Source organism: Bacillus rossius, chromosome 6, assembly GCF_032445375.1.
Source record: "Bacillus rossius redtenbacheri isolate Brsri chromosome 6, Brsri_v3, whole genome shotgun sequence".
Lineage (NCBI taxonomy): Eukaryota > Metazoa > Arthropoda > Insecta > Phasmatodea > Bacillidae > Bacillus > Bacillus rossius.
The window spans coordinates 82,732,301-82,804,389 of NC_086334.1; positions in this window are offsets into that span (position 1 = coordinate 82,732,301).

The following is a 72,089-nucleotide window of genomic DNA, read 5'->3' on the forward strand; positions in this document are numbered from 1 at the left end:
CCCCCTTGCTTGCCAACTTATGTAGTTCACTGCGGCCTGACGCTCTGGTTTCTGCTTACCCTCACGTCCTTGCCAGTAAGGGTTGACCTGGTGCTGCTTCGGATGAGGTGGTGCTCGTTCTGCCTCCTCTGTCCTGGGTGCTACTCGATCCAGTTTCTCGAGCTTATCGTAGTTTAGCAGCCGGTCACGGAACTCTGTGACATCACTATAGTGTAGGCCAGACAACTGCTTCTGGTATTTCAGTGGCAGCTGTGTTAACATGGCAGCCACAAACTCCTCATCGGTCATAGGGAGATCCAAATACCTTGTTTTGTCATACATGTTAGACAAATGTGCCTCCAGAGATGTGCCCTTCCTTGGGCCGTATTTCTCCGTATGGAGTTGGGCCCTCAGATTACTCTGGATTCTGATGTTCCAGAATTGCAGTCTGAACAGCTCCTTAAATTGAGTGAAACTGTGTGTATTTGTGCTGGTCAGCTCCCACCAATAGAATGCCTGACCTTTCAATGCGTTGTTCAAACATTTCAAAACCTCTCCATCGGTGAGGTTAAACATAGTCACATATTCCTCAAATTTTCTGAGGAATCTCATAGGGCTCTCATTTGCCCTGCCTGCGAAAGTAGGCATGGCCTCTGCCCACAGCTTTGCTGGATGGTGCATCAGAGCTACCGGGTCCAGATGGCGCTCTGTTGATGTGGTAGTTGCCCTAGGTCCAACTGCTGCCCTAGTCTCTACAGTCTGCCTGGGTAGTGATTCCGTAGGATAGGTGCTGTAACTGCACCCAGGTATAGTGTCCAGTGGTCTACATGTACTAGTAGGAGGTACTTCAGGTGTCTCTCGCGGTGTCCTACCAGTTGCGTCAGGTGTAGGGCTCTGGCTTACAGTCAGATTCTGCAGACAATCTCGTAGGCTAGAGGTCGCCACCTCTATGTCCTCCAACCTGACTTCGAGTCGTCGAGTCTGTCCATGCAGCTCGTCCCTCATACTGACTTGACTGCGCTGGCAAAATTCCCTCAGACCATGTTGTTCTAGGGTCACATTTTCACGGATGGCTAGTAGTTTTGTTTTAAACTCACCTACCCGTTCAACTGTCTGAGTCACCTTCTCCACGACCTGGTTAATTTCCCTCTGTTGCTGCACTAACTTCTCCTCTATGCTCCGTTCCAGACTTTGTACACTGGAACAAGTGAGGTCTAGTTTTGTCTCCACCTGCTCTGCCTGCTTGGTGTGTATTGCTAGTTGAGACATTATCCTATTTTCAGACTGCTCAGTTTGTGTTGTGAGCTGTGCAGTGTGTTCAGCTTGTTTGGCGAGCTGTTGTAACACCTGCTGTAGCATCTGTGTCATGTCAGGGCTTGATGTTGACAGGCCTGGTGAAGTTGTTGTTTTGTCCTGTTCTGGTGTTACACTTCCTGTGGGAAGAGGTGACACTGGCCGCCCTAACCTCTCACTATGCTGCGTGTGTGAGTGTGTGGGTACATCCATTATTCTTGTCTCTGGCGAACTACATTCCTCCATGGCCGACGATGTGTCACTGTCAGAGCTGTGATTCTTAGGACACTCTTCACATATGCTATTGGCCCTACTCCTTAAATTATATGTTTGCTGAGCCATTGTGTTTGACCTCCAACAAATTAAAATTCACAATCACAACAAATACCCTGCTTACTTGACAGTTCAAATGAAATACTTGTTTTTATGTAAACAAACCTATTAGCTTTGATACAAACAAATCTGGCTCCACTAGTTGGGTTGCCACTCTTCTGTACTTAGACAAGTGACAGAATCAGTGTGTGTTGGGCTTCACGTAGTGGTAGCCACTTTTCTGTGGTGTGCTAGTTATATAAATATACACAAATACACAGATAGTGTGTGGTATCGTTAAATAACAACAATATATACTTGTCATTTAAATATGGAAGTTTAAATAATGAATAATTATTTATGGATGGTTATGGCTCTGGAAAATAAACATATTCTTTAATTAATTCTCAGAATTCAGATATGGGCGCCACCCTTATGCATTATGTAAATTCCTTAATAGTTTAAAGATCATGTAGTATGATACACAAGGGAAATATTAAATATTCTCTCACTATAAAAACCTTCACAAGGCATGGGAAGAGACAAACAAACCAATTAGAATTACGAAGGACACATACATGTACACTGTAAAATAACAACATATAAACTTACGCTTAATATAAATATTCTTTAATTAAATAAAAGTATGTTTTATTTCTAATCAATCCAGTGGTATATTGTTTTATATTTGATAAAATTACAGGAGTTAGGTTGCACACATGGTAACATGAAACCAAAAGTTCATATGGTTCAAAATAATAATGTTTGTTGAAAATCTCGATTTATAATAAATTATTTACGTGAGAAAATAATATTTATTTAAAATGTTCGTTATTAAAATTAGTTTTTATTTTCCGCGGCTGAACTCATTGAATATTTGCGGTAGAGCATCTCGAGACATCTGTCTCAGTTCACCTCTGGGTGATTGAACAAAAGTCAAGTATGGAAAACACAGGATGTGTGATTGTTTTAATAAAAATATTTATCTCAAAATGATCTTAGAATAACTCAACAATGAAACGAAATATTTGATAGTCCGTCGGCAAAATCACGATGTAGGTATGTAGAGAACATTTAAGTTAGCATAGCATCATGAGTCGCTGGTTACTCACGGTATAACACACCTCAGTACACGTCAGTTATGACGTGCCCTAATTAAATAACATATAGTTAAGATGTAAACGACGTTTCAAAACATCCTGATCGTAGGATGACCTATCCAGCTATTCATCTACATTAGTTTTTAAGGGAATTTCAACCCGGCCTATGCAGCCATCATCGCCGTTAATTTCAGACTTTTTTACTGTTAATTCTGTAGTGACGCTTATCTTAAGTAACAACGTCGCTGATTGGCTGAATCACTACAATTGTTGACTTAATTACACGTTCAAAATCACTCACAGACAATTAGCAAAACAAATTAATACATCACAATTCCTTAAATTTAAAATAGGATTTTACAACAATGGAAAATCTCTTATGTAATTATTAAATAAAAAGTTCAATTTGCCGTTTTAGGTCCAATGTTCCCTAGAGGGGTCTTGTTAATTGAGCTTCGGCGTCACTTATATTACACCATAGAGAATGGTAGTTGCAGATACGTCCAAAGACGTGAACACAGAACAAAAACATAAAATGTCAATAAATAATAATAATAATAATAATAATTAAAAAGTGTTATTTAAATAAAAGAAAGCACTTTCTGTGCGTATGACAGTCATGTTTCAGCACAAATGTACTGATGGTATAGGATACTATCCTTTTAGCGATAACGATGTAGTCATACCTCCATAATAAGCTAAACATAATTCTACAATTATTTTAGATGACGTCGCTAACGAAAAACAGGGTAATATTCAATGATATTTTTCGATGGGTCGACACTCATATGTGGATTGCATATACTTATGTCAAACATGCTCGAGAATACCGAAACATCTTGTACGTGATAATGCAAATGTTATTTTTTTATTCAAAATGGATGACCTAAATCTTAAACATGCATACGAAGACCATATTTCGAGCGATATGACATTTAACGAGTTTAAACAAATGTGTTCCGTGTGTTAGAACGATAGGTTCGGTTTCATCTCGATTTTTAAAGATTTTCCGCTATATAATGACCGTTTCAGAAGGCAGTTGGATCAGTATATCGTTAGAGATGACTGACTCCATAAGTAAGTTCGGGCATAGTGCCTTGAAACGTGCGTGAAAAAAGCAATATTACAGAAATGCGTGATGGGAAATTGTCGGTAAATGGAAAAATTTTACGTAATTTAGGACAGCCTAGCACAAAGCAGTATGCGCAGGAAATAAACTCGCAAACATTACAAAGTCTGAAACTAGTTGTGGACTCTGTAAGTGAAAAACAAAATGAAAATTTTGAACGTTTATTTACTAACATAATAAATGTGTTTGATGAAATTCTTAACAGCAAACTAGCAATTGTGTTGGATGATATGAATGAGAAAAGTTTGTCTCTGAGTCAGGATGATGAGTTATTTAGGCATTGTGAACACATACGCGAATCTTTGCTAAAACAAAGTTAGGGCATTAAACTGGTAGTTGAAAAAAGTTTTACTAATTTACATAAACAGTTCCTGACCTAAACGAATGCTCGCATGGATATATTAGAAGAACATATAGTTATTAAACCTTTACAAGATCCTAAAACTTAACCGCAAAAGGGGAGAAAGTATGTCTCATAAAGGTACATAAATACATGATGATAGAGTTAACCGTCATTTTATTAACATCTCTGAATCAGCGAAAGAGCTGCATGACATAATCAAAAGTATTCGTGATAAATACTTACTCGCGAAGAAGCAAAAGTTAGGGTGTGATATTGTCAACGAAAGAATATTCGAACCAATTACTTCACGTCTAGATAATTTAAAACATGAAAATGTTTCTCCTACATTTGTTAAAACTGGAAATGTTTCTTCTGAAGCGAAAGAAAATAATCCTGCTAAATCCTACTGTAGAAAGCTTCGTATCATACATGTAAACGAAGATGTACCGATTTCATATTTACTACAGCATAATAAAATGCGTTCCTCAGAAGTTGAGCCGGAAATTCTTGCTTCTACTTACTTGTCTTCATACTCGTCACGCAAAGGAGATCCTATTTATGGTGTTTTTTAACGTAGCAAAAAGTGGTACATGGATAAATTGGAAGAAAATTTTATACCTGGTGATGTCATACAAGTAGGTGGATTTACCACGACTGGGACACCTGGTATTTATGATTTGTTGTTTCTTAGAGATCCTCAGCGATATACAAATACGGATTTAGAACAATATAAGATAATGTTAAAAACTACAAGTGCTCATTATAAAAACAAATGTTCAAAAACTAACTTGTTTAAAGATGAGCATCATATAAAGTATGAAATTAAATCTAAACTGTTCTCTGAAGTAGGCGTTTCAACAGGATCCGGTTTAGTTAGTAAATTATTTCATAATTAAAGACTGTCGTACAGATACTGGAATGATCCTGATGAACTTGTAGATCGGCTTCGCTTGCTGCTTGCTTCTAAAGAAGCAGGAAATACTTCACATCAAAACGAAATAATATCCATACTTGAAGAATTTATTACAGGAAGACAGATACATCTCGAAATGAGTCGTTGAGTTATTGCAAAATAATTACATAAGCCAGCGAGACGTACTTTTCCTAGACGAAGTGTTCTGACATTAGGGCTTTTAGATTATTTCAGGCGGATTTGGTTGAAATGATCCCTTATTCTAAAGTGAATGGTGGGTTCAAGTATCTTCTTACTGTTATAGACGTCTATTCTAAACAAGCATGGGCAGAGCCTGTTCAGAGTAAAAATGCTAATGATGTGGCTGTAGCGATGGAACATGTTTTTTTAATTAAGTTCATCACCTAAGAATATAATGACGGACGCAGGAAAATAATTCTATAATAGTACCTTCCAGGCTCTTATGAAAAAAAAACATACAATAAACCATTATTTCACATTCACCGAGATAAATTAAGGGGTTGTAGAATGTTTTAATCGTACTTTAAAGGAAGCCATGTGGAGGGAGTTCACAGCAAAAGGAAGTTATAAGTGGATTGATATGTTACCGACATTATTAAATGACTATGACAGAAAACATCGAACAATCGGTATGGCACCGACTGATGTTAAAGATGACTCACTCCTTAAAACCGTTTATTCTAATACATATGAATAAACTAGAGGTAAAACAACCTAAAGCACGAGTCGGAGAATTTGTACGCATTTCAAAATATAAACATTATTTTGAGAAATGTTACACTCCTTATTGGTCAATGGAGATCTTTTGTATTTTTAAAATACGTAAGATACATCCCAGATGTTATTACTTGGAATATTTATGCGGTTCAACGATACACGGTGGATTCTACGAAGAATAAATTCAACCTACCAAGTACCCGAATGATTATTTAGTAGAAAAAGTAATAAGATGTAAAGATGAGCATTTGTTTGTGAAGTGGTAAGGTTTTGATAAATCTGAAAACAGCTGCATAAAAACTACTGATATTTTATAAATTATAATATTGTCCATTTTTATGTATTGTGATATAATGTAATTATTTTATGTTTAATAAATGCATGTTTTAAACTAAATTGTTTTTATTTATTCCTGTAATGGTTGAAAGTTTCATGTTGTGACTCGGCTAGGATGCCCGTCGAAGGTGCTTAGGAGGTCGGAGCGAGTGACGACAGGCTCGGGCTATTAGGGGCGACGAAGGACTGTGACAGGGCAGCAGTAGGTACGTGGAGGGTGTACGTCACGAGGAAGCGCGCGCTTGGGAAGGAATGGCAAGGAGGGGAGTGGGGGGAAGGGATAGTATAAATACCGTAAGGGCTCTTTCACACGGGCCTTCTTCGTCCCAAACCACTTTTGTTCTCGAGCAGCGCATCGACACTTCACGCGACGGCCTTGCCTCCCTTAAAAAAAATTAAAAAAATTAATTAATTAAATTACTTCCGCATTATTTTCTATTTTGGAGACCAGGACGCATTCCCCGACCACCGACTAGCTTGAAAATAACACTTTCGGCTTAATGTGTAAATTCACCCATTCAATATAAAATAAAGACCCACGATTTTTCTAAATTACCGACCGTCTTAGGGAAAATGCGCAGGGGGGGTAAACCTGCGTTCGACCTCATCCTCAGTGGGCAAAAGGGGGTAGAAAACCAAAAGGAAACCCGGGGGAAAAATGGCAACATTTTTCCTCTGTTCGAAGACCAGTTGGGAGTGTGCTCGCTTCCAGCCAACATCACAACTTGACAAGAGGGGGAGGGGGTTCATTCCTTCTACCCCCTCAAAATATGTATGATGACAAAAAGGGAGGACAAGAGCCCCTAAAAAGGCTTGTACCTCCCCCGCGCTGAGGGGCTTCGCCCCAGTGATGAACAAGCGGCACACGGAGAGCCGTGCGGCTCGCACACGCGAGCGGGAGCTTTTTCCCCTCCTACCTTCCACTCTTTCACACGGGGAGCCTTTTTGGCTAGGGCGCTAGCCATTGCGTAGTCGCAAGTAAGCATTGGAATGGATCGTACACGTGCCGTGGCCATGTATCTTCTTTACCGTAGGCGACGTCTTCGACGACAAAAACGCCGATGAACCAAAACGTATTGGGTACATCCTATTAATCAAAGGCGCGATGAAACAGGTGTTTTTGCCACGCTTTAAGAAGAACTTCGACGAAATGGCAACAAGTTTTACAACTACTTTCGAATATCATTGGCCTCATTGATGAGCTCCTTGGGAAGATCAAGAATAGTATCCAGCTCGAAAATACTAACATGAGGAACTACATTCAGCCTGAACTGAGGCTGGCTGCAAACAACTCCTACACAAACTAAAATTCTATTTAATTGAACTAAAAAATCTTGAGAGGGAATAATTATAATAAACTCATATGTTCTTTAATTTGCAGCATTCTTTATTGCGAATAAATTTAGCCATGTATATTAAGCTTAAATAATGCGCACTGAAACCTCACAGTTTGTATATAGGTAATACAAAAGTTATTTCTAAAAATAATAATTAAAAAATAGAAAAATTGAAGGTATTGAAAAAAGAATATAAACAATGAAAGAATAACTCGGTAGGCAAACACATGCTCATTTAAACAAGACAATTACACTATCGCCCCATATCCTGTGGAAATGGAGTCTGTGTTGGAGACGTGGTTGTGGTATTGCTTGGGCTAGGAGAGGGCATACATGAGGTGGGCATTATATGCGAGTAGTTGTAGCATGTCAGAAATGCGTTCTGCAATTATTTCATGTCACCTGTTGGTGCTGTACCATGGCAGATGAATGCAATTTAATTCTGTACTGCAAAAATGTCAAAAAGTCTTCTGTAATTGTTTTATGTTACTTGTTGCTGTAACATTGCAGATTAATTCAATTTAACTATGTAATGCAACAATGTCAGAAATAATTTCTGTGGTATTTTGCAGCACCACGTATTTATTTATTTTTTATTTTATTTGTAGGTACCTGCCCAGTAACAAGATATGTAAAATGTAAACAGAAACAAACAGTACATTAAATACAAAGAACACAAAAATTGATGTAGCTTCATATTTGAGTACCTACTTATTTTACTTGGCTGGTGCACTGCCGTCCATTCAGACTCAAAGTTTATTTTAAATATAAATGTATATTAAAATATATTTACATAAATACGTAAATACAATTTCAATTAATACGTGTTTTCCTTTCAACTTACCGTATTTCTTTTTCTCAGGCCCGGACAATCTTTCAAATTCTCCGTTGATTTCTTCACACACTTTCCTCCAATTTCTAGCCACTTCATTCCGGTCCTTGTATAACTCGGTACTTTTGTCCGAAAGGATACGCCGGATACGCACCGAATTAATTAAGAACTCGACATCAACATCCATCTTGAAAGCGAGACTCTGAGGAGCGAGAGCTATTGTCGCCCTTCGTGTGAATGCCCCCACTCCTCCCTTTGCATTTCGAGGATGAAGCGCGACCCCCGCCCACAGCGCACTGCTCGCGATGCGCGAATCCGGCTCGAGATGCACGAGCCTTACCGGCCCTCGCTCGCGCGCCCTGAAGGCCCGTGCTCCCCGTGTGAAAGCTCCAGTTGCACTCTGTGCATTTCAGTCTCGCGCGCCTAGCGAGCCGCACGGCTCTCCGTGTGAAAGAGGCCTAAACTGAAGTAGCATGACTGTCAAGTCATTTTTCAGATCCAGGCATCTTCTAAACATGTTCTTTGCAACTTGCCCCGCCCACTCTGCTTGCCTATTAGACCTCGGGTAACCTGGGCTTGTTGTCACAACTTCAAAATCCCAACATGCTGCTAATTGCTTGTACTTGTATGAATTAAACGGCACGTTGTCAGACACGATCACTTTAGGGACACCGTGTGTTGCAAACACGGTCAACAGTGCTGTCGTTACACTCCCAACTTGTTTGTTTTCAACTAGTACCACTTCCATCCACTTGGAAAAGTAGTCCACCAAGACCAAGTAACTCTTCCCTCCAAAGTCACACAAATCAACACCAACTTTTTCAAATGGTAGCATTGGTACCTCATAACTAATTAGTGGCTCTGATGTGTTCCTGTTTCTGAACTTCTGACACACAAAACACCTAGCAACCGTTGCTTCGATATTCACTGACATGTTCGGCCAGTACAACAGCTGTCTGGCACGAGCTTTGGCTCTCTCGATGCCAAGGTGTCCTTCGTCCAGACTGAGTAGCATTTGCCGATGCAGCGTTCTTGGTACCACTACACGGTCATTTAGAAATAGGAGACCGTTGTCGGCATGCAAGTTATGTCTCTGAACAAAATATGCTTATGCCTGTTGACTGACACGATTTTTATGTTCTGGCCACTCTATTTGACAGTATTGCATCACCTCACTTAGTACTTCATGACCTGTTGTTGCCTGTCCGAACTCAGCCTTTCGCTCTTCTGACATCTGAACACTGTCACACACACCGACAGTGTGAACCATCTCGTTGGTCAGCTCAGCCTCTCCATCGCCACACTCTTGTATATAAGACCGTGACAACAGATCCGCTACATGCATCAGTTTGCCCGGAATGTACTCCACTGACAGTATGTAACGCAGCAACTTAAGTTTCATACGCTGCAGTCGTACTGAGTAGACCTCTCCCACATTTTTCTTGAATACAGGCACAAGAGGTTTGTGATCTGTGTACACAGTGATGTTACTCCCATATATGAATTGATGAAATTTTCGTGCCGCAAACACTATACTTAGCATTTCCTTCTCTACCTGTGCGTTGTTTTTCTCTGCTGGAAACAAACTCCGAGCCGCATAGGCAATGGGTTGATCCCCGCACATCAAACAACACCCCAGGCCATCCTTGGACGCATCACACTGCATCGACAGCGGCTTGTTGGTGTCGAACAGACCTAACACTGGAGTCGTCCTGACCAACTCTTTGACGTGCCTCCATGCTTCGTCGTGTACCGGCAGCCATTGCCACTCAACACTAGTTTTCAGTAATTCATGCAGGGGTGCAATGATGGTGGCTAGGCTAGGCAAAAATTTTCGTAGATAGCTTATGAAACCCAGTACGCGTTGGAGTTCTACCTTGTTGGTGGGTGCCTGTAGTGCAAGCACTGCCTGCACCTGTTCTGGATCTGGTTGCATACCGTTCTTGGAAAAGACATGTCCAAAATACTTCACTTCAGGTTGTTTGAACTGAATCTTGGCTTTGTTGAATTTTACATTAAGATCCTTAGCTCTCTGTGCTACCTGCAATAAGATCTTGTCATGTTCCTGCTCATCAGCTGCTGCAATCAACAAATCATCAAAATATACTATTACCCCTGGAATGTGACCAAAGTTCTCCACATTCACACGTTAAAATATATCTGGTGCACTGGATAAACCAAATGGGAGTCTTCTAAACCTGTAGCACCCAAATGGCGTGCTAAACGTGCAGTAATGACTTGACTGTTCATCTAGCTCAATTTGATAGAAACCGTCTTTCAGATCCAACACCATGAAGACTGCCTTATTGCTTAGTTGACAACTTAATTCTTCCAGCGTTAGTATCATATGATATTCCCTTCTGATTGTTGTGTTTAATTCCACTGGGTCTAAACACAGCCGAAGTGACTTATCTGTCTTCTCCACGATCGTTAATTGACTGACCCACCCAGAAGGCTGATCGACCTTTGCAATGATCCCTACGTTTACCAGGACCTCCAACTTCTGCTTCAGCCTGTGCTAGCACCTGACAATATTGCTGTAATACTCATGTTTACAACTAACTGGCTAATAAATTTACATGCATCTGTTTATATACTTTTTTACACGAGAAAAGTTTTACCTGTAAAGTTTTCAAAGTATCACAGCTCGCTAGGAAAGAAAGTATGTGCAAGCAAACTGCGGTTGCAGAAAGTCGTTAGAGAGGTCGTTAAATGTTCCAAGCCTCCTGGCGTGTCACAGCTCGTCGGGGAACGAGTGAGTATTTCGTGCACGTCAGTGCCGAGGAATGCGTACCCCATTTTGCGGAGACATGTCATTAGTGGTGCGGATGTTTCACGTCAGGTTTGGCGACGACACATTGGTGATTGTCTGTGACTGCTACCAGAAATATTTCACGAATATTTCAACAGAAATATTAAACATAGTTTTCCATAGTTTTCCACAGTTTTCAGAGTTAAAGTTTTTTTCCCTTTTGTAATTGTATGATATTTTTGCACCTTTTAAATAAATTACAAGTTCTCTTGGAGGCTTTAAATCTCCGAAACTATCAAAGTAAATAACTGTTTTACCTCGTCTCACATATGCTGTCCAGTGAGTACCACTATTACTTTTACTATCTAAATTAACAATTAAAAATTCGGTAACATTATGTATTTCTGGCATTCCATCTCTCATAAACACTTCTCTAAAGTTCTTCCGTGTTTGATATTGCTCGAGTCAGTATTGAGTGTATAACTTCTTGTTTTTTCGTTGTTTTGTCTTTATTTTTCCGCCTCCTTTTGCATATGGACGTAGAAACATTCCATTTCCGTTTTTTGAACTTATAGCTAGTGCCTCCATTTTCTCGTTGTGACGTCTGGCTTTTTACAAGTTTTTTTATTGGTCTTTGCCTAATTAATTGCCCTAACTACACTGCTTCCTGCCCCGACCAATTCTGCTAGTGGGGCAATAGCCGGTAGAAGTGGAAAGAATCCAACCTTCTTGACTCGTTTCTTAATAGTTTTCTTGATTTTACATTTTTTCTTAAGCCTCAGACTCAAAGTTTATTTTAAATATAAATGTATATTAAAATATATTTACATAAATACGTAAATACAATTTCAATTAATAAGTGTTTTCCTTTCAACTTACCGTATTTCTTTTTCTCAGGCCCGGACAATCTTTCAAATTCTCCGTTGATTTCTTCACACACTTTCCTCCAATTTCTAGCCACTTCATTCCGGTCCTTGTATAACTCGGTACTTTTGTCCGAAAGGATACGCCGGATACGCACCGAATTAATTAAGAACTCGACATCAACATCCATCTTGAAAGCGAGACTCTGAGGAGCGAGAGCTATTGTCGCCCTTCGTGTGAATGCCCCCACTCCTCCCTTTGCATTTCGAGGATGAAGCGCGACCCCCGCCCACAGCGCACGGCTCGCGATGCGCGAATCCGGCTCGAGATGCACGAGCCTTACCGGCCCTCGCTCGCGCGCCCTGAAGGCCCGTGCTCCCCGTGTGAAAGCTCCAGTTGCACTCTGTGCATTTCAGTCTCGCGCGCCTCGCGAGCCGCACGGCTCTCCGTGTGAAAGAGGCCTAAACGGTTCGAAGCAGTCTTCAGTTTGATGCCTCATATAAAAAAATCGCGTGTATTTTTATACTTAAAAAAAAAATATGTCTTTGTACGGAAGCGACTTCGTCCACAGCTGGTCAAGACTGGACATTTATGCGGCCTCTACCCCTATACCAGTGGTAGATATTTCGAGCGGGGAGGAGTAAGAGGAGACCTACCTCCACAATTGGACTGACATCGAGAGCTGTCGACGTCGGGGGCGTCGCTAGGGCGGACTCCTGAGCGGGACCGCTCGCCGCTGGACCTCTCGTCTGCGCGGACGGCTCGGCTGGTGTTGGGGCATGCGTCCCGCCGCCACCCGTCATCCCGGTTGTTTTTGTCGGACGACAGCCCACTACAGAGGAGGCTGGGGCGCCAGAACCACCGCCGCCACCCGTCATCCCAGTTGTTGTTGTCGGTCGACAGCCCACTACAGAGGAGGCTGGGGCGCCTGAACCACCGCCGCCACCCGTCATCCCGGTTGTTTTTGTCGGTCGACAGCCCACTACAGAAAAGGCTGGGGCGCGTGAACCACCGCCGGCACCCGTCATCCCGGTTGTTGTTGTCGGTCGACAGCCCACTACAGAGGAGGCTGGGGCGCCTGAACCACCGCCGGCACCCGTCATCCCGGTTGTTGTTGTCGGTCGACAGCCGACTACAGAGGAGGCTGGGGCGCCTGAACCACCGCCGCCACCCGTCATCCCGGTTGTTGTTGTCGGTCGACAGCCCACTACAGAGGAGGCTGGGGCGCCTGAACCACCGCCGCCACCCGTCATCCCGGTTGTTTTTGTCGGTCGATAGCCCACTGCAGAGGAACCTGGGGCGCCTGAACCACTGCCGCCACCCGTCATCCCGGTTGTTGTTGTCGGTCGACAGCCCACTACAGAGGAGGCTGGGGCGCCTGAACCACATCCGCCACCCGTCATCCCGGTTGTTGTTGTCGGTCGACAGCCCACTACAGAGGAGGCTGGGGCGCCTGAACCACTGCCGCCACCCGTCATCCCGGTTGTTTTTGTCGGTCGACAGCCCACTACAGAGGAGGCTGGGGCGCGTGAACCACCGCCGCCACCCGTCATCCCGGTTGTTGTTGTTGGACGACAGCCCACTACAGAGGAAGCTGGGGCGCGTGAACCACCGCCGCCACCCGTCATCCCTATTGTTTTTGTCGGACGACAGCCCACTACAGAGGAGGCTGGGGCGCCTGAACCACCGCCGCCACCCGTCATCCCGGTTGTTGTTGTCGGTCGACAGCCCACTACAGAGGAGGCTGGGGCGCCTGAACCACCGCCGCCACACGTCATCCCGGTTGTTTTTGTCGGTCGACAGCCCACTACAGAGGAGGCTGGGGCGCGTGAACCACCGCCGCCACCCGTCATCCCGGTTGTTGTTGTCGGACGACAGCCCACTACAGAGGAGGCTGGGGCGCCTGAACCACCGCCGCCACCCGTCATCCTGTTTGTTGTTGTCGGTCGACAGCCCACTACAGAGGAGGCTGGGGCGCGTTAACCAACGCCGCCACCCGTCATCCCGGTTGTTTTTGTCGGTCGACAGCCCACTACAGAGGAGGCTGAGGCGCGTGAACCACCGCCGCCACCCGTCATCCCGGTTGTTGTTGTCGGACGACAGCCCACTACAGAAGAAGCTGGGGCGCGTGAACCACCGCCGCCACCCGTCATCCCGGTTGTTGTTGTCGGACGACAGCCCACTACAGAGGAGGTTGGGGCGCCTGAACCACCGCCGCCACCCGTCTTCCCGGTTGTTGTTGTCGGTCGACAGCCCACTACAGAGGAGGCTGGGGCGCGTAAACACCGCCGCCACCCGTCATCCCGGTTGTTGTTGTCGGTCGACAGCCCACTACAGAGGAGGCTGGGGCGCGTGAACCACCGCCGCCACCCGTCATCCCGGTTGGTTTTGTCGGTCGACAGCCCACTACAGAGGAGGCTGGGGCGTGTGAACCACCGCCGCCACCCGTCATCCCGGTTGTTGTTGTCGGTCGACAGCCCACTACAGAGGAGTCTGGGGCGTGTGAACCACCGCCACCACCCGTCATCCCGGTTGTTGTTGTCGGACGACAGCCCACTACAGAGGAGGCTGGGGCGTGTGAACCACCGCCGCCATTCGTCATCCCGGTTGTTGTTGTCGGACGACAGCCCACTACAGAGGAGGCTGGGGTGTGTGAACCACCGCCGCCACCCGTCATCCCGTTTGTTGTTGTCGGACGACAGCCCACTACAGAGGAGGCTGGGGTGTGTGAACCACTGCCGCCACCCGTCATCCCGGTTGTTTTTGTCGGACGACAGCCCACTACAGAGGAGGCTGGGGCGCGTGAACCACCGCCGCCACCCTTCACCCCGGTTGCTGTCGGGCAGCAGCCTCCTCCTACTAAGGAGATAACACCATCGGCTTCACCCCACCTGGATCGAGAACTGACGCCGCTGATGGAGCTTGCCAGCCACCAACTCCAAGTTCTGCTGGATCCCCTACCCCACTGTCACAGTGTGGGTGGGACACGTCATCACCGCCGGAGAGGGGCCGCAGGCAAGTGTGTGGGTGTGCCAGGCTGGGCGAGAGACTAGCCTGATGGAAGAGGGCTTCAATGCCCGTACAAACAGCCTGGAGTATGTGCTCGGTGGGTTGAGTGTTGAGGTGCGCCTCCTGAACATGTTCCTGCATGCTCGTTTGATGGCGACTGATGTTTAGTATAGTGTAATGTAAAATATTTTGAGGTTAGATTGTTTTTTTGTTGTGTTATTAGATATCCATTTCATATTTTTATTTCTTTGAATTTATGTTTCAAGGTAACTGGGTTTTTTTCCAAGATATTTTTATGTGGAAGTGTTAGTGAAAACATGCACGCAAACATTAAAATATCTGCTTCCATGCAGCTTTTAAAACACGATTACGCAAACATGAGAAGAGAATATTACTTGTGAGTTAGGACTCTGAAAAATTTCTGGTCCGCTAAGATGAAGTAATAAATGTTTTTTAAAATTATCATTACTTTAACTATCACATCCACAACGATAGTATTGATAACATATATTTTAGTTAAAACCTGTAAATGATAAGACTTTAAGAAAAAATGGTGGTTACAACAACGAAATGACTGTGGATTTTTTGGATTTTGTAAATTATGTGGATTTTGTAAATTTTTGTGGATTTTTGTCTATTAGGGTCAAAATAATGTTGGTAGAGAATTGTATCTCGACCTTACATACACTAACAAACTTTTGAAACCTACACCCGATGATGACATCCATCAGATGGAAGCAAGATGGCGGTCTCCACTAAACATGATGGCTGCCTCCAGCATACAACGATGGTATATATATATATACATATATATATATATTTATAATAAATTTATTTTAAAGAATGCGGTGTAACAAAAAATTGTAACAGGGATGAGTGGGGTGTTCGATGATGATATCATTGTAACAGAGGAGTGGGTTGTTCGATGCACAGAATTATTTAAATTAAAATTTTATTAAATAATATAGTTGTTAAATTTTATTTTAAAATTAATATTATTTAAATTTTTTATTAATTTTTAATTTTTTTCATTCAAAACGAATAAAGATTTACATAATGGCAGAATGTTCTAGAAAAACAAAATGGCTGAATGTTCTAGAATAACAAAATGACGGATAAAAACAAAATGGTCGCCAGGGTCAAAGGTCAAGGTCAAATCCAAGATGGTCGCCGGAAATGACGTAATCCAAGATGGCGGCCGGAAGTGACGTGATCCAAGATGATGGCCGGCAGTGACGTAGTCCAAGATGGCCGCAGTGACTCCCCGTCTTCCCCCTTTCCAGCTCTAATACATACTATAATTACCTACTCAAAGAGTGTAAAATAAATTAATGTTTGTGAATGATACCCTAAAAGGCCCTTGTGCGACTCGTACAGTATATTTCCCTCCAATTATATATTTAATTTATAGTACACACATGTAGGAAGATTTCTTTATACCACCTATCTCATATTCTATTGAATTAATATAATCATGTTGATGTAAATTTCCGTACTTGCGTGAAATGACTTAGGCCGTTGTTGTTCCAAGTGTGCTGCAGTATGACGCACCCCGGCGGCCGGATAGAGCCAGCGGATAGAGCGAACTTCAGCACAGTTAATTTAGATATGGTTGTACAAATAATGTATATGGTAGCAATTACTTTAAGTAGGTAAATAAAGTATGTATGAGGACACCGGAGGACGGAGGGGGATCTGGGGATCCGATCCAGACACCTTAAGGCTTCGCTTCATCAGCCATGTTGAATTATGTCACTTCCTTCGACCATGCACACACGAAAAAGTGTCCCGTTACGTTCATCAGCCATGTACGCACGAAAAAATGTCCCGTTACAGTAGTTGGAAATGAGGGGTTCAAGGCCAGGCACAGGATCCAGGAGCCGACCTTGAACATTGACCTTGAAACTTGACCTTGACCTTTGAACTTGACCTTGACATTTAACCTTGACCTTGAACATTGACTTTGACCCTGAAATTTGACCTTGACCTTAAAATTTGACCTTGACCTTGAAATTTTTCCCTGACATTGAAATTCGACCCCGACCTTTAGCCTTGCAACCCTCGATGTTGTCAAACTGATAACGTCATCTAATCCATATGCTAACCTAACCTAACCTAACCTAACCTAAACTAAACTAAACTAAACTAACCTAACCTAACCTAATCTAAACTAAACTAAACTAAACTAAACTAAACTAACCTCACCTAACCTAATCCATATGCTAATCTATGCTAAACTAACCTAACCTAAACTAAACTAAACTAAACTAAACTAAACTAAACTAAACTAAACTAACCTCACCTAACATAATCCATATGCTAATCTATGCTAACCTAACCTAACCTAACCTAACTTAACCTAACCTAACCTAACCTAATCCATATGCTAACCTATGCTAACCTAACCTAACCTAACCTAACCTAATCCATATGCTAATCTATGCTAACCTAACCTAACCTAACCTAATCCATATGCTAATCTATGCTAACCTATCCTAACCTAACCTAACCTAACCTAATCCATATGCTAATCTATGCTAACCTAACCAAACCTAACCTAACCTAACCTAACCGTCATGTCCGCCATCTTGAAAATCAATAATTTTTATGTTAGAAAAACGGGAAGAACATTAAAAATCATTAAAAAAATAATTAATCGAATTAAATAATAAAAATTAAATAAATTATTACTTAAAACCACTGTTGAACATACCGTTATGGTCGACATCTTGGATTATATTTAATTGTTGCATGTTTCGTTATACCCACCATCTCGGTTGAGTACGATGTTATCGTTACACTTTACAATATGACCGCCATATTGGATCCTATTAATGTTGCATGTTTCGTTATGGCAGCCATCTTGGAATCGTGTAATTATTTAGCTAGAAATTCGGGAAAAAATCCATAATTAATTAAATAAATCACTCATTAATTTACATATTGATTCGATCAGTTCCTGTCCTTGGTTCGATACTCGATCGATGCAATAATGTTTAATTTTATGTAAAAAAATAATAATTTCAATAAACCATGTTCAAAATTCTTAAAGAGGCTTAAAATCCTCTACTACCATCATCTTATAAGCCATCATGTACGCCATCTTGGAAATTCGTAATTTCAATGCTAGAAATTCGTAATTTCAATGCTAGAAATTCAGGAAAAAGTTCAAAACTCATTAAATATTTTTTTGCAACCAATAAAATGATTAATTAGATCGACTTAGGTCCTTGGTACGATTCTGGATGCTGAAGAAAAAATAAATATAACAACAATTTAACATAATAGTGACAGGTTCGTAAATAAAATATAGCAAATTCTTTCACAAAATAAATTTTATTACAAAATCTATATTTTACTGCAGGATCACCTACGAAAGCCCTGCATAGGCGTGAAATGACTAATTGTTAGCTCCAATCGGTTTATACTAGACAGAGACCAACCAGAACCTTTACAGACATAGTCCTCCTCTTCTTGACAGAGTTTCTGGATACCGTTTTTAACAGTTTGCTTCACATCGTCAGAACTGTAAATTACTGCAGCCGATGTCTTGAATGCACACTTCCTCACTTCGTCTTCCATTGGATACGGCTTTCCATATATACAGTCCAACCACAAGTTATATTTTTATGGACCGTTTGTTGCTACGTCATCAGTAAGCTGATTGATTATGTCCTCTCTGATATCATCAAGAAAATTGCAAATGTCTTTTGACCCACCTAACGTATTTAGATAATAGTTATCTTTCAATTTTCCACGAAATGCAGACTGCGCCAAGTAGAAGCCATTATCATTCACTTGTAATGCACCGAACACAGTATTAGGTTTATTTTCATGTCCAGACATTATAGCAATCGGTTGCTGCACATTAGTTTTCTTGCTTGTACGCTTACGAGTCTCCAATCTAAAGCGAGGAGTCGAAATTTCTACAGGTAGTTCTTCAGTAGACACACGGACTTTACCGTTGCATTTTTTCACATGCCGTCGCAAACTATCAATACGTGTAAACCATTCATGACACTCATCACAGCGGAACTTCATGCGAGATGGATTCTTCTTGCATTTACTCCTCTCATGTCTTCGTGCTACATGAGAAAAAGTGAACGACATATCACAGTAGCTGCAAGGATACCTTGCTGATGAAGACGAGCCTTTCAGACCCGATCCAGATACTGACGTTGCCGCAGTTGCGACATCTCCAGGCATACTCTTATGAACATCGATGCATCTCTGTTGCACCGAAACCTTTACTTTATGCCGAACAGCAGGACCTTTGCATGTCTTCATGTACGTTTTCATATTATCTTTTCTGGCAAACTGCTTATGACATTTCTCACAAACAATCATTTTACGATATAGGTTCTTGACACATTCTCTCTTCTCATGCCGTCGAGCATTGCTGCTGTTTGAGAAAATCTTGTCACAGTAACAGCACCGATGTTCGTTAGTTGTTGTCGATTCGGCATCCATTGAAGTCTCCATTGAGGCTGAAACGAAGTTCGTCGAGTTTCCTGCACAGCCAACACTACCTGCATTAAAGTCTCTTCTGCAGGTGGTATCACATCTGTTGAAATCTCCTCCAATGTTGACGTCGTCGTTGCCAACAGGATCTGCACCTTCTCCATCGTAGCTGTCGTCAAGGTTCCCGCAGACGATGGTACAACCTCCGAGTTCGACGTTAAAGACGGTAAAGATGCCATCGAGGTCTCAAGACGGTAAAGATGCCATCGAGGTCTCAAGAACAGCTAATTGACACGACTTATGCACCAGAAGAAACAAACTAGGTGATCCTTACACCGCCGACGTCAGTAACAAACTGAGCGTCCTGCTGTCTAGGACTCGCTTATATACATGCACCGTATGGAATATTACGCTAGTCAAATCATGAACCATTTACAATAATACTAGAGTCAAATCTACAAATTAAAAAAGAGGATCATTTGATTGAAAAAAAAATTCGATCTCTCCAATATACGCCAGGCTCCAAGAGCTACAATTAACGTCATCAGATCCATCTACATTTTGCTCCTATGCTTCAATTGACCATTAGCTGCAAGTACTCCAACAGCTCCATCAGATCCAACACGTAATGTACGCAATGTACGCACAATACATGCAATTTACATGCAATAAATGTAATGATCACTCAGTACACACAGGAAACGGAACGTACACACAGTACACACAGGAAACTAAACGTACACACAGTACACACAGGAAACGAAACGTACACGCAGTACACACAGGAAACGGAACGTATTCACACAGTACACACAGGAAACGGAACGTACACACAGTACACACAGGAAAAGGAACGTACACACAGTACACACAGGAAACGGAACGTACACACAGTACACACACAGGAAACGGAACGTATACACACAGTACACACAGGAAATGGAACGTACACACAGTACACACAGGAAACGGAACGTACACACAGTACACACAGGAAACAGAACGTACACACAGGAAACGAAACCTACACACAGTACACACAGGAAACGGAACGTACACACAGTACACACAGGAAAAGAAACGTACACACAGTACACACAGGAAACGAAACGTATACACACAGTACACACAGAAAACGGAACGTACACACAGTACACACAGAAAACAGAACGTACACACAGGAAACGAAACGTACACACAGTACACACAGGAAAGGAAACGTATACACACATTACACACAGGAAACGGAATGATCACACATACATTAGCGGAAACACACAGCCTTAGTTGGAAATCAGAATACAAGAAATAAAAACATTAAATTTTTACTTTCAATATTTAATTACTTCTCAACATTACACAAATACAAGTAAAAGAAGCCATTATTGTATGTAGCCAGCTTTCCTCAGTTCTTTGAGTATGAAGGATATTTCTTTGATGCACGAATAGTTTCCTGCACAAAGCGAGTCATGTAGAAGTCTTAGCCGGTCAACCAATATGTTTGGATCTTTCCATGATGTGTAATCAATCTCTTCTACCACCATCTTACTTGCTTGTTTATTATAAATACTGTTAATATCACAATCGTCCCAGTGATCATAATAAGCATTATCAGATTTATTTATTATAACACGACGTTTCCATCGTTTCGGTCTCAGGACATCGCCACATTCTTCGATCTTGTCAGCTCTTGGTGCTTCATCACAGTCTATGCCTTTGTCAACAGCCTCAGAGTCACTGTAAAAATCACTGTAGAAGACATCCTCTTCACCCAGATTACCGTATGAATTCGCTATCGATGATGTCGAAGTGTCTTCATCGTCTTCATGCTTCCTTTTTAGGAGTCCATCATTTTTACAAAGAATGGAGGATCTACTGAATATAGGCTTGAATGTATTCTCACTTTTCATGGTGTTGATACTTCCATTAGTTTCAGTCTTCCCGAAGCCATTAGCATCCTTCAATTTATGTTCTTCCTCACGATCGGGTGAGCTAATACCATCACGCTCAGGACAAGGAAAATTATTGTCGTTATGCAGATCACTCTTCTTTAGTCTAGTGGATCCATCGGTGTCCTCTATGCCGTAAGTAGTCTTGACTTTACATGTTCTACCTTGTCTTTTTAAGCTGTCAATTAGTGTTAACAACCTGCAACAACGATTACAGCTTAACATGTTGCGTAGTGGGTTTCTAGCACAATCATTCTTCTCATGACGTCTAGCATTCCTTCTCATGGCAAAATCCTTGCCACAGTATCTACAGCGGCTTCCTTCCGATTCAGCTGCAGATAACAAACCACGATCCATGGTAGCTTCTGTGACTAATGTTAGATACAAACTGACAGTTTTCTCCAATTGGAACCATTTCTTAAATAGAGTTTTTGAAATATTTCATCAGCGAGAGTTAAGTTATCTAATGCAAAGCAAATTTATGCAAGTAGTTCTGGCTGTCGTCAACAGATGTCGCCACGTGTTGCTTGCAGGTAAATAATATCTATTTCATTAATGTGGGATGCGGAACGCCCACTATCGATCGCAAAGGGCGGTTGGCTTCGATAGTATCCAAGGAGAAAAAAAGTTCATCCTTCCTGCTAGTACTTCTCAGATTTCTCACGGATTTTGACGTCACGGCGGCCATCTTGGATGGGTGTGACATTGACCTTTGACCGAAACCGCAGGAATGATCGCAAGCACACGGATAAACCATCAAAATATTGATAAGAATAATCGGGAGCACACGGAGAAAACCATCATAATATTAGCAAGAATAATCAGGAGCACACGGAGAAAACCGCCATATTGTTTCTTTGATATAATAAAAATACAAAAAAAAAATTATTAAAAAATTAAAAATAAAAACGAAAAAAAATTCAAACATTCTGCTAGCTTGTGAACCTCTCATTGTTGAGCAAAGATAGAGTTCTAGTACAAGCCAGAATGTTTGAATTTTTTTCGTTTTTATTTTTTATTAATTTTTTTTTTTGTATTTTTATGATATCAAAGAAAACTTATGGCAATTTTCTACGTGTGCTCCTGATTATTCTTGCTAATATTATGATGGTTTTCTCAGTGTGCTCCTGATTATTCTTATCAATATTTTGATGGTTAATCCGTGTGCTTGCGATCATTCCTGCGGTTTCGGTCAAAGGTCAAGGTCACACCCATGCAAGATGGCCGCCGTGACGTCACAATCCGTGAGAAATCTGAGAAGCACTAGCAGGAAGAATGAACTTTTTTTCTCCTTGGATACTATCGAAGCCAACCTCCCTTTGCGATCGATAGTGGGCGTTCCGCATCCCACATTAATGAAATAGATATTATTTACCTGCAAGCAACACGTGGCGACATCTTTTGACGACAGCCAGAACTACTTGCATCAATTTGCTTTGCATTAGATAACTTAACTCTCTCTGATGAAATATTTCAAAAACTCTATTTAAGAAATGGTTCCAATTGGAGAAAACTGTCAGTTTGTATCTAACATTAGTCACAGAAGCTACCATGGATCGTGGTTTGTTATCTGCAGCTGAATCGGAAGGAAGCCGCTGTAGATACTGTGGCAAGGATTTTGCCATGAGAAGGAATGCTAGACGTCAAGAGAAGAATGATTGTGCTAGAAACCCACTACGCAACATGTTAAGCTGTAATCGTTGTAGCAGGTTGTTAACACGAATTGACAGCTTAAAAAGACAAGGTAGAACATGTAAAGTCAAGACTACTTACGGCATAGAGGACACCGATGGATCCACTAGACTAAAGAAGAGTGATCTGCATTACGACAATAATTTTCCTTGTCCTTAGCGTGATGGTATTAGCTCACCCGATCGTGAGGAAGTACATAAATTGAAGGATGCTAATGGCTTCGGGAAGACTGAAACTAATGGAAGTATCAACACCGTGAAAAGTGAGAATACATTCAAGCCTATATTCAGTAGATCCTCCATTCTTTGTAAAAATGATGGACTCCTAAAAAGGAAGCATGAAGACGATGAAGACACTTCGACATCATCGATAGCGAATTCATACGGTAATCTGGGTGAAGAGGATGTCTTCTACAGTGATTGTTACAGTGACTCTGAGGCTGTTGACAAAGGCATAGACTGTGATGAAGCACCAAGAGCTGACAAGATCGAAGAATGTGGCGATGTCCTGAGACCGAAATGATGGAAACGTCGTGTTATAATAAATAAATCTGATAATGCTTATTATGATCACTGGGACGATTGTGATATTTACAGTATTTATAATAAACAAGCAAGTAAGATGGTGGTAGAAGAGATTGATTACACATCATGGAAAGATCCAAACATATTGGTTGACCGGCTAAGACTTCTACATGACTCGCTTTGTGCAGGAAACTATTCGTGCATCAAAGAAATATCCTTCATACTCAAAGAACTGAGGAAAGCTGACTACAAACAATAATGGCTTCTTTTACTTGTATTTGTGTAATGTTGAGAAGTAATTAAATATTGAAAGTAAAAATTTAATGTTTTTATTTCTTGTATTCTGATTTCCAACTAAGGCTGTGTGTTTCCGCTAATGTATGTGTGATCATTCCGTTTCCTGTGTGTAATGTGTGTATACGTTTCCTTTCCTGTGTGTACTGTGTGTACGTGTCGTTTCCTGTGTGTACGTTCTGTTTCCTGTGTGTACTGTGTGTACGTTCCGTTTTCTGTGTTTACTGTGTGTATACGTTTCGTTTCCTGTGTGTACTGTGTGTACGTTTCTTTCCTGTGTGTACTGTGTGTACGTTCCGTTTCCTGTGTGTACTGTGTGTACGTTTCGTTTCCTGTGTGTACGTTCTGTTTCCTGTGTGTAATGTGTGTACGTTCCGTTTCCTGTGTGTACTGTATGTACGTTCCGATTCCTGTGTGTACTGTGTGTATACGTTCCGTTTCCTGTGTGTGTACTGTGTGTACGTTCCATTTCCTGTGTGTACTGTGTGTACGTTCCTTTTCCTGTGTGTACTGTGTGTATGTTCCGTTTCCTGTGTGTACTGTGTGTATACGTTCCGTTTCCTGTGTGTACTGCGTGTACGTTTCGTTTCCTGTGTGTACTGTGTGTACGTTTAGTTTCCTGTGTGTACTGTGTGTATGTTCTGTACTGTGTGTACGTTGAGTTTCCTTTGTGTACTGTGTGTACGTTCCGTACTGTGTGTACATTCCGTTTCCTGTGTGTACTGAGTGATCATTACATTTATTGCATGTAAATTGCATGTATTGTGCGTACATTGCGTACATTACGTGTTGGAGCTGATGGAGCTGTTGGAGCACTTGCAGCTAATGGTCAATTGAAGCATAGGAGCAAAATGTAGATGGATCTGATGACGTGAATTGTAGCTCTTGGAGCCTGGCGTATATTGGAGAGATCGAATTTTTTTTTCAATCAAATGATCCTCTTTGTTAATTTGTAGATTTGACTCTAGTATTATTGTAAATGGTTCATGATTTGACTAGCGTAATATTCCATACGGTGCATGTATATAAGCGAGTCCTAGACAGCAGGACGCTCAGTTTGTTACTGACGTCGGCGGTGTAAGGATAACCTAGTTTGTTTCTTCTGGTGCATAAGTCGTGTCAATTAGCTGTTCTTGAGACCTCGATGGCATCTTTACCGTCTTGAGACCTCGATGGCATCTTTACCGTCTTTAACGTCGAACTCGGAGGTTGTACCATCGTCTGCGGGAACCTTGACGACAGCTACGATGGAGAAGGTGCAGATCCTGTTGGCAACGACGACGTCAACATTGGAGGAGATTTCAACAGATGTGATACCACCAGCAGAAGAGACTTTAATGCCGGTAGTGTTGGCTGTGCAGGAAAACTCGACGAACTTCGTTTCAGCCTCAATGGAGACTTCAATGGATGCCGAATCGACAACAACTAACGAACATCGGTGCTGTTACTGTGACAAGATTTTCTCAAACAGCAGCAATGCTCGACGGCATGAGAAGAGAGAATGTGTCAAGAACCTATATCGTAAAATGATTGTTTGTGAGAAATGTCATAAGCAGTTTGCCACTAAAGATAATATGAAAACGCACATGAAGACATGCAAAGGTCCTGCTGTTCGGCATAAAGTAAAGGTTTCGGTGCAACAGTGATGCATCGATGTTCATAAGAGTATGTTGGAGATGTCGCAACTGCGGCAACGTCAGTATCTGGATCGGGTCTGAAAGGCTCGTCTTCATCAGCAAGGTATCCTTGCAGCTACTGTGATATGTCGTTCACTTTTTCTCATGTAGCACGAAGACATGAGAGGAGTAAATGCAAGAAGAATCCATCTCGCATGAAGTTCCGCTGTGATGAGTGTCATGAATGGTTTACACGTATTGATAGTTTGCGACAGCATGTGAAAAAATGCAACGGTAAAGTCCGTGTGTCTACTGAAGAACTACCTGTAGAAATTTCGACTCCTCGCTTTAGATTGGAGACTCGTAAGCGTACAAGCAAGAAAACTAATGTGCAGCAACCGATTGCTATAACGTCTGGACATGAAAATAAATCTAATACTGTGTTCGGTGCATTACAAGTGAATGATAATGGGTTCTACTTGGCGCAGTCTGCATTTCGTGGAAAATTGAAAGATTACTATTATCTAAATACGTTAGGTGGGTCAAAAGACATTTTTAATTTTCTTGATGATATCAGAGAGGACATAATCAATCAGCTTACTGATGACGTAGCAACAAACGGTCCATAAAAATATAACTTGTGGTTGGACTGTATATATGGAAAGCTGTATCCAATCGAAGACGAAGTGAGGAAGTGTGCATTCAAGACATCGGCTGCAGTAATTTACAGTTCTGACGATGTGAAGCAAACTGTTAAAAACGGTATCCAGAAACTCTGTCAAGAAGAGGAGGACTATGTCTTGTGCCGTTAATTAGTAAATTCGACACGATATATTTTAAATTTTTATTATGATTTTAAATTTTGTGTGGAAATTTTATTTGCTCTACTATAGTGTAATTTTAATTTGTTTGTCCGGTGTACTCCTCTGAGTTAAACTTTGTCTCAGTACTCTGGAGCCCCTTTCCCATCGGCGTATCGGATATTCTGCTGGCCTAATCCCTGACTAGCAGACAGCTTACCATTTCCCCCGCCTTCAGTCACGCCTCAAGCCTGTAATATCATTTCTCTTCGTGCCCCTAACTGCATAGACAAGCCTGTCGCTTGCAGGCGACCAGTTCGCAGAGACGAGCTGAGATTGGCTGTTTTCATCACGTATTAGTATTGTGTTCGCTCCTCTGCAGCCACGAAGGGACGCTTGTTCTCAGCGTCGTTGCATGTTACCCTCCCCCCCCCCTTCTCAGTTCCAAGTAAGACCAATGACCGGTCGTAACCCCCTGGGCACCGGTGACCGTTCTCAAGGTCTACCCGCAAAAACGAAGGCGCCAGAACTGATCGCAGGAGCCACCTAGCGACCAAGTCGCAAACTTCTCCGCTTGCCTACCCTCTAGGGCACCAGAGAGCAGCACCGCTCTCCCTTGAGTTATATGGACGCCCGGCGCGAGTCGATTCTTTTCAACTCAGCCTCCTCCGACAGAGTTCTCTACGGTCGCCCAGTGGGGCCAACTTCAAGACTCCTGCTAGAGTTTTTTCTCCACCCGTATTCGGGCAAGTTCGGTATTTTTCGGCGGCCCAGACACCCCCCCTTCCACCTGTTAGAGCCGGTGGGCACTTTTAATTACGAGACGCTGTTTCCCGCGACACAGATCAACTCGCGTCGCATGTGCAGACAGATCTCCATCGAGTATCGGCGAATCGGCAGACTCTGCAAGATTTCACCCGGCCGCTAACGACGATGTAGTCGCCTTGTATAAGGGATGCTATCCCTCAAGTCATTACTAATAGATTAGTCTGTCTGCATAGTTTAGTTATTTGCCTTCAAAATTTTTTGTTCTTTTAATCGCTATTATGAAGAAATCATCCGCGTCCTGCCGCGCAATTCGCGAGCTCCAGATCCTGGCTGACTTCACGACGGCAGCGTGCTGGGAAACTCCCCTGTTTTGGTGAGTGATAATTCGCGACCCCCCATTTTTTTTCCCCCTTAAATTTTTTTTACGGGCATTTTCTGCCCTATAGACTGCCTGTATACCAGTTCTAATCAGTTTTGATTTGGACTGTTGCAGACAGGTTCGATGACGGGGAGAGATTGATTGCTCTCATCTCGTGGCCACCCCCCCCTTTCTGTTCCGTGGGTCACATTCGAAGAAACGCTTCTACTACCCGACGTGATCGTTTGAAGACCCCGGGTGGTAATGTAAATTCAACATTTCCCCCTTACCTAGCTACGAACTATCTTAACCGGATGACCAACCCACCAGCGACCAGTGTTTTTCTCAAGAAAATGTAAAACAAATAGAACTAATTATCAATGTAATCATCGGATCCATCCAACTTTGGGTGTGAAACTCATAATGCAAATTTTTATATTTCAAACTACGAATGTAAATTGTCCTCCGTAAGTACGGGCCGGCCCCCTTTTCGTTTTTCTTTTGTAATCATTGAAACTTGTTATGTAAAACCTTATGTATGTTAAAATAATGGAACAAGATAATTCATCAGGGCAAATAAAACAGGGAAACTATAGATCAAGTTAATCGTGTAGTTTTTATTTATTCATTATAACGACCCACCAACTTCCTCCTTGCTGGTTACAGGAAGTTCCTAAATTTTGTTTGTTCCGCGTGTCGCCTCTGGTAAATCAAATTATTTAACTTATTGTTCTTTTATCCAGCATGTTTCCAAGGCTTTTTTAATTAATTCCAAATAATTCTATTTTTAGGCACGAGGGGTGTTACAACTTGGTAGCAGAGCGTGGTTCCGATCCACGGACCTCTGGGTTATGGGCCCAGCACGGCGCACGTCCGTGGCTTCAGGTTCAGTTCAGCGCCCTGTGCGCCCTGTGCGACCTTTGTAGGGGTGTCCAACTGTAATCTCACCTGGAACCTTACTTTCCCAGTAGCGTGAGACGAATGCCCGTGACGTATATATTTTTTTTTTGTCCAATTAATCCTGGACCATAGCAAATTTTTACGTGAGCAACTGTTCTGCTCACATCCTTTTTCCGACAGCCACATGGGAGCTGTCATGTTTGTTTTCCTCCTCCTCCCCCCCCCTCCTTCTTCGAGCGGCCTCTGCCGCCCGCTTATCTTCGAGGGGTGACCACAGCTGACGTCTTTGTCGTGACGCCGGGCTCTGTTTATCTCCGCCCGCTGTAGTTACTTTATGACTGAGCGTCAAATAAGTTTATAGTTTTCCACTGTTGTCCCGCAGTAGTCAGCTAAATGTGTTTAAATTTAATTATTAAGTTTACATATGAACAAATAACTATAAGTTAAGAGTACTTTTTTATGCTACTAACGCCATTACTAATAAACACGCACATAATATTTAAATATAGATTTTAATTTACATATCAAGGGCTCCCCCCCATCATAATAATGATTTCAAACTATACTGAAAGACATTTGCCTTATAAGAATTTCACGTCTTACTTTATTAAAGTAATAATACTTGAAAATATAATATAGTGACAAAATAATTATAATATAATCAAGCATATTAAAATACGTATTTCCCGAAATTAAGTACCTACGAGGTGATTAGCCTTATTGTAATGTTTATAGTAATCACCGAGAGTGGTGAAATCCTTTCAACCTCCAACGAGAGTTCCACTAAATTAATTTGGGTACGTTTAAGCATCCCGTCTCTAGGCTAGCACACTCTATGTAATTTAAGATACTTTAATTTTTAATTTTTCCATATGTAAGTTTAGTCTTAAACAAGCTGCTTGCCGTAAATTGTTTTATTTTTTTTAACTTAGTAATACTTCTCTCACAGTTTTTTTTAATCTTCATGAATTTTGTTCGACGATTTTATCTATTTAATTTTTGTTTAAGTTCAATTTTTTTAATAATCATAATTCGTAAATTAAGCAAGAATAGTGTTTGTAGTTTGTTTTAAATTGATTTAGCGTTAAAACCTTTATGTGGTTATTTCTTTATTTTTCCTTGTACGTAAATGTGATGTACAGCGACGTACATAGAGTCTGAGCACAGAAGCTGTCACATCTAGCCATTTTTTTTGTTTCCTTTGCATTCTACCCCCCAAAGTTGTATTTCTTTTACATCGCTATCGATGATATGGTTTATTTAAGTATGAGCTACGTGACTTCCAGACGGCAAACTGGTTTCTTTTATGTGTTTTTCTAAAATAGGAGCTAGGTCAAGCTAGCCAACGAGCAGCGCAAAATAAGGGTCCTACGAGCCAACGAGCCAAGACTCGGTCCTCTAGGTGAAAAATCCTATGACCATAGAGTGTTACTGGGTTAGATTCCCAGCACTCACCTTTGGACGGCCTATGTTCAAACCCCCTCTCAGGCAGTGTGAAACCTATCAGCAGTCATGGAAGATCTAACCGCTCCATGATAATTTATAACCCTTTTGATTGATAATTGTTGGTTTATTGCATTTTACCTTTCTTTAAATAATTTAAATTTTGAGTGCGAAGAGTCGTTAATTTATTGTTTTGTTTACAGAAAACCTTTAAATAATAAATATTAGTTAGTTATATTGAACATCAGAGTTGTATGCGCTAAAATTTCTAACTTTGTCGAATATTTAATTTTTTTTAAAATTAATTCATTCATACGTATTTTTGTTGATCTTTTAGGGTTCCAACCCCGATAATTTAAAAACCCGCCAAGGGAATCTTACCCTTAGGCCCTGTGTCACTCTGGGACTGAGGATCTGTTTTACCTTTGGGGAAGCAGCAAATTTGACCGTCTTCTCCATGGCCTGATTGTGCAGGGCAAAGTCCCAATGCCTTCGGCCTTTTATGGAAAGACAATTGTACAGGGGTTCTATTCCCAAATATATTTTGTAAGTTACGGGTTACCATACCCATTTACAGGGGTTACAATCCCCATCAGTCACTGAGTGCTCAAGGACGCATTTCCCTTGTTTCGGCCTCAGTGCTTTTCGGCCCGCCTCACAGCGCCCATATTTAGAGTTTTGTCACGTGACACCATTCCAAACATCTGAGATCAACTTTCCTCATTAAATCATTCATCGTTAAGTGTTAATTAATTAATTATAATATACCTTCGATTTGATCAAGATATTTTTTTATATGTAAGTAGTTTACTACAGTAGATCCTGGTACAGGGTAAGTTTCTGGAACACAGGTTTTTGGTGGCTCAAGTTGGCCACCCTGACACCGTCTTTCAGGGGGGAAGTATGTGCCGTTAATTAGTAAATTCGACACGATATATTTTAAATTTTTATTATGATTTTAAATTTTGTGTGGAAATTTTATTTGCTCTACTATAGTGTAATTTTAATTTGTTAGTCCTGTGTACTCCTCTGAGTTAAACTTTGTCTCAGTGCTCTGGAGCCCCTTTCCCATCGGCGTATCGGATATTCTGCTGGCCTAATCCCTGACTAGCAGACAGCTTACCATTTCCCCCACCTTCAGTCACGTCTCAAGCCTGTAATATCATTTCTCTTCGTGCCCCTAACTGCATAGACAAGCCTGTCGCTTGCAGGCGACCAGTTTGCAGAGACGAGCTGAGATTGGCTGTTTTCATCAAGTATTAGTATTGTGTTCGCTCCTCTGCAGCCACGAAGGGATGCTTGTTCTCAGCATCGTTGCATGTTACCCTCCCCCCCCCCCTTCTCAGTTACAAGGAAGACCAATGACCGGTCGTAACCCCCTGGGCACCGGTGACCGTTCTCAAGGTCTACCCGCAAAAACGAAGGCGCCAGAACTGATCGCAGGAGCCACCTAGCGACCAAGTCGCAAACTTCTCCGCTTGCCTACCCTCTAGGGCACCAGAGAGCAGCACCGCTCTCCCTTGAGTTATATGGACGCCCGGCGCGAGTCGATTCTTTTCAACTCAGCCTCCTCCGACAGAGTTCTCTACGGTCGCCCAGTGGGGCCAACTTCAAGACTCCTGCTAGAGTTTTTTTCTCCGCCCGTATTCGGGCAAGTTCAGTATTTTTCGGCGGCCCAGACACCCCCCCTTCCACCTGTTAGAGCCGGTGGGCACTTTTAATTACGAGACGCCGTTTCCCGCGACACAGATCAACTCGCGTCGCGTGTGCAGACAGATCTCCATCGAGTATCGGCGAATCGGCAGACTCTGCAAGACTTCACCCGGCCGCTAACGACGATGTAGTCGCCTTGTATAAGGGATGCTATCCCTCAAGTCATTACTAATAGATTAGTCTGTCTGCATAGTTTAGTTATTTGCCTTCAAAATTTTTTGTTCTTTTAATCGCTATTATGAAGAAATCATCCGCGTCCTGCCGCGCAATTCGCGAGCTCCAGATCCTGGCTGACTCCACGACGGCAGCGTGCTGGGCAACTCCCCTGTTTTGGTGAGTGATAATTCGCGACCCCCCATTTTTTTTCCCCCTTAAATTTTTTTTTTCCGGGCATTTTCTGCCCTATAGACTGCCTGTATACCAGTTCTAATCAGTTTTGATTTGGACTGTTGCAGACAGGGTCGATGACGGGGAGAGATTGATTGCTCTCATCTCGTGGCCACCCCCCCTTTCTGTTCCGTGGGTCACATTCGAAGAAACGCTTCTACTACCCGACGTGATCGTTTGAAGACCCCGGGTGGTAATGTAAATTCAACATTTCCCCCTTACCTAGCTACGAACTATCTTAACCGGATGACCAACCCACCAGCGACCAGTGTTTTTCTCAAGAAAATGTAAAACAAATAGAACTAATTATCAATGTAATCATCGGATCCATCCAACTTTGGGTGTGAAACTCATAATGCAAATTTTTATATTTCAAACTACGAATGTAAATTGTCCTCCGTAAGTACGGGCCGGCCCCCTTTTCGTTTTTCTTTTGTAATCATTGAAACTTGTTATGTAAAACCTTATGTATGTTAAAATAATGGAACAAGATAATTCATCAGGGCAAATAAAACAGGGAAACTATAGATCAAGTTAATCGTGTAGTTTTTATTTATTCATTATAACGACCCACAAACTTCCTCCTTGCTGGTTACAGGAAGTTCCTAAATTTTGTTTGTTCCCCACCTCGTGTCGCCTCTGGTAAATCACATTATTTAACTTATTGTTCTTTTATCCAGCATGTTACCAAGGCTTTTTTAATTAATTCCAAATAATTCTATTTTGAGGCACGAGGGGTGTTACAGTCTGTAAAGGTTCTGGTTGGTCTCTGTCTAGTATAAACCGATTGGAGCTAAGAATTAGTCATTTCACGCCTATGCAGGGCTTTCGTAAGTGATCCTGTAGTAAAATATAGATTTTGTAATAAAATTTATTTTGTGAAATAATTTGCGATGTTTTATTTACGAACCTGTCACTATTATGTTAAATTGTTGTTATATTTATTTTTTCTTCAGCATACAGAATCGTACCAAGGTCCTAAGTCGATCTAATTATTCATTTTATTGGTTGCAAAAAAATATTTAATGAGTTTTGAACTTTTTCCTGAATTTCTAGCATTGAAATTACGAATTTCTAGCATTGAAATTACGAATTTCCAAGATGGCGTCCATGATGGCTTATAAGATGATGGTAGTAGAGGATTTTAAGCCTCTTTAAGAATTTTGAACATGGTTTATTGAAATTATTATTTTTTTACATAAAATTAAACATTATTGCATCGATCGAGTATCGAACCAAGGACAGGAACTGATCGAATCAATATGTAAATTAATGAGTGATTTATTTAATTAATTATGGATTTTTTCCCGAATTTCTAGCTAAATAATTACACGATTCCAAGATGGCTGCCATAACGATACATGCAACATTAATAGGATCCAATATGGCGGTCATAATGTAAAGTGTAACGATAACATCGTACTCAACCGAGATGGTGGGAGTAGTATATAATAGGGGCGTCTGGCACAGGCGTCAGGCTGAGGATTGAAGATTGTTTACATTGTGACGTCACGGCGGCCATCTTCGAGGAGGGTAACGGGACACAGCGTAACGGGACAAGTTTGACCTTGACCTTTGACCCTCAAAATTCGCCAAAATTGGGCAAAATTTGCCCAAAATTCCTCAAAATTCGTCAAAATTTACATTTCTGTGAAAACAATTCCGCCAAAAATTCTCAAAAAATTCCACAATCCAAAAATTAGAATTTCGAAAAATCCTCAAAAGTCGGTTTGCCCTAGAAAAAACCCAAATTCCTAAAAGCGGCTTAAAACTCCTAAGAGCTAGCCGCTCTAAGCCGCCGAGGTCATGACCTTGAAAACTAGGATGCCATGACAGCCATTTTGAAATATGACACCATAGTTACAATTTTCGGTACGACCGCCATCTTCAACTTTTTTATTTATTATCCAATTTTAATGAAAATTTTTTTAAAAATTATAAAAAAATTCAAATAATAAAATTTTAATAAAATACTTATAAAAAATATACTTTTACGACACGGAGTTCGGAGTCCTCGCTTCGAACCCGACTAGTGCAAAAAAAGTTAAAAATGGCAACAGGCTCCTTCCTCAATGGTGGTTGCAGGCAGACTGACTCCCACCACTTTTTTCAAAGCATATATATCGTCACCTAGTATGACGTCATGTCCGCCATCTTGTCTTCATTGCTGGAGACCACCATCATGTTTTCGTCGGCGAGAGTGCGCTGACACCATGTTAGTTTAGTTCTTATCCGCTAGAGTGCAGTAATCATTTATAACTGTGACACCCGCCATCTTGAAATTTGGCCGCCATCTTGAAAATCCGTAATTATTTAGCTAGAAATTCGGGAAAAGTTCCAAAATTCATTAAATAAATCACTCATTAATTTACATATTGATTCGATGGATTCCTGTCCTTGGTTCGACCCTCGATCGTTACAATAATGTTTAATTTTATGAGAAAAAAAATAATAACTTCAATAAACCATGTTCAACATATTTAAAGAGACTTTAAATCCTCTACTACCATCATCCTATCAGACATCAAGACCACCATATTGGAAATTCGTAATTTTAATGCTAGAGATTCGGGAAAAAGTTCAAAATTCATTAAATAAATTTGTAATCTATATACTGATTGATTAGATCGAATAAGGTCCTTGGTTCGATCCCTGACCGATACAAAACAACTTTAATTTTTAAAAATACCACAAAAGCGACAGGTTTGAGAAAATAAAAACACCGCAAGTTCTTTTAAAAAATTTTATTACATAAATTCAATACACTACTACAAGTACAAAAAAACACTGACAAATTACTAAAGCCTTTTTGGATTCCTCGGTTCAAACAGTCTTCTTATTGTACGGACTAAGCCTTTTACATGACTTTAAATGTCTATCCGATCCGTCCATCACCACAACCAGAGACGGACGGAAGTTCATATCACTTATATAGTTTCATTAGACGGTACAACACATGAGTCAAATTAATAACCATGTTCATTATACGTCTCGGAGCATTTTTTATAATGACGATGTAAGCTATCGAGACGTGAAATTAGTTTATTGCACTTATTGCACTGAAATTGTATTCTTTGAACATTATTAGAACAACCGCTTCTTTCATGTCTGCGAGCATTTGAGGTGATAGTAAATGATGCACCACAGTATTTGCACTGATGCGAAGTACGCACTTCATTAATTGAAGTATTCAATGCTGACGAAACTTCAGATGATGGTGGATCAGCACATATCGCAGTCTCCTCCAGTGTTGTCAGAGGCGTTGTCAACGGGATCTGCTCCAAAATCGTCGGCGCTGACGTCATGGTTCCCGTAGTCGATGGTGCATCCTCCATCGAGTTCGACGTTAAAGTCGGTAAAGATGCCATCGAAGTCTCAAGAACAGGCAATTACACGACTTATTCACCAGAAGAAACAAACTAGGTGATCCGTACACCGTCGACGGCAGTAACAAACTGAGCGTCCTGCTGTCTAGGACCCGCTTATATACATGCACCGGCTGGAATAATACGCTAGTCAAATCAAGAACAATTTATTATAATACTAGAGTCAAAACAACATTAAAAAAATAGAAGCACCATCAACAAAAAAAAAGGAAGCACATTTATAAGCACCATCATCAAAAAGGAAGCACATTTGGAAGCACCATCATCAAAAAGGCAGCACATTTGGAAGCACCAACAACGAAAAGGCTGCACCATCATCAAAAAGGAAGCACATTTGGTAGCACCGACAACGAAAAGGCAGCACATTTGGAAGTACCGTCAACGAAAAGACAGCCCATTTGGAAGCACCGACAACGATAAGACAGCACATTTGGAAACACCGACAACGAAAAGGCAGCACCATCATCGAAAAGGCAGCACATTTGTCATTAGCACCAATATTCATTGGCTCCAATATTCATTGGCTCCATTATTCATTGGTTCCATCAGTCTATTGATTCCATCAGTCTAGTGACTCCATCAGTCATTGGCTCCTACAGTCATAGGCTCCAACTGTCTTTTGTATCATCAAATCCAAATATATTCGGCTAGAATTCTACGTGTCTAAGAGACTATGAGGCCACAAGGCTACGAGTCTTAAAAAATCTAGCTGGTTAAGAGTTATTCATGACCGCGAGACTGCATGACTAAACGAGCGCATGGCTACGAAACTACAGTTCTATGAAGCTACATGGATACAAGTCTACTCGGCTCCAACACGCAATGTACACACAGTACACACAGGAAACGGAACGTACACACAGTACACACAGGAAACGGAACGTACACACAGTACACACAGGAAACGGAACGTACACACAGTACAGACAGGAAACTGAACGTACACACAGTACACACACAGGAAACGGAACGTACACACAGTACAAACAGGAAACTGAACGTACACACAGGAAACGGAACGTACACACAGTACACACAGGAAACAGAACGTACACACAGTACACACAGGAAACAGAACGTACACACAGTACACACAGGAAACGGAATGTACACACAGTACACACAGGAAACTGAACGTACACACAGTACACACACAGGAAACTGAACGTACACACAGTACACACACAGGAAACGGAACGTACACACAGTACACACACAGGAAACTGAACGTACACACAGTACACACACACACAGGAAACTGAACGTACACACAGTACACACACAGGAAACGGAACGTACACACAGTACACACACAGGAAACGGAACGTACACACAGTACACACACAGGAAACGGAACGTTCACACAGTACACACAGGAAACGGAACGTACACACAGTACACACAGGAAACGGAACGTACACACAGTACACACAGGAAACAAAACGTACACACAGTACACACAGAAAATGGAACGTACACACAGTACACACAGGAAACAGAACGTACACACAGGAAACGAAACGTACACACAGTACACACAGGAAACGGAACGTACACACAGTACACACAGGAAACGGAATGATCACACATACATTAGCGGAAACACACAGGCTTAGTTGGAAATCAGAATACAAGAAATAAAAACATTAAATTTTTACTTTCAATATTTAATTACTTCTCAACATTACACAAATACAAGTAAAGGAAGCCATTATTGTATGTAGCCAGCTTTCCTCAGTTCCTTGAGTATGAAGGATATTTCTTTGATGCACGAATAGTTTCCTGCACAAAGCGAGCCATGTAGAAGTCTTAGCCGGTCAACCAATATGTTTGGATCTTTCCATGATGTGTAATCAATCTCTTCTACCACCATCTTACTTGCTTGTTTATTATAAATACTGTTAATATCACAATCGTCCCAGTGATCATAATAAGCATTATCAGATTTATTTATTATAACACGACGTTTCCATCGTTTCGGTCTCAGGACATCGCCACATTCTTCGATCTTGTCAGCTCTAGGTGCTTCATCACAGTCTGTGCCTTTGTCAACAGCCTCAGAGTCACTGTAACAATCACTGTAGAAGACATCCTCTTCACCCAGATTACCGTATGAATTCTCTATCGATGATGTCGAAGTGTCTTCATCGTCTTCATGCTTCCTTTTTAGGAGACCATCATTTTTACAAAGAATGGAGGATCTACTGAATATAGGCTTGAATGTATTCTCACTTTTCACGGTGTTGATACTTCCATTAGTTTCAGTCTTCCCGAAGCCATTAGCATCCTTCAATTTATGTTCTTCCTCACGATCGGGTGAGCTAATACCATCACGCTCAGGACAAGGAAAATTATTGTCGTAATGCAGATCACTCTTCTTTAGTCTAGTGGATCCATCGGTGTCCTCTATGCCGTAAGTAGTCTTGACTTTACATGTTCTACCTTGTCTTTTTAAGCTGTCAATTCGTGTTAACAACCTGCTACAACGATTACAGCTTAACTTGTTGCGTAGTGGGTTTCTAGCACAATCATTCTTCTCTTGACGTCTAGCATTCCTTCTCATGGCAAAATCCTTGCCACAGTATCTACAGCGGCTTCCTTCCGATTCAGCTGCAGATAACAAACCACGATCCATGGTAGCTTCTGTGACTAATGTTAGATACAAACTGACAGTTTTCTCCAATTGGAACCATTTCTTAAATAGAGTTTTTGAAATATTTCATCAGCGAGAGTTAAGTTATCTAATGCAAAGCAAATTGATGCAAGTAGTTCTGGCTGTCGTCAACAGATGTCGCCACGTGTTGCTTGCAGGTAAATATTATCTATTTCATTAATGTGGGATGCGGAACGCTCACTATCGATCGCAAAGGGAGGTTGGCTTCGATAGTATCCAAGGAGAAAAAAGTTCGTCCTTCCTGCTAGTGCTTCTCAGATTTCTCACGGTCCGCCATCTTGGATTGCGACGTCACGGCGGCCATCTTGGATGGGTGTGACCTTGACCTTTGACCGAAACCGCAGGAGTGATCGCAAGAACACGGAGAAAACCATCATAATATTGGCAAGAATAATCAGGAGCACACGGAGAAAACCGCCACAAGTTTTCTTTAATATCATGAAAAACAAAAAAATAAAAAATAAAAAATTAAAAATAAAAACGAAAAAAAAATTCAAACATTCTGCTAGCTTGTGAACTTCTCATTGTTGAGCAAAGATAGAGTTCTAGTACAAGCCAGAATGTTTGAATTTTTTTTTCGTTTTTATTTTTAATTTTTTATTATTTTTTTTTTGTATTTCATGATATTAAAGAAAACTTTTGGCGATTTTCTCCGTGTGCTCCTAATTATTATTGCCAATATTATGATGGTTTTCTCCGTGTTCTTGCGATCACTCCTGCGGTTTCGGTCAAAGGTCAAGGTCACACCCATCCAAGATGGCCGCCGTAACGTCGCAATCCAAGATGGCGGACCGTGAGAAATCTGAGAAGCACTAGCAGGAAGGACGAACTTTTTTCTCCTTGGATACTATCGAAGCCAACCTCCCTTTGCGATCGATAGTGAGCGTTCCGCATCCCACATTAATGAAATAGATATTATTTACCTGCAAGCAACACGTGGCGACATCTGTTGACGACAGCCAAAACTACTTGCATCAATTTGCTTTGCATTAGATAACTTAACTCTCGTTGATGAAATATTTCAAAAACTCTATTTAAGAAATGGTTCCAATTAGAGAAAACTGACAGTTTGTATCTAACATTAGTCACAGAAGCTACCATGGATCGTGGTTTGTTATCTGCAGCTGAATCGGAAGGAAGCCGCTGTAGATACTGTGGCAAGGATTTTGCCATGAGAAGGAATGCTAGACGTCATGAGAAGAATGATTGTGCTAGAAACCCACTACGCAACATGTTAAGCTGTAATCGTTGTAGCAGGTTGTTAACACGAATTGACAGCTTAAAAAGACATGGTAGAACATGTAAAGTCAAGACTACTTACGGCATAGAGGACACCGATGGATCCACTAGACTAAAGAAGAGTGATCTGCATTACGACAATAATTTTCCTTGTCCTGAGCGTGATGGTATTAGCTCACCCGATCGTGAGGAAGAACATAAATTGAAGGATGCTAATGGCTTCGGGAAGACTGAAACTAATGGAAGTATCAACACCGTGAAAAGTGAGAATACATTCAAGCCTATATTCAGTAGATCCTCCATTCTTTGTAAAAATGATGGACTCCTAAAAAGGAAGCATGAAGACGATGAAGACACTTCGACATCATCGATAGCGAATTCATACGGTAATCTGGGTGAAGAGGATGTCTTCTACAGTGATTGTTACAGTGACTCTGAGGCTGTTGACAAAGGCATAGACTGTGATGAAGCACCAAGAGCTGACAAGATCGAAGAATGTGGCGATGTCCTGAGACCGAAACGATGGAAACGTCGTGTTATAATAAATAAATCTGATAATGCTTATTATGATCACTGGGACGATTGTGATATTAACAGTTTTTATAATAAACAAGCAAGTAAGATGGTGGTAGAAGATATTGATTACACATCATGGAAAGATCCAAACATATTGGTTGACCGGCTAAGACTTCTACATGGCTCGCTTTGTGCAGGAAACTATTCGTGCATCAAAGAAATATCCTTCATACTCAAGGAACTGAGGAAAGCTGGCTACATACAATAATGGCTTCCTTTACTTGTATTTGTGTAATGTTGAGAAGTAATTAAATATTGAAAGTAAAAATTTAATGTTTTTATTTCTTGTATTCTGATTTCCAACTAAGCCTGTGTGTTTCCGCTAATGTATGTGTGATCATTCCGTTTCCTGTGTGTACTGTGTGTACGTTCCGTTTCCTGTGTGTACTGTGTGTACGTTTCGTTTCCTGTGTGTACGTTCTGTTTCCTGTGTGTACTGTGTGTACGTTCCGTTTTCTGTGTGTACTGTGTGTACGTTTTGTTTCCTGTGTGTACTGTGTGTACGTTCCGTTTCCTGTGTGTACTGTGTGTACGTTCCGTTTCCTGTGTGTACTGTGTGAACGTTCCGTTTCCTGTGTGTGTACTGTGTGTACGTTCCGTTTCCTGTGTGTGTACTGTGTGTACGTTCCGTTTCCTGTGTGTGTACTGTGTGTACGTTCAGTTTCCTGTGTGTGTACTGTGTGTACGTTCCGTTTCCTGTGTGTGTACTGTGTGTACGTTCAGTTTCCTGTGTGTGTACTGTGTGTACGTTCAGTTTCCTGTGTGTACTGTGTGTACATTCCGTTTCCTGTGTGTACTGTGTGTACGTTCTGTTTCCTGTGTGTACTGTGTGTACTGTGTGTACGTTCCGTTTCCTGTGTGTACGTTCAGTTTCCTGTGTGTACTGTGTGTACGTTCCGTTTCCTGTGTGTGTACTGTGTGTACGTTCAGTTTCCTGTGTGTACTGTGTGTACGTTCCGTTTCCTGTGAGTACTGTGTGTACGTTCCGTTTCCTGTGTGTACTGTGTGTACGTTCCGTTTCCTGTGTGTACTGTGTGTACATTGCGTGTTGGAGCCGAGTAGACTTGTATCCATGTAGCTTCATAGAACTGTAGTTTCGTAGCCATGCGCTCGTTTAGTCATGCAGTCTCGCGGTCATGAATAACTCTTAACCAGCTAGATTTTTTAAGACTCGTAGCCTTGTGGCCTCATAGTCTCTTAGACACGTAGAATTCTAGCCGAATATATTTGGATTTGATGATACAAAAGACAGTTGGAGCCTATGACTGTAGGAGCCAATGACTGATGGAGTCACTAGACTGATGGAATCAATAGACTGATGGAACCAATGAATAATGGAGCCAATGAATATTGGAGCCAATGAATATTGGTGCTAATGACAAATGTGCTGCCTTTTCGATGATGGTGCTGCCTTTTCGTTGTCGGTGTTTCCAAATGTGCTGTCTTATCGTTGTCGGTGCTTCCAAATGGGCTGTCTTTTCGTTGACGGTACTTCCAAATGTGCTGCCTTTTCGTTGTCGGTGCTACCAAATGTGCTTCCTTTTTGATGATGGTGCAGCCTTTTCGTTGTTGGTGCTTCCAAATGTGCTGCCTTTTTGATGATGGTGCTTCCAAATGTGCTTCCTTTTTGATGATGGTGCTTTTAAATGTGCTTCCTTTTTTTTTTTGTTGATGGTGCTTCTATTTTTTTAATGTTGTTTTGACTCTAGTATTATAATAAATTGTTCTTGATTTGACTAGCGTATTATTCCAGCCGGTGCATGTATATAAGCGGGTCCTAGACAGCAGGACGCTCAGTTTGTTACTGCCGTCGACGGTGTACGGATCACCTAGTTTGTTTCTTCTGGTGAATAAGTCGTGTAATTGCCTGTTCTTGAGACTTCGATGGCATCTTTACCGACTTTAACGTCGAACTCGATGGAGGATGCACCATCGACTACGGGAACCATGACGTCAGCGCCGACGATTTTGGAGCAGATCCCGTTGACAACGCCTCTGACAACACTGGAGGAGACTTCGATATGTGCTGATCCACCATCATCTGAAGTTTCGTCAGCATTGAATACTTCAATTAATGAAGAGCGTACTTCGCATCAGTGCAAATACTGTGGTGCATCATTTACTATCACCTCAAATGCTCGCAGACATGAAAGAAGCGGTTGTTCTAATAATGTTCAAAGAATACAATTTCAGTGCAATAAGTGCAATAAACTAATTTCACGTCTCGATAGCTTACATCGTCATTATAAAAAATGCTCCGAGACGTATAATGAACATGGTTATTGATTTGACTCATGTATTGTAACGTCTAATGAAACTATATAAGTGATATGAACTTCCGTCCGTCTCTGGTTGTGGTGATGGACGGATCGGATAGACATTTAAAGTCATGTAAAAGGCTTAGTCCGTACAATAAGAAGACTGTTTGAACCGAGGAATCCAAAAAGGCTTTAGTAATTTGTCAGTGTTTTTTTGTACTTGTAGTAGTGTATTGAATTTATGTAATAAAATTTTTTAAAAGAACTTGCGGTGTTTTTATTTTCTCAAACCTGTCGCTTTTGTGGTATTTTTTAAAATTAAAGTTGTTTTGTATCGGTCAGGGATCGAACCAAGGACCTTATTCGATCTAATCAATCAGTATATAGATTACAAATTTATTTAATGAATTTTGAACTTTTTCCCGAATCTCTAGCATTAAAATTACGAATTTCCAATATGGTGGTCTTGATGTCTGATAGGATGATGGTAGTAGAGGATTTAAAGTCTCTTTAAATATGTTGAACATGATTTATTGAAGTTATTTTTTTTTCTCATAAAATTAAACATTATTGTAACGATCGAGGGTCGAACCAAGGACAGGAATCCATCGAATCAATATGTAAATTAATGAGTGATTTATTTAATGAATTTTGGAACTTTTCCCGAATTTCTAGCTAAATAATTACGGATTTTCAAGATGGCGGCCAAATTTCAAGATGGCGGGTGTCATAGTAATAAATGATTACTGCACTCTAGCGGATAAGAACTAAACTAACATGGTGTCAGCGCACTCTCGCCGACGAAAACATGATGGTGGTCTCCAGCAATGAAGACAAGATGGCGGACATGACGTCATACTAGGTGACGATATATATGCTTTGAAAAAAGTGGTGGGAGTCAGTCTGCCTGCAACCACCATTGAGGAAGGAGCCTGTTGCCATTTTTAATTTTTTTTGCACTAGTCGGGTTCGAACCGAGGACTCCGAACTCCGTGTCGTAAAAGTATATTTTTTATAAGTATTTTATTAAAATTTTATTATTTGAATTTTTTTATAATTTTTAAAAAATTTTTTATTAAAATCGGATAATAAATAAAAAAGTTAAAGATGGCGGTCGTACCGAAAATTGCAACTATGGTGTCATATTTCAAAATGGCTGTCATGGCATCCTAGTTTTCAAGGTCATGACCTCGGCGGCTTAGAGCGGCTAGCTCTTAGGAGTTTTAAGCCGCTTTTAGGAATTTGGGTTTTTTCTAGGGCAAACCGACTTTTGAGGATTTTTAGAAATTCTAATTTTTGGATTGTGGAATTTTTTGAGAATTTTTGGCGGAATTGTTTTCACAGAAATGTAAATTTTGACGAATTTTGAGGAATTTTGGGCAAATTTTGCCCAATTTTGGCGAATTTTGAGGGTCAAAGGTCAAGGTCAAACTTGTCCCGTTACGCTGTGTCCCGTTACACTCCTAGAATATGGCCGCCGTAACGTCACAATGTAAACAATCTTCAATCCTCAGCCTGACGCCTGTGCCAGACGCCCCTATTATATACTACTGGTGGGTATAACGAAACATGCAACAATTAAATATAATCCAAGATGTCGACCATAACGGTATGTTCAACAGTGGTTTTAAGTAATAATTTATTTAATTTTTATTATTTAATTCGATTAATTATTTTTTTAATGATTTTTAATTTTTTTCCCGTTTTTCTAACATAAAAATTATTGAGTTTCAAGATGGCGGACATGACAGTTAGGTTAGGTTAGGTTAGGTTTGGTTAGGTTAGCATAGATTATCATATGGATTAGGTTAGGTTAGGTTAGGATAGGTTAGCATAGATAGCATATGGATTAGGTTAGGTTAGGTTAGGTTAGCATAGATTAGCATATGGATTAGGTTAGGTTAGTTTAGGTTAGGTTAGGTTAGCATAGATTAGCATATGGATTAGGTTAGGTTAGGTTAGGTTAGCATAGATTAGCATATGGATTAGGTTAGGTTAGGTTAGGTTAGGTTAGCATAGATTAGCATATGGATTAGGTTAGGTTAGGTTAGGTTAGGTTAGCATTGATTAGCATATGGATTAGGTTAGGTTAGGTTAGGTTAGGTTAGGTTAGGTTAGGTTAGGTTAGGTTTGGTTAGGTTAGCATAGATTAGCATATGGATTTGGTTAGGTGAGGTTAGTTTAGTTTAGTTTAGTTTAGTTTAGTTTAGTTTAGTTTAGTTTAGTTTAGTTTAGTTTAGTTTAGTTTAGGTTAGGTTAGGTTAGGTTAGGTTAGGTTAGGTTGGGTTAGGTTAGGTTAGGTTAGTTTAGTTTAGTTTAGTTTAGTTTAGTTTAGTTTAGTTTAGTTTAGGTTAGGTTAGGTAAGGTTAGGTTAGCATAGATTAGCATATGGATTAGGTTAGGTGAGGTTAGTTTAGTTCAGTTTAGTTTAGTTTAGGTTAGTTAGGTTAGGTTAGTTTAGTTGATTTTAGGTTAGGTTACGTTAGGTTAGGTTAGGTTAGGTTAGGTTAGCATATGGATTAGATGACGTTATCAGGTTGACAACATCGAGGGTTGCAAGGCTAAAGGTCGGGGTCGAATTTCAATGTCAGGGTAAAATTTCAAGGTCAAGGTCAAATTTAAAGGTCAAGTTCAAGGTCAAAGTTCAGGGTCAAAGTCAATGTTCAAGGTCAAAGTCAATGTTCAAGGTCAAAGTCAATGTTCAAGGTCAAGGTTAAATGTCAAGGTCAAAGTCAAGGTTCAAGGTCAATGTTCAAGGTCGGCTCCTGGATCCTGCGCCTGGCCTTGAACCCCCCATTTCCAACTACTGTAACGGGACATTTTTTCGTGCGTACATGGCTGATGAACGTAACGGGACACTTTTTCGTGTGTGCATGGTCGAAGGAAGTGACATAATCCAACATGGCTGATGAAGCGAAGCCTTAAGGTGTCTGTATCGGATCCCCGGATCCCCCTCCGTCCTTCGGTGTCCTCATACATACTTTATTTACCTACTACTTTAGATATATATTTTTACTAATTACCTTCAAATAGCATTTCAGAACTTCATTTATTGCATCACACACTTCAGGAATCAGTTTACATATTGCAGACTTGGATACACGAAAAAATACGGACAACATTCTAAAACTTGTTCCGGTTGCAAGGTAAGACAATGCTATCTCCAATTTTATTCTAGCATAAAGAGATTCACGCATCACTGTGTCAGAACGTGAATTATTGGCTATACCATAAACAACAGTTCTTCAAACTGTTCCGGTGTCAGTCGCATCACATTTTTAAACTCTATAGGATCCACTTGATGCAGTTCTCGTAACAGCGTTGCTGAAGCCCCACGCCGTGTCCATGGCCTAGTCCATACTATTTTCCCCTTCTTAGCTTCTTCATCAACTCCATCCGTTAAGTTGGTCACACAATACTTTAGACACTGACCTTATTACTTTTCTTATGAGACATTTCCGTTCTTAAGACACATCCGTTCTTCAGACACATCTTACTGCCACTGGCAGCCATGTTATAGGCACATAACATTATTTACTTGCACAGACCCCGAAAAACATCCAAAAGGCAAAACTTTGCAAGACAAGGCAGAGCTGCCATCTTTTGTCTGAGAGTGGATTCTTTACTAATACATAATACCATGTTACTTACCATGTGCATAATTCTTAAGACCATGTTTACACGTTGCTAGTAACTCGTCTGCCAGTGGGTCAGAAGATCGACCATTCCAGTTGGTCACTAGAACCCAGCTACTCTACTTGTATAAGTAGCTCGTCAGGAGCATTTACATGTGTCGAGTAAATATTTGTGGATATTTAAACGAATCTGGAGATGATTTGGACATGTACATTTTCGATAAGGATCCAAATATGTTCCTGAAGGTAAAAGCACATAAGGATTGGCTGATTATCAGATAAATGTGATTTATTGTTAAGCAAGTAAACAATATTTTTGTCTGACCCTTACCATCGTTTACATGCTAACGAAAATGTTAAGGTTACAATGGTAAGGGGCTTCCTTAGCATTGTTTACGTTCTGTGATGTTTTGTGCCGATAATGCGCCATTTCGGCACCATTATTTCTAATAATAATAAAAATTAGATTATTTTGTAAATTTATTTTTTTTATCTAAACTTATATGTCCAGTTTCTAAAACTTCTTCGGCCCAGTGTACGGCCGGACCCATGCTTCTTCGGTGTAGTGCACTCCTCCCCTTTTTTTCCTGTCTCATCAACCGCAGTTTTCTCCGGCTAGTCTTAGCCAAGCAGCCTGCTTCATATTTTTCCCGCTTGGAGCCATGCCCCGGTGTTGGTAGCCAACACCGTCGTGTCGCAAAACGCTTGCGGAAGGAACCTGCCACCCACTACTCCCTCCAAGTAACAGCCTGACATCGGCGAGATTCGCGAGCCACGCTACTCGTGTTCCCTACCGTCCAAGCACGTGAGTGGTTCCGATGGAAGCCCTTTCCCACCAGGGTAAGAATTTCTCTCCAGCACCCCCCGCCCGTCCATTGCCAAAGGTGTTGGGAGCCAAGTGTTTTATTCAAGGTCCCACACACATCCTTTATACTAATAACAATGTACATTAAAAAAATATATATTGAATGTGTAAATACACACAAACGTAGGGCTTTTTCAGAATATAAGGTTGGTAATTATACAGATATGATGTCTTGGTAAAAATACAAGCACATAAGGTAAAATAATATGTTTATTCCAGTGAATTTACAATACTGTATGTGTTATTTTTAACAAGCATTGTGAGAAAGATAACACTTAGTATAATTGCCTACATGAAAAGTTTATTCAATTAGTGGTACTTTTCTTTTGCTCGCCATTCAATTTATTTGCATCATGTAGTTGCCTTTAGTAAGATATAGATTTTTTTATTTGTGACAAAATTAATTTTGTATGTCTTGCTACGATGTATGATTCCTTTATCATCATTTTATACCACGCAGGTGGCATGGAATTATCACCTTTTCCTGCCAGGTTTCTTAGGAGCTTCGCATTTGACCAATCATACTGCAGTTTTATATCTATAAGGCCCATCCGTGATCTCTATAATACTGTACTCGTACTATTAACAAAATACAATACAAGTCAAATTTCCAGCATCTGTGAGATTGAAATTAATTAATATGGATTGAAGAACTGGTTGGGAATCAGTGACACACAAATTCCACATTAAGTTAAATTACATAAATTTAGTTGCATTTTCAGTAACATGGTAATACACACATAATTTGGTGGCCCACACTGAGTGATATGGTACAACAGTCCGCAAAATCTATTTTAGGGTCTAGAATTCAAACAGAGTCTTTGTCAAGAACTAAGGTGGGGAAAATATACCAGGGTTTCGATGTCATGGTGAGTCACAACCTACAAACTGTAAACAGCTCCAGGAAGGCATTAGTACCACCCCTCCCCCTTGATCAACAGTCTCCAAGGCAGGTGACTGACAGCTTGCCTCCATTCCTGCCCGCTCTGCATCTGGTGCAATTCTTTCCATCTAGCTAGCCATTACTCATCTGAGATATTTGCCTGTGCACAAATTATTTTAATACTGTAACGACCTAAAATACTGTAGGATACCAGTAAAAGCTTTTTTTTATATTAATAAAGAATAACTAGCCAGACGATCAGGACCAGCGGGACACGATGAGGAAATGACAAGCACAGCAGGAAACATTGAAGGACAGGTGAAGCGAGAGTTGTGGAAGCAATGTTTGCGAACGATAGCATTACACGGCCGCGGAAACAAACAGGTTTGGTTGCCACGCGCGCTCAGCTGGCGCGACCTTGGTCACAGCGCAGCGAAACTCGGTCATAAGCACAGAACAGGGAAGGATGGGCTTCTTATACCGGGAGAATTGATTCGAGAAGGGAGAGTCACAGAGTCAGTGGGAAGCCACGCTACTGCGCCGCCAAGACGATGATTGGTGAGTGACCAGCCACGATGCGACGATGGTTGAACACTAGAAAATTTTGGAAAGGCAGTTGGCGGCTGTGAATTTGCAACTATTGAAACGGAAACGTTTGTAAATTTTTAGCCAAAGCAGCATCCTAAACATTTGAATTTTTTTTAAATTATTGATACTCTGAAAATACTATTTGAAAAACATGTTTATTATTTTATCATCTTGTGATGCTTAACTCAGTATAGGCCAAGCCAAGTCAGATATATTTCTGTTGATAAGTTCGATACATCGATATATCGACCACGTGACTAGAAGTAACAAACTTCAATGTACCAACTTGTACGGATTTATTCAACATTTTCTTTCTAACTATGTATTAGTTTTGTTTGTAAAAACCAAAATAATGTAGTACAATAGCAAACCTAATACTAATTATTGATGTTGTGATGGTTGTTTCCAATGATTACAATTAAAAAACATTACATTTTGGTCAAATTTGTTGGAATATCTCCACTACTACCCGATCAATGAATTTATATTTTTTTTTTTCAGCAGTTGAAAACTGATCACTGCCGGGATTTGTGTGTAATTAAATGCAATTAAGCTGGATATTTTGCGAGTAGAATCGTAAATAAGTTTTCAAAAATCAGGTTTTTGTTGTGAAAGTAATACGTTTTGAGTGTTGAGATGGATGCCACATCATCTCATTCTTCGCAGTTTTCAGGAAAGTCAGTAATTTGGAACTTTTACAACAAGTATGGCAGTTGTGATGCAGTGTGTAAAACATGTTTCAAATCTCTGAAGACTCCAACTGGTTCCACTACAAGTTTGATTCGTCATTTAGAAAAGCATTCTAATGAACTTGACCTCTACAAGAAACTAAAGGAAGAACATTCAACAAGAACACCTTCACAGAAACGAAAAATAAATGAAAATTTCAAGCAAACGACCCTTCGTGAAGCATTCCAGAAGCCAGCAAAGTTCCCTCGGGATCATGCCCGAGCAAAAGAAATCACATTGTGTATAAGAAAAATGATGGCAACAGATTTCCAGCCCTACACAATAGTTGAAGATTACGGTTTCAAACAACTGTGTGAAACCATGGAGCCGCGGTACAACCTGCCATCAGCAACTACATTTTCAAGGTCTGTAATCCCAGCATTGTTTGATGAGCAGTCAAAGATCCTTAAAGATGAATTGGTGACTGACATTGAAGGGAGCATATTTTCTTTGACCTTCACAACTGATATGTGGACCTCTCGGAGTGGAGAAGTATACATATCTCTGACTTCTCACTACATAACAAACAACTTTCAGCTCAAAAAACATGTGTTAAGCATTTCACATTTTCCGGGAAATCATACTGGAGAGGCCATTAGTTCAAAACTGACAGAAATTCTTCACATGTGGGGCCTTGCTGAGGTGACTGTCCCTATATATGTTGTCTCTGATAATGCAAGAAACATAGTGAATGCTGTTTCACTTTCTGGGTATGAACACATACAGTGTTTTGCTCATTCGCTTCAACTTGCCATCAGTGATGCAAAGAAAGGTCTCGGTATCATTGATTTGCTTGCTTCTGCCAGAAATATAGTGACGTATTACAGTCATAGCAATGTGGCTAGGGAAAGGCTGCACTCCAAACAAAAACAAGGATGTTTTCCAGTTCATGAACTGATTTAGATGGTCAACACCAGATGGAACAGTGAATATCTGATGCTTTCAAGGTTGCTATAACAGAAGCAACCTGTCATGGCTGATTTGGTAGAAAATGGTAGGGATGGACTGTCGGCCAATGATTGGAAGATGGCAGAAGAAATGGTGCAAGTGCTTCAGCCAAGCTATGAAGCCACTAAAGAAATGTGTGTAGACAAACTTCCAACATTACCCATGGTGATTCCAGTTTTGATTGGAATCGATAGTTTTTTAAAGAAACACATTGATGCAAGTGGAGCTGGTTCAGCTGTGTTGTTTGCAAAACAACTGAAGCAGTGTGTTTGGTCCAAATTCCCGGAATACAAAAAATATAAAGTGTATAGGACCGCCATGATGCTTGATCCTAGATTAAAGGCCGTTCTTCTTGATAAGTATGAAAAAGACTTAGGAATGCATGAAATAAGTAAAGTAGCCCTAGAAATGAACAGTTGTAATATGCAGCCCTCACAAAGTGTTACTAATGAAAGTAAATCAAGTGTAGCTACAAACAGCTGTGTTAGTAGCAATATCCGGTCTGTTTTTGAAGAAATGAAAAGACAGCAATCTACAACACCTGGTGAGTTATTTCTATTAATTTTTTTTTTCAGTTTTATTTTTTCTATACTGAACTAATTATTGTTTTTTTTTTTTATAGAAGTGCAGAGCATTGAGAGAGATCTTCAGATCAGGACTTTTTTCAGGGAGGGCACTATTCCCCGCTCAAAAAATCCATTGGCATGGTGGTGCCAAAATGAATCAAAATTCCATTTACTTGCACCAGTGGCAAAAAAGTACTTGGGGATTCCTGCTACACAAGTAGCAAGCGAAAGACTGTTTTCTTCTGCAGGAAATACAGTTACTTCAAAGAGAGAGTATCTCTTGCCACAACATGTGGAACAACTAATTTTTTTGCATGAGAGACTTTTACCTAACCAAAGTTGTTAAAATAATTTTGTAAAAATATTCCCTCGTTTTAATTTTAATAAACTGATTGAAAATTTTTTCTTGTGTAAAAACTCTATTGTACCCACAGTTTGTTTGTACGTTATTTATAATTAAATGCAGTTTCACAAATTCACTAGGTAAATTTCTATAACATACTGTAAATCCCTGTTAATAAAATTCTCAAGGTTACCAAGAAATTAAGTTAGACTCATTAACAGGAAAATTTTTATTAAAAGTCTAAAATTCTAAAATTGTATTTGTTTACAGTTCCAGTTCTATTTTTTTTACCACAATGCAGGAAATATTCTTAAGTAGGAATTTTGTTAATATGGGTTTTGCTGTTACAAAAAAAATATTTATTAATTTTTTTGGTACACTGATTTTGAATTAATATGTGAAAAATGCTACTCGCTCGACTCGACTCGGACTAGTGATTTTTTGCCTAGAACTCAACTCGAACTCGACTCGACTTATAAAAACCCTGCTCGCAGATGTCTAATGTGAATGCCTGTAGTTTTTTCCTTTTAGTTTGTAATTACTCTAATGAAAACACATACATAGTTGATTTATGATCACAGCAAATATTGTAATTTATTTGAAGAACGGTATTATTTTAAATTGTATTTATACATGTTACTATCTGCCCAACCCGGCTTCGCACGGCTATACTAATGGAAAAAATTAAGCCACATATCCCATTTACAGTAATGGTAAATAAAAAAATTTCAGTGAAAATTTATTACAATGCTGTATACTGTACCGGAGAGAAAATGAATAGCACCGATGGTTTCCCGACTCGTGCACGCAACGTATAACTGATGTACCCGTACTTCGCTACGGCAGTCTACAGACAGATCACTCTTGCGCCGCTCATTATACATGCCCCTCCTTGTGGGTACGCCACTGCCGCGCGATGCCCGTTGCCATGGAGACGCAGAAGGCATGAACAATGCAAAATCCTGTTCTCATGCAGACAAAGTACCCACTGTTGCCTGGTTTTAACCACCCATTGGATTTAATTTTCGGAAAATGTCATCCTGCGTAACATAAAGAACGTTACTGTGAAGTTTCATGTCTGTAAAATATATATACTTGAAAAAAGGGCAAAAAAAACTAATTAAACACAGAGAGAGGAAAAAAACAATAGTTTAGGTTTGCGATTTAAAGTGATAAAAAGTATTTAAATACTAATTGAACTCTTATGAGGGTACTGATTGCTTCGTTGTCAATATCACACGGGTGTTTTTTACTTGTATGGGAAAATTAAGAATGATAAGGCATCTAGTGCGTGGCAACAATGTTAATAGGCAATAGGAAATAAACTTCTAGCGCCTGCGGCATTGTCAACACACACTTCGTGCGTGTACTGCATGTTGTATCTAACCCCCTCCAACACATTTGATTCTAAATTGGAGTTTTAGTAAGGATCCCTAATGTTATTGATAATATAATATAGCCTATAGCCTTCCTCGATAAATGTACTCGGACCAGTGGTTCCTGAGATTAGCGTGTTCAAACAAACAAACAAAAAAACTCTTCAGCTTTATAATATTAGTATAGATATAGATTGTTTGTATTTGACTAGCCTTTTGAAACTTCATAAACATTGTACTAAAATGATGAAATTTTTGTCTGATATGTGATGCATTTCTCTAGTAGATCCTTTTCTATATAACTAATGGCCTTAATCATAAAAATCATTACCCAATTATCATTGTGTAATCAAAAACCAAATTAACAATATTATTATAAATGTGTATGTAAATTGTTTTCCCTAAGAACCAATAAAACCGAGTTAATTACTTTTGCTAGAAAGTAAGGCTGGACTCACTATCATCAGTTTCATCTGTGCATTCTTCAATCATGTGTCTTGCAGCTAATCATATGACCCAAAAATTCTGTCCGTCTGTCAAAACATTGGTGGTTTTCTGGGGGTATCTCCTGCTTGCGGAAGCCTAGGGAATTCCTGCACTTCGTTGTTGTTGGTAGCGTCGCGGTTATTTAGTGATTACGGCCTGGTGTACAACAGCAAGTGTTCCTGTGCTGCAAAGTACGGACAGGCTGCGTGCTAAGTTTCTCCACCTCCACGTGGTAGTGAATGTCAACGTAGGCGGGTGATAAGCCAACCAGTCTCTGCCAGAACTGAGTTGCCATAATTCCAATAAAGGATTCCCTGTCACTGCGAAGGAGAGACAAGGGATAGGCGCATGCGCAGAGGTGGATCTGTCCATCTCTGCAAACTCCGGGGACCGGATGAACCCCGACGAGGAGCGCGGGGTCTGACGTAAGCCTGGTAAAAGCACGTGGATGCTCAAAGACCACCAACTGGCACGTGGGCGAGCACAAAAAATCTCCGGCTCGCCCCCCTACCGAATTGGAAGTCGAGACGACAGCGGACAGAGACAACTCGGAGCAACCAAGTAGGTCTCGCGGCGGTAAGATGGTTTAGATGGTGGAACAGCCATGGAAAGAGGCCAAAAAGAAACAATCTATAAAGGAAAGGCGACCCAAAGAATTGGAGCGAGGTGCAGAAGAGGAAAAGGGCTTGCACAAGGAGTCGGCCACAGATGCTCTGCTGGGCCCCTCCACAGATGGAACCCGGGGAAAACCCCCTGTAGTGCAGATGATTCAGAGCCTTGTACGCCCCAGAAACGGCTCCTGCCCAGGAACAGACAAAGCATAGGAAGTTGGATACAGCTCCATCTGCACTCAGTAGTGAGGCATTAGAGGTGAATCGTCTCGTGGCGGAACTGTACGGCATCTGTTCCGATCGCGAGCGGGTCACCAGCGGAGCTGCGCGCGAGATTGGGGCACGGGTGTGTCAAATGCAGAATGCGATTGACCGTTTAGTCCATGCAAACATATTTCTCGCTCGTGCAATGAGTACTGCCGCTAAGGTCGGAGCGGGCGACCGAAAACGGTCGTACGCTGGTGTTGCCGGCAGGAGCCCGGCTACTGAAGTCATGGCAGCGGCTGGGCCTGTGCAGATCAGGCCAGCACGAAAAGTAATGGTGGTCTACCCAGTAGACGAGGCTGCCCCATCCAAGGACATGCAACAGGTCGTCAAGAGTGGACTGGCCGGAGTGGAAAACGAACTGAAGATTAAGGGTATGCGCGCCATGGCACGTGGGGGCGTAGTGGTTGAGGCCGCCGATGATGCCACGATGATCGCCCTCTGCACGCAGCTGGCCGTGCAATGGACAAAATCAGGGTGCATGAACCCAAGCACCTCATGCCGGAGGTGCTACTGTACGATGTGCCCCGAGACTTGCCCACCCATGTAATAGGCAAGCACATCCACGGTAAGAACTTCATGGAGGATGTCATCCCACTGGCAGAGTTCTGCAAAGATCATCGGATCAAGCGCCAGATGGGCAGCCGGACAGGGGACGAGACACATCTCGTTCTGCAGTGCTCCCCGAAAGCTCAACTTGCGATACTGGACGCGCGCAGAGTGTACCTAGGGTACACCTCCTGCAAGGTTGTCGATGTTACAACTGCCAGCGCTTCGGACACCACTCGGCGGCCTGTAAGCTGAAGGCTCAGTGTGGACATTGTGGGACTGAGTGCCCTAAAGGTGCTCAGGAGTGTTGTGCGAATTTCGTGCGGGCGGGGATCAGAGAGCACAGCCATATGGCCTCCTCGCGGACCTGCCCTGTCCTGGCTAAAGCCATAACAATGGAGGCTTCTCGCATCGATTATGGTTAGTTGTGTCCAGCTCAACATGTAGAGGTCGTCTGTGGTCACGGCCGAACTGGAGGCCAACTGTCAACAGCAGAATCCAGATGTGCTAATACTCCAAGAGCCGTACTCAGCCCATGGTAAGCTCCCTGGAATAAGTGGGCGCAAAGCCTTCCTGGGTGAACATCCCCAGGTTGCTGTGGTTGTGCGCAATGACAAGTTGGACATGATGGTATGCATGGGGCTCTCCACCCCATACCATATGGTGGTGCAATTGAGAGAGACGAGTACCATAACACAGTCCTTGTGGCATCGTCATACATCAGGCCATCTTACAATATCGGTCAACATCTGGCTCAGTGGGAACGCATCCTTCGGGCTCTGCGTGGCCACTGGGTAATACTTGGTGCAGATGTGAACGCAAAGGCTGAACTTTGACACTCCCCCATGACAAATGAAAAGGGGGTTATTGTCACCCAGTTTCTCCTTGCCCATGACCTCTACATTCAAAATGATCCAGGGTATTTGCAAAAGTATGTCTCCGACGTGCACGGAACTGAATCAACACTTGATGTGACGCTTAGCACCCGTCACAGACAGGGTAAGATAACAGACTGTGTAGTGTCGCAAGAATCCTCCAGTGACCACAGACAAATCGGGTTTAAGCTGCAGCATGGTGTACCTGGCCAGGAGATGGAGGTGCGTACCGTCCCCCGGTCCCAATACATCCATAAGGGCACCAATTGGAGACGTTTTGACAACGTCCTGCGACATAAGTTTCGCACCCGTGAGGCTGACTTAAGTTGTGGATTGGTGCATCGGCAGTGACTCAGGCGGTGACTGATGTAATCCAGGAAACAACTGAGACAGTGTTGCGAAAACGAACTTACTCCCGTGCCTCCAGTCAGTGGTGGACGGACGAGTTGGAGGACCTCAGGCTATCACTTATTCGTGAGCGAATGCCCTGAACCGTATACGTGAGCCGGCTAGGGAGCTGGCACGGGCGAAGTACAACACCCGATCGCATCGCTATAAGAACTTGGTGAGGTCTACCCGGCTTGACTCGTGGCGCCGTTTCGTGGAGGTCACCGGAAACGCAGAACCCTGGGGACTGGTCTACAAGATAGCAGCTGGTAAACATAGAACATCTACGCATCTCTGCAGCTTGCGCCAATGTGAGACAGTGGACCTGGATGTTCTCACTAGCTCAGTTAAACTTTTGCAGGTGCTTCTGCCAGATGATGATCCTAGGGAGGATCTCCCTCTGCATGTTCCTGTGAGGGAGTCTTGTGGCCTCCCCACGGGTGCGGCTGACACGGCCGACTTTGACATGGATGAATTACCGGCAGCTTTGTGGAGTCAGAAAAACAAGAAGGCCCCGGGCGTTGATGGTATCACAACCGAGATCCTGAAACAGGCCAGTACTCAGCTACTTCCTCCACTGTTAGATTTGGCTAAGTGTCTCACAGATGGTCAATTCCCGGATTGCTGGAAAGTTGGGGAGATCCGGGTTCTGTACAAAGGTGGTGGCAAAGACCAGGGAGAAGCTGGTTCGTATAGGCCTCTGACACTTCTGCCGGTACTTGGAAAAGTGCTGGATAAGTTAATCAGTCGCCGACTTACTGTCTTCTTGGACATTGTTGATGGCATTATTGTCTGCCAGTACGGGTTCCGCAAAGGGCTGAGTACTAATAACGCTCTCTACAGCGTCACGTCTTGTGTGGGAGTGTGTCAGAGCAAATACCTGGTAGGGGTGATCCTTGACATCTCGGGTGCCTTTGACACTGCAAGGTGGCCCGGGATTCTGGAGAGGCTTCGTGAACTTGGATGCCCAGCAAACTTACATCAGCTGCTGGCACACTATTTTGTAAATCGAAAAGGAGTACTCAGGCTCAACACCTGTGATGTCGAGAAGTCGCTCACCAAGGGATGCCCCCAGGGCTCTGTCTTGGGTCCCCTGCTGTGGAATATCCTGTTTGATGGGTTTCTCAGGATCCTGCTGCTCCCAGGATGCCTAGCCTTCGAGTATGCGGACGATGGACTCGTCCTGATTCCTGGCGAATACAGAGCTGAATTGGAAGACAAGGCCCGTACAACTATGCAGGCAATCGAGGATTGGGGAGCAGCTGCAAAGTTGCGCTTCTTGGTTGCTAAGACCATGTGCATGATGCTGCGTGGCCAATTCAAGGGGAAATGGTCGCATTATCCACGGATCCAGCTTGCTGGCAACAGGCTGGGTTTTGTGACGACCAACCGGTACTTGGGGGTCTTGCTGGATGAATGTCTGACGTACCTACCTCATGTAACCTTTGCGACACAGAAAGCGACATAGGTGTTTCAGAGCCTGTGGAAACTATCTCCTAGTTCTGGAGGTCTGACCTTCAAAACAATGATGATGTTGTACCGCAGTGTTTTCCTCCCAGTTGTGACGTATGGGGTAGTAGTGTGGTCACGGCAGGCTACCCAGGCTCACGTAAAGAGGAAGTTGCTCTCGGCACAAGGGGCAACCCTTCTTGCGGTAACCAAGGCGTATGCCACTGTGGGTAGTGATGTTCTACCTGTTCTGGCTGGTGTAGCTCCCCTGGATATTGAAGTTTTGGAACATGGGGTGTTAGCCTGCCTCAGAATCAAACAAGAGTTGACCTCTGCACGCGAACACCTGGTGCAGGAGCACAGTCTCGCTGTGTGGCAGTTCAGATGGGATACATTAGAGAGAGGGCGGCACACCTACGCGGTGTTCCCATCTGTGCGGCATCGCGTGCGGGCTGGGTTCATCCAAGTTACCCATGCGCTTGCGCAGATATTAACTGGTCACGGTAACTTCCGGGCTAGCGGACACACCACTCTGCCTGTACTGCCATGAGAACAATGACATACACCATGTTCTGACCAACTGTGGGAAGATGGAGGACCTGCATGAACAACTGTGCCTCCAGGTTGGGCTCCTGGAGGGTGAAATGACACTGCCTCAAATGCTTCTGCAGAAGAGCACATCGGCCTTAGTGGGAGCATTTGCCTGTAAAGTGTTCCGCCGGCTAAGTGTGGCAGAAATGCTGCTGATGCCGAGACCCCCAGATTGCTGACCTGGCTGCAGTGGGCGGGGTGACTCGCCTCCTGCCAGTGTAAGCACGGCTGCATAGGTGCATGGGGTCCAGTGGTATGGATGTTAACCATGGATCGAAGCACCAATGATTGCACGGGACGACCAAGCACACAGGCCTAAAGGTTGGGTGCAGGGATCTTCCTTAGATGTCTGGGACACAAGGGTGGAGACATTCGGATGGTGGGAGGACCACCTCCGACGAGACCATGGGGGATGTGGTAGGGACTGGTACCATTGCATACGTTCCAGCAGAAGCATTCGGGAACAATCTTGGCCAGCACAGTGGTGCAGCGCCTGCCACGGTCTGATCCAATTGAATTGAGCCTCAGTCGGTGGTGGGTGCTCGTGGATCTCACGACCTGGGACGAAGTAGTTCACCGTCCCTAACCGAGTTAATGCGAGTGACACCTCTCCCTATACGCGGATTGCTTAGAAGACTACAACATCAGCCTAAAGAATCTGTAAGTGCACGTGGACAATCTAGATTGACCCCGTGTACCTGAGAAACCTGCCTGGCGTCAGCCGGATAGGTTGAGGGGCGTACTTTCAAGCAACACGGATCCTTGAGATAGGCAACAAGCTTGTGTCGATGCTTTGATAGGCCTATTCTAACACGTCTATCAGCTGTTCCCTGATTCTACCTTTGAGGTGCCGGTACAGGGAGGGAGGAGGTGCGGAAAGCCGGACATGTTACGGAAAACATGTTAAAACATTGGGCCATATTAATAAAAAGAAGTAAATGCTGAAAAGGTAAAGGTAGCAAGGAAAAGGTCTTGCTAAAAGTAAAAGGTAGTAGGAAAAGCAAATCCTTCCATCCGTATTAATAATGAAAACCTTTTACTTCCAAGGAAATGCTTCTGCAAGAGTATTGTCGTCCGTCTGAAGGCCATAAAGCCCGGCCTCCACCTGCCAGTATTAAATCCCGCTAGCGGAACGCAACCCTAGCACAGGTCACGTGAGTCAAGCGAGCCGTCGACGTCGGTGAGTGTTTTCACATATTACGCCCATATGACAACTCCGCCAAACAGTTCTTATACATCATTAATTACTGTGACTAATTAAGTGATTTTTAATTAACATAACAACCCTTAAGAGTGAAAGTGCGTCGTAGGGATGCAGCGGTTTTCCCCGTGGGAAACCGCAATTAATAAACGTCCGGAACATTCCTTGCGGCCTTCCACCAATAATTAACCACAGCATAAATCAACCTAATTCACCTCCCTGTTTTTACTTACAAATAGCCACTGGAGTAGTCAACAAGTGACAGACAGTCTCCAGCTTGACTTTTATTTTCAAATATTATTAATCTCAATTTTATTATGTATTATTATTATTATATGCCTTCCGCCAACTAATTAAGACAGATGTCATTAAGTTACGAGGGTTCTAGAAATAATAATGTCTAATTATAATTATAAATTTGGAATAACGGCACAATAGAAAGTTCGGCGCGTCATGGCGCTCCCCCACCCCCCTCCCAAGCCGGACAAAGCGGCAGTAGAGTTTTACTCATGGGCCGGGGTGGACGTGTGATCCCGCGGGGAGACTTCAACTTTTGTACTCCTGATTCTTCACACTGGTAAATATCATAATTCATTAAAACCTCTTTTTCCTCTCCCCGCGTGCCCCCGTGCCCTTTTCCGGTGCAGGGCTTAACCCGGCCACGTTAATTTTTGCTCGTCGCGCAACAACGGTTCGCGACACAGTCACTTTACAGTCCGGGCCGACTCCCGCGAACAGAACTTAATATAATTCGTCGAGCATACGCCTGCCAACTACAAACTTAAAGACTTGTCTCTTAATATTACCTTAGTGGGCCCACGACTCACACAGGTGGGCCCGCGACTCACACAGGTGAGCCCAGGCACGAAGCTAGTTCCAGTTCATCACGGGAGTGGCCGTTAATCCACTCGAACTCTTCGACGACCCTCAAACCCATGTAGGGATCTTATTTGCAAGTGCCGCAACGTAACATGTAATTAATTATTCAGTGCGAGTGTGTGTAGTGCAAGCGTATTTTGTCAAGTGTAAGTGTGTAACTTGTGCCTATCCACACTTTGTGAGATGTGGAATTAAAAACCAGCACCTAAATACAGTTTTCTTTATTTCGTAGACGCCTCCCGAACAAGTAGATAACAGTCCTCTACACTGTTTAGGGCCAGTGCGTATTAAAAGCAGGGACTCCCTTCCACCATCAACAGCCGCCGATCCTAGTGGAACACGCAGGGGCAAAAACCCACGACCACCTCGGTTAATCCTCGAATTAGCCTGGCACCCGCCGGAGATTTCATTAAGAGCCACTAAAAACCACTAGGACCACCCCGGGTCTCGATCACGAGACCGCGGGTGACGGTAGAATAAAAAAGGATCTACACTCACGGTGAGTCACAACATGACGCTGCAGTTTGTGGTTTTATAAATATACCTCGTTTAGTCAGTTGAGACTGGTTTCGTATGACGTGAGGTTGTTTGGTTCATAGTAGTTGTAGATCATGTGCAACAAATGTCTTCAAGCAGTGAAAGCGAGACGGTAAATAGTGGTGTATTGCATAGCGACGAGCTGAAATTATTTGCTGAACAACTTTGAGTTTGTCCGGTCATTTTGGCAAAATCACAAGTTCCACAAATTAAGAAAAAGAAAAATGCAGCAATTGCAAGTGTTTTGGAGAAATACAAAGGACTTAATGGAAAGAAGCTGGATTCGCAGTCATTAATGAAGAAAGTAAACAACATGAAAACATGTCTGAAGAAGAAAACCGATGTAAAGAAAACCGGAAACAAAAAAATCAAACTTGTCGATTCGGAAGAAGAGAGGATGATAGCACTGCAGGCAGACACAAATCCAACCATCTCTAGAATTGAAGGTACATAAAGGCGTATGTGTGTTAAATGTTTAATTACTTACTTCTAAGAACCAAAGTACAATTAAGTTGAGAGATGTCGTGGTGTTTGGGTTCCATGCTGGCTGTAGTCTACTATTAGTGTGTACATAAACTATAGTGACCATGAAAAATAATTTAATTATGGATTTAAATACAGTGCTAATTTATGAGCGATGTGAATAAATTACACAACTGTTGCTACTAAATTATCTTTTAAAAGTGGAAAATCTTTTAAGAACACTATGAAGGTTATTCTCAGTCCCAGTGTAATCTGGAGATGATCCATGGACCATGGATCATCTTCCATTGAGTTAGTCTAAAGTTACTCCTGATTAGCGATGGGACAAATGTAATGTATTCAGAGTCATTTTTAACCCTGGACCACGGCCTTAGAACTACAGGTCTGGACACTTGTCTATCTTGCCATGCATTCAACTTGACCCCCTTATTGACTGATTTAGTTCATGAAACGGCCGCTGGCGCCACAAGACAGTGGTCCGGTTTTAGCGTGTTGACAATAGGAATTGTTTTATATAAATCAGAAATACTCGTTTGTCAAGAAGGGTAGTTGTTTTATATTTTTGATGTTTATTATTTATATTAAAAAAGTTATGTATGCGCACCAAACTGAACATTGAAGTGTGCAAGTTTTGAGTAATGTTGATTTTTCTGTTTGGGGCGGGATGGTGGAGAGGTTATTGGAGGCAGTTTTTGAAGTAATGTGAACCTTCTAATTTTTTTAACCAAGTTCAAATAATTCATCGTGCTGTACAATGCCAAATCGCGTTTTTGCTCCAGGTTGTAAAACAAATTGCGACCGTTCATTTGACAAGTGTCGTGTTCAGTGCACCCAAACATGAACAACGCCGATTGTTGTGGCAGGCAGCAATTCCGAGGAAGGACTTTATATTAAAAAGTAGTAATTTCGTAGGCGAGAAACATTTCATTGAAGCTGCATTGCTACATAAGTATTTTGTAATTATTTCTTGCTGATTTGTGTACATGTAATATGTTTATATATCTATACATATTTACCATGTAGGGTTATGAAAATTAAATTCTAGTGAGTTTATTTGTCTATAGTTTCTGTAAACGAGTTATTTTATCTATTAGTTCAGTTTTTCCTTCGCAATATTTTGTTTGGTATATTTATCAAACAACTTGAAAAATGTACATGAAAATGTTGTCTCATGATTATCATAAAAATGAACACTTTAAAAATTGATAATCAGTACACTAGCTAAACTTTACTTTTTATTCAAAATAACATAGTAGCTCAAATAACCCTATTATTTGCAACCAAAGTATTATCAGTTATTTAGTGATAAGTCGACTGTTTCCACAGTTGCATAATACCTTCAGGGCTGTCAAAATAGTGGCAAGTAAGCTATACGTATAGGTTTATTATGTTTTTTCGTAGAAAAGTTACTATGTATAAAGAACTCAATAGAGGGATTGTCTATCATCTGCAATCTCCTGGATCAGGTCTGTGGTGCTTAGATACGTAGAAAGATGTTGGGATGACCCTTTGTTCATTATTAAATGAGAATACTCAGCAATTTAATAGTAATGCACTGTTATAGGTTTTTTTTGTTGTGGATGTTTGTTAGAATTAATTGATGTTTTCGCACAGAAAATATGCCATGTGCAAATATACATTTAAGGCTGTTTTAGTTGTATATTTGCAAATTATGAACTGATGCACTAAAATATCAGTTCAAAAGAAGTTTTTTTTATGAAATTAAAAATCTGTTATCAATGATAATAGATATTAAACTATCCGAATTTTTAAACCTTTAGGAAGTAGGTAGTGATGTAGTTGAATAAAAAAATGTTTTAAAAATTCATAAACCTGAGTAGGGTTCATGGGTATTGAAGGGTTTATTCTTCCTGTAAATAGTTAATCTGCTTTCTCTTTATTTTAAACTGCACACAAACGATTGAGCATAATATTTTTATAATAATTTTTAAAACAGACTGTGTTTTTGTACTTAAGTTCGGCAGGGAAAATTGGTTTAGTTCATTTCAAATTATTGTTCTAAAATCACTTACATGCTATGGAACTCGTCAATATTGTTCTGAAGATTGGTGATGGTGTTCTCAACAAATGATCGAACATTTTTTTACATAAATTTTATTAAACAAACAATATTTTTGAACCAATTTTCAGGGACAGCAGACTGGTGATTGGTTGATGCAATTTTGGGTTGGAAATTATTTGCTATCACTTAAGGAACTTTTCCTTTCATTCTTAAATACCATTGTGCCATCAGGAACAAATAAGAAAGTGACTAATTTCCCAGCATTAATAACAATAATAATTGAAGGGGAAAAATAATGTTGGACACATAAAAATAGTTATTTTGTTATACCAGATACAGTTTTTTTTATAGACATTTGGTACTAGGACTTAACATGTATTTCCACCTCCCCTTCCATTATTTAAGTTTTATTACAGTTTCGTTTGTATTTTGGCCTAAAGACTATTAAGTTGTTAAGTATTTTCTATAGATCATAAATTATATATTAACAAAGTAAGTGTGCATGTTTTTCATAAAGATATTGTAACAGCTTGAAGAATAAAAAGCTTAGTAACAATGCTGTTCAGTTATATTTTAACCAAGCAAGATGGTAGGTACTGCATTTGTGTTATTGAAAATAATTGAGAGTTCTAGAAATATAAGAGTATATCTCCCAGTCGTAGGACTAAAAAATGTTTTTTTTTTGTGTGAGTATCTATGAGTACCAACCCATGAGTACTCGTGCATTTATCTTTGTAATTATGTAGTACATCTCCCTAAATAGTCTTAACATAATTTATTTTCTGTAAATATATAATATGATTTGTAATAAAATTTTCATTTCATAACATGTTTTTAAATAAGTACCTAAACTCATAAGTTTTTTTTATGCTAATAGCAAGTTAGGGCACATGGCAATAGTTTATAAAATTTTGATGTTATGTTCTGCTGATCTTTGTACTCTGCTCAAAATGTTTCACACCATGTAAACATGTCATCATTTTATTTATATTATAATATACTTATGTAAGTATCTTATGATTATGTAAAATATTATTTTAATTGATAACATGTATTATTTGATGTATGTTTAATTGTAAAACGTGGCTTCTCCAATACCATTGTGTATATTTCACTATACAGGAATAATCTGGATTTGATGCAAATAAACAAAATAGCAAACCAAAACCTAACTGAATTAGCCCTCATTTCCTGCTCCTAAGACTGTTCAAGCACGTGTTTAATCACACACATTATGTCTCGTGAATGTTTACAGCTCACTCTCATTGAATGCATAAAAAAATTATTTAGAAGAATACACAACACATATTCATTCCACAAATCATACATTTGACAGACTGTGTAATAGCATGCCATGAAGGATGATATCTACACAATTTTTCAAGAAGTTTACATATATGGATTTTAAAATATTTATTTGTACTTACTTGCTATTAAGTTACATAATTCCATTAGTTATATTAAAATCCCTACATTGCAAATTAGAGTTACTGGACATTACATACTGAACATTGACTTGTGAGTAATGCAATACGCTGTGTTTTTGTACCAATGTTCAGCCGGGAAAACTTTTTCAGTTCAGTTAAAATTTATTGTTCAAAAGAGCAGTTACCGTTACATGCTATAGAACTGGTCTATTTTTCTGAAATTCGGTGGTGGTGTTCCTGATTTGGTGGTAATGCTAAAGTGCATAACTTAGTATAGTATTATGGGCATGGTCATAATTTCAACCTTTCTCATTATTCAAACAATAGTCGCAAATGATTAAGCATTGTTTGTTAATTTGTTATAAATTTGTTTTACAGATGACGTCGTACCTCCGTGCCTCTGGGTTAAAGCCCGGATCACAGCCCTGTCCGCAGCGCGCCGCGGCTTTGGGAATGACGTCACTTCCGCTCCGTGCGCGCGAGAGCAGTGCGCCGGCGTCCTGGTCTCCAGTCCCGTGCGAGCCACCTTCGAGGCTAGACGCGGCCGCGAGACGCTCCATAAACTCGCCGCTATTATCGCTTTTGGATTCTGTTCTATAGTGTGTATAATCTCTTTTTTATCGTTTTATTTACCGTGTGCGTGAGTGTTGTTTTGTATCTGGCGTGTCCGCGGGCCAAAACACGTGGACTAACACAACTAGCCTGCACCGCACATTTCTCCAGCGCGCGAGACGTCCCTCGGCAGCTACACGGGCCGGACGGTCCACCCCTGCCTCCCCGCAGGAGGCTGCTCTACGCGAGAGAGCTGGCGCCGGGCAACACTAGAAAACGGCCGAGCGACGTCCGCCACGTCTCCACGCATTCTACGGAGACGGGTATGCGACATTTGGCGCCCGTATGTGTGGCGAACTGCAAGTCCACAGGAGAGCGCGTGCAGTGCGGGAAAAGAGTGTACAGTGAGTGATCAGACAGCGTGAAAATCCACCTGGGACAATGGATGGATTCACTTATTCACCTAGACAGTACTTCTGATCTCATCAACGCGAGGACGCAACCATTCCTTTCCCACGTTTTCAACACCTATCAGTTTCACGGTTCAGCTGATAACGCATCGCCGTCTCCCGTCCCGCAACCGGATTATATTTCCCGTCGATTCACCACCACCCCCCTCCAACGGGATAACGCACCGTGGTACCCCCTCCTTTTTCACCCTTTCGCCGTTCTGCCATCGGTGATCTTCGGGGCGCGCCGGCGGTGTTCGGGCGGGCGCGGTGATAGCCTGCGCGGGCAGGCTGCGCAGACGGAGCGGCCACGTGGGCCCCGTGTTTGTAAACAATGCTGCCGCGCGGGTTGACAGTTACGTGCGCGACGTGTCAGCTACCGAAAGGCATGGACCTTGTGACAGGAGAGTGGCAGTGTCGGAACACGTGTACGTGCGCGCCACTGAGGCGCAGTGAGGTGAAGACAGAAACTGCTGAGGGTGTGTTGTTATGGGACAGGGATACATCATCAGAGCAGATGCATAGGGTAGCCCCGAACACAGCGAGTGCCGTGTACCGGGAAAAAGGGGGATGTGACGAGTGTAGAGGCTGCTCGGGCAACCGCGTCGGGTCGATGTTACCGAACCAGAATCCACCGTCGCCGAACCTAATTGACTGGGACACACCTACGAACTCGGCAGCGCCGCCAGTCGCGTACGCTGTGCGGGTTGCCACAGGGGCGGGGCGTATAGTGCTGCCAGAGTTTAGCGGGCTCGTGCACGAAGACCCACAGGAGTTTGTGCGGTGGTGTGAGAGGCGCATGTTACAGTGCAGTGTGCCGGTAGAGGAGTGGACTCAGCAGACAAGCGAACAGTTGCGTGGTCGAGCTCGTGAGTGGTGGACTCTATGGGGGCGATACGATATGCAGTGGCGGGAGTTCTCCACGCGTCTCATGCAGCGATTTGATGACCGCCAGGCAGTCTTGAGCTGCAAGGCCCGTTTCTACGGCGAGGCGCAGAGGGACACGGAATCGGTGGAGAGATTCCTGGCGGGCAAGTTGCAGCTATATCGTCGCATAGCCCCAGGGGAAGCGCCGGAGCAAGCGTTGCCGGACGTGACCGCGTTAGTGCGGGAAGAATTACAACCCTTCCTCAGGCCGTATTGCAACGGGTCTGTTGAAGAATATGTGCGACAGGCCGTAGCCACGGAGGGCAACCTGCAGCGCCTTCTGGGGCGACGGACAACTATGACCACTCCCGGACGAGAGCCCAGACACGAGTACAGAGCGCCCGCTCTCCCAGAGGGAGACATGCAGCTCGAACGTCCACGGCAGATGGTAGCACGGGCAATCGAAGGCCCACCGAGTGGCAGACGACAGACCACCGCACCAGAGGGGCGGAACGCGGGGAATCGGCGGGACGGAGGCCGACCACCCCAGTGTCGCCTTGGATGCCCGCAGGACACGTTCCATTGGCACCAGGACTGCCCAAGACAACAACAACAACAACAACTGGCGGGAAACGGGCAGCAGGGGGTGTAGGACCAACAGTTCTGCCCCCCACACCACCTAACCTCCTTCCCGAAGCCAAGGCCGAGACACACATAACACTGGGACAGCTCACCACCCCTGACGACCGGCTGATGCGGGTACCCGTCACTCTGAACGGGAGACCGACGGCTGCTCTCGTAGATACAGGTGCGAGCCACGTGTTCGTGGCCCAACACTTGGTGCCGCCAGCGGACGTCACACCGAGACGCTGTGCACTGCGTCTGGCCACGAGCACCGGAGTCGGGACAGCCATCGGGGACGCCATCATAACGGTGAGTGTGAGGGAGCTGGTTACCCAGACGGCAGCAGTTGTAGTAGAGGGACTCAGGGAGGACCTAGTGCTGGGACAGCCTTGGTTGGTAGAGCATGACACAGTGATAGCGCCGGCCTCTGGGCTAGTGAATGTTGGCAAACATGAGCGCCTGGCAGTGTATGCACTAGGTAGAGGACCACCTCCCCCGAGAGAGCCCACGAAGTTAGAAGATGTGGACAATGATGTACCCCCAGAGTATCAGGATGCATTCAGGCGGCTCATAAGGGAAAGGCAGAGCATCTTCGCCACTGCCGACCCACTCAGGCGCACAACGGTGACAGAACACCGAATCCCCACTATGCACGACCAACCAGTGTATGAGGCCCCCAGGGGATATGGTTTCCGCGAGCAACGGGTGATACGTGAGCAAGTGCACGAAATGTTGCGAGATGGTGTCATTGAACCCTCCAACAGCGCATACAACTCACGCATCGTCCTTGCTGCCAAGAAGGATGGGACCATGCGTTTCTGTGTGGACTTCCGTCCCCTGAATAGTGTCACCATTAGTTCTCCACCACCGCAGATCAGTGTGGACGAGGCCTTGGCAGGCCTGGGCAATGCACGAGTGTTCACGACCCTTGACTTACGTTCGGGGTATTGGCAGGTGCCAATACACCCAGGTGACAGAGAAAAGACTGCGTTCACGGTGCCCGATGGTAGACGATTTCAGTTCTGTGCCATGCCCTTCGGGCTCAAGTGCGCGCCGGCCACATTTCAAGCTATGATGGCCCGCGTACTGGAAGGGTACATTGGCCAGTTCGTGACAGCCTACCTCGACGACGTGATTGTGTACTCCAAGACCTGGGAGGACCATGTGCAGCACCTGTCCCTGGTCCTGGAGCGGCTCCAGATGCACCACTTGACCTGTGCCACACAGAAGTGTCACATTGGACGGAGAGAGGTGGAGTTTTTGGGGCATGTGGTGGATGCTGAGGGAAATCGTCCGCACCCGATGCACCTGGCGAAAATTGCAGAAGCTGAACCCCCTAGAACCCGCAAGCAGTTGCAGAAGCTCTTGGGCCTCGCCAACTGGCTGCGGAACTATATCCCGCAGTTCTCCACGCTCACTGCCCCTCTGACAGATCTTTTGTCACCACGACAGCGATACCACTGGACACCGGCTGCACAGCAGGCGCTGGACAGCTTGAAGGCGGCTTTTCTCCGATGCCACACTCTGTCACGGATAAACCCCGAGAGGACGCTGTACGTGCAGACGGATGCGAGCGCCGAGGGGGTGGGCGCGGTGCTATATCAACGAGACGAAAATGGGGACAGGTGCATAATCGACTACGCCAGTGCCAAGTTCGGCCGCGCGGAACGGAATTACCACAGCAATGAACAGGAGTGCCTGGCTGTGGTATGGGCACTGAAGAAATACCGTCCCCACCTCGAGGGTAGGCAATTTGTATTGCGCACGGACAACCAATGCCTCACATGGTTGCGGACCCTCCAGGGGCGGAAAAGCAAACTCGTGAGGTGGGCGCTGTTTCTACAGTCGTTCGACTTCGTTATGGAGCACGTTCCAGGAGTAGAAAACGAGCTGCCGGATGCCCTGTCACGGGACCCTGAGGAGGGATCGTGCCTGAAGGACGAGGTATCTTGGGACGAGATACTGCCACCTGGCCGTGAGACGGATCACCACCACCCAAGGGACCCAACCTGCCGCCTGCTTGCTCTAGGTGTAGACGACGACCCGCCTCCTGCGGACATGGTCGAGCTGAAACGTCGGGTGCACGATGCCCAACGCACCTCTCAGGATGCTGAGCGCAGACGCGCGAAGCAAATAGCGGAACCATGTGAGACCTGGACTACGAGGGACGGTGTGCTCTACATACGAGGACTGGGACCCGATCAGGAGTGGCGCACCTATGTCCCACCGGAGGCACGTGAAGCGGTGCTGCGCTTTATGCATGATCACGACCTGGCCGGACACCCTGGGGCAGACCAAACACGGCGGGCGGTCGGTCAGCACTACCACTGGCCCGGCATGGCCCGGGACGTGCGGGAGTACGTGAGGACTTGTGAGATGTGCCAAGAGCGGAAAGCGCGGCGGAGCGACGGGATGGAGCAACAACAGCCTCGCATTCCCACTACCCCTTTCCAGTCCGTCGCGCTGGATGTCATGGGGCCATATCCCCGCACAGCCCGGGGCAAGAGATTCCTGGTGGTAGTGACCGATCTCTTTACCCGTTGGGTAGAAGCTTACCCCACCAGCAATGTACGGGCCAACACCATTGGGACAATATTGCAAACGGAATTCTTCCCACGTTGGGGCTACCCGAGAGACCTGCTGACGGACAATGCCAGCCAATTCGTCGGGAGGCAGTGGCGGGAGATGTGCAACTCGTGGCACGTCGAACACCGGACCACACCTGCATACCACCCCCGAGCCAACCCGACGGAAAGGCGAAACCAAGAGTTGAAAGTCCAGATGCGCATAAGGCTGGGTAGCGACCATACTAAGTGGGACAACCATCTTGCAGAGGCTCTGTTTTGTATCCGTCGCAGAACCAATGCAGCCACAGGAATGACCCCGGCGGAAATGGTCCAAGGCCACAATTTGCCCTTGCCAGGAGAATGGACAGCCCACGGGGTAGCCGATGAAGAAGAAGATCCAGAGGAGCGCCGTCAACGGCGAGAGGCAGAAATGACAACAGCGCTCGAACACCAGAGGGCCTATACTCGCCAGATAACACCGCAGACGACCCGAATGCCACCGGAACTCCAACCTGGAGAACTGGTATACGTGCGCACGCAGCCTCTGTCCAGCGCGCCGAAGAACTACAGTGCCGGGTTGAGCCCCAGATGGTCGGGACCACACCCGATCCTTAAACGGCTAAGTAGGAGCACCTACCTAGTCCGCCTTGATGGACGGCGGGCGCGAAAAGTGCACCGAGACACCATACGGAGAACATCAGTCCCAGGAGAAAATTTGGTCTCTGAAGATGTCACCCTGGTAGAAGTGGACGAAACGCCTACTTCCGACGACTCGATCACACCCCGAGGCATGCGGGGCCGGTTCCATGCCACCCCCAGCCCCGAAACAGCGACCCTGGTAACAGCAGGAAGCTCGGCCACAAGTCCGAGGCGACGCCGTCGGAGACGCACGACGCGGACACAGATCGATGACGTCACCGGGATGCCCGAGGCGGGCGCCGATGCGGCGGGCGAACAACCTCTGGTGACCGAACCGGACGAGGAGGAGGCAGCTGAGCCACTCTCCCCCACCCGAGGTGGATGGGGACATGGTGCCTCCCTCGCCGATGCAGAGTTCAGAGTCACAGTCGAGGAGCCGGCTGAGACGACCCCGAGACGCAACCGGCGACGTCGGCGAGCCCCACGTTACTTGGCAGACTATGTCACAGGCTCGGAGCTGGACGCGTTTGTGTACGACTACCCGGCGAGTACGGGGCGAGAAAGGCGGCCCTAACTCCAACGACCGCCGTGGGAGAGGGCGTCCCGATCCTGCTGCCTCGGGTGGAAGCACGGACGGCATTGACCCGGGCTTATCCAGGGGGGGGCATCTGACATCGTACCTCCGTGCCTCTGGGTTAAAGCCCGGATCACAGCCCTGTCCGCAGCGCGCCGCGGCTTTGGGAATGACGTCACTTCCGCTCCGTGCGCGCGAGAGCAGTGCGCCGGCGTCCTGGTCTCCAGTCCCGTGCGAGCCACCTTCGAGGCTAGACGCGGCCGCGAGACGCTCCATAAACTCGCCGCTATTATCGCTTTTGGATTCTGTTCTATAGTGTGTATAATCTCTTTTTTATCGTTTTATTTACCGTGTGCGTGAGTGTTGTTTTGTATCTGGCGTGTCCGCGGGCCAAAACACGTGGACTAACACAACTAGCCTGCACCGCACATTTCTCCAGCGCGCGAGACGTCCCTCGGCAGCTACACGGGCCGGACGGTCCACCCCTGCCTCCCCGCAGGAGGCTGCTCTACGCGAGAGAGCTGGCGCCGGGCAACACTAGAAAACGGCCGAGCGACGTCCGCCACGTCTCCACGCATTCTACGGAGACGGGTACGCGACACAGACAATATTTTGTACCTATGTGTGGTGACTGTGGACTAGTGATGAGTTGATGTAATTATGGTTCAGAAATTATTTTAAAACACTTTAAGTAACTTTTCCTTTCAGCTTTAAATACCACTCTGACATGAACAAATAAGTTAGTAACAATTTTGCCCTGCATTAATTGTAGAGGAGGAAAATAGTGTTAGGTGCATCAGAATATTTTTTTGCTCCAGATATGGTTTTTTATTACCAGTTAGTACTGCAAAATAACTGCACTTCCTAGGTGTATTTCCACCTTTCCCCTTCCATTTTGTAAAATTTTTACAGTTTCCTTTGTATTTTCGGTTAAAGACCATTAAGATGTTTAATATTTTCTGTAGATCATAAATTATATATTAACCAAGTAGTATGTATAAATGCGTGACAAAGGCCACTAGGAAACTAACTACGTATTAAAAATAAGACAGACATACATATACAGATCGGTACTTGTAGAAACTAAACACACGCACATAGTTTGGTTGATGTTGTGTATGTAGGGTAATTGTGGACTGGTGACAAATGTGGTGTGTTGGCACCACTGTTTAGGAGGCGGAGTTGGTGTGCTTGTTGTGTGGAAGACAGTTGAGGATGGCGCATGATGGCGTTTGTTATGTATCGTGTGGTGTTGTAAACTGGCAAATAAATACCTGCAATAAGGAATAAAATGTGTAACAGTAAACCCAACATCTGGCGACGAGGATGGGATAGAAGTGCCCCAGTGCTTAATGCATGCGTCGGTTCGCCCTAGTATTTAATTAACGAGTCGTTATATCGGCATCCCCGCAATGGCTTCTTTGTTAGGCAACATAGAAGAATTTGATGTGGCAAATCCGCAAGGTTGGGATGCCTATGCAGAGCGTCTTGAGTTTTACATGCAAGCAAACAAGGTTATAGGCGAAGAGAAGAAACGTGCAGTGCTTCTTAGTGTGTGCGGTCCGAAAACGTATGCGGTAGTAAGATCGCTTAATTCTCCAGCTTCTGTGGCCTCCACATCATATGCGGATATTATGAAAATTTTGAAAAATCATTTCTCCCCTAGGCCGTCAGAGATTTACCAACGGTTCAAATTTCATCGTCGCGATCAAAAGGACGATGAAAGTGTAGCAGAGTACATTGCAGAATTGCGTAGGCTAGCAGAACACTGCAATTTCGGCGTTAATTTGGACCTAACTCTCAGAGATCGATTTGTGTGCGGGATGAAGGACGAGACAGTGCAACGTCGGCTATTAGCAGAAACGGCATTGACATTCGCACAGGCACAGGAGAAAGCCCTTGTTGCGGAGGCAGCAGACCAAAATACCAGAGACATCCGGGGGGCTGTGTCCAAGCCGGTGTACACTGACTACGTAGGGCAAGAAGCACCACAGGGTAATGGGGTGCAACAAGCAGCGGGGGTCGACAGGGTGAGCAAGGTTAAGCAACCTCCCAGATACAATCAAGGGGTAAGATGTACTGGATGTGGTGGACAACATTTACGAGCTGCTTGTCGGTTCAGGAACGTGGAATGCTATTTTTGCAAA